The 55,229-nt window shown below is 33.4% G+C and overlaps 5 protein-coding genes and 1 long non-coding RNA gene across 6 annotated transcripts; all 6 read right to left on the reverse strand.

The window, feature by feature from the left end:
- Positions 1-5,365: 5,365 nt before the first annotated feature.
- On the reverse strand, positions 5,366-13,084 carry LOC111704503 (uncharacterized). The gene is made up of 3 exons (XR_002765842.1): positions 11,783-13,084; positions 11,541-11,698; positions 5,366-6,888 (listed from the first exon to the last, which is right to left on the reverse strand). It is a non-coding gene; the product is annotated as an uncharacterized LOC111704503 (long non-coding RNA).
- A 2,397-nt stretch (positions 13,085-15,481) lies between these two features.
- LOC111704501 (uncharacterized) lies at positions 15,482-17,144 on the reverse strand. The gene is made up of 4 exons (XM_023476747.1): positions 16,972-17,144; positions 16,549-16,669; positions 15,940-16,287; positions 15,482-15,815 (listed from the first exon to the last, which is right to left on the reverse strand). The coding sequence occupies exons 1-4, from the start codon at positions 17,118-17,120 to the stop codon at positions 15,642-15,644; spliced, it is 792 nt and encodes a 263-aa protein (XP_023332515.1). The 5' UTR covers positions 17,121-17,144; the 3' UTR covers positions 15,482-15,641.
- LOC111704502 (39S ribosomal protein L14, mitochondrial) lies at positions 17,120-19,918 on the reverse strand. The gene is made up of 7 exons (XM_023476748.1): positions 19,859-19,918; positions 19,310-19,461; positions 18,932-19,022; positions 18,278-18,365; positions 18,060-18,147; positions 17,698-17,785; positions 17,120-17,493 (listed from the first exon to the last, which is right to left on the reverse strand). The coding sequence occupies exons 2-7, from the start codon at positions 19,359-19,361 to the stop codon at positions 17,328-17,330; spliced, it is 573 nt and encodes a 190-aa protein (XP_023332516.1). The 5' UTR covers positions 19,362-19,461; positions 19,859-19,918; the 3' UTR covers positions 17,120-17,327.
- An 835-nt stretch (positions 19,919-20,753) lies between these two features.
- Positions 20,754-23,361, reverse strand: LOC111704491 (uncharacterized). The gene is made up of 4 exons (XM_023476737.1): positions 23,303-23,361; positions 21,770-21,872; positions 21,341-21,404; positions 20,754-20,849 (listed from the first exon to the last, which is right to left on the reverse strand). The coding sequence occupies exons 1-4, from the start codon at positions 23,358-23,360 to the stop codon at positions 20,754-20,756; spliced, it is 321 nt and encodes a 106-aa protein (XP_023332505.1). The 5' UTR covers position 23,361.
- Positions 23,362-24,292: 931 nt separating this feature from the next.
- On the reverse strand, positions 24,293-30,481 carry LOC111704492 (bifunctional heparan sulfate N-deacetylase/N-sulfotransferase 4). The gene is made up of 10 exons (XM_023476738.1): positions 30,398-30,481; positions 29,888-30,043; positions 29,094-29,420; positions 28,379-28,796; positions 27,955-28,226; positions 26,479-27,377; positions 25,709-25,806; positions 24,902-24,971; positions 24,537-24,775; positions 24,293-24,478 (listed from the first exon to the last, which is right to left on the reverse strand). The coding sequence occupies exons 1-10, from the start codon at positions 30,403-30,405 to the stop codon at positions 24,311-24,313; spliced, it is 2,655 nt and encodes an 884-aa protein (XP_023332506.1). The 5' UTR covers positions 30,406-30,481; the 3' UTR covers positions 24,293-24,310.
- Positions 30,459-50,947, reverse strand: LOC111704504 (structural maintenance of chromosomes protein 6). The gene is made up of 26 exons (XM_023476749.1): positions 50,845-50,947; positions 50,075-50,148; positions 49,731-49,866; positions 49,003-49,100; positions 48,616-48,726; positions 47,647-47,730; positions 47,246-47,325; positions 46,097-46,243; positions 45,419-45,530; positions 44,893-44,997; positions 43,488-43,550; positions 42,914-42,995; positions 42,425-42,497; positions 41,304-41,379; positions 39,401-39,659; positions 38,992-39,088; positions 38,323-38,498; positions 38,132-38,175; positions 37,912-38,006; positions 37,370-37,454; positions 36,794-36,964; positions 36,529-36,659; positions 36,153-36,297; positions 35,073-35,659; positions 32,712-32,829; positions 30,459-32,233 (listed from the first exon to the last, which is right to left on the reverse strand). The coding sequence occupies exons 1-26, from the start codon at positions 50,906-50,908 to the stop codon at positions 32,168-32,170; spliced, it is 3,279 nt and encodes a 1,092-aa protein (XP_023332517.1). The 5' UTR covers positions 50,909-50,947; the 3' UTR covers positions 30,459-32,167.
- Positions 50,948-55,229: the final 4,282 nt, after the last annotated feature.

Consider the following 55,229-nt stretch of genomic DNA (forward strand, 5'->3'; position numbering starts at 1 on the left):
ATGACATTTTTATTTTTTTAAACTTCATCCCGGGGTTTATTAATATTAAACCACCTCATTAAAAATAGCACTATTCAATACAGATTTTAAGATCATTTTAGAAAGTAATTTAAGAGTATGGTTCCTATAATAGTTGTAGAGCCATAGTTTGACCTGCGAACATATGGTTCCTGGAAAATATTAAAATTAAACATTTTTTAAAAGTTTGACGCTTCAATCACCAGTTCATCGATGAGACGCATTATTTGAGTTCTATTAAAAATGTATAACTTGAGAGCTTATCATTTTCCAGTTTTGAGAATCTGTAATCTGCTAAAAAATTAGTTCAGAAACTTAATTATTCTCTAGCTCTAGTACCAAATTCCTGTATTTTATTCCTATTTTCTTTTCTCAATTTCAAAATGGAATATACATTGACCAGCCAAGTCTAGACTATACGTACCTGTCGCTTGACCTCTCATACCCCCCCCCCCTTTCCTTTTAATTTTACTTTAAATTTTACTTTAAATTAATTTGTGTTTTTTTTTAAAGTCCGTAAAGCAAAAGCTACGATTTTGTCATCGATCCAATTAATCTTTACATTTGCCCAGTATGCTTAAGACTCCATTTATTTTGTTGCATATTTGATTATTTTTCTATATTTGAGTGCGCGTCTAGCGGTCATAGCAGATTCACATTGCTGTATAATTTATGTCGAAAAATCGTATTTTTGATTTAATTAGTTCGTATGTTTTCATACTTGTATTTTCGATTAATTAAGTTTATAAGAAGAAAAATGTATGAACTTCAAAAAATTTCTATTGTTTAAAGTATTTAAAGGGTCCATTGACAATATTTTAAGTAACCTTTCATTAAGTAAGTTTCATTCCCCTTTAAAATTTCACAACAGTATCTTTTTGATCCTTTTTTCTGAGTAATTATAAGTAAAATATCGTCAATTTTCTGTATGAAAATTGATACTTTTTAATCGCGTTTACATGCAAACGAGACAACCTATGTAAATAGAGAGAATTCAAGATAGAAAGATATCATTTCATTCTCCGAAAATTAAGCTTAAAGGTTAATTCATGTAAATATCTAAATGGAAGGCTTAATTAACGTCGATCGATAGTCCCTTGAAGAATATCAGTTTGATTTGAACCTGTGGATCGGAGGGTTGTAGAATCTTTGTGGTAGAAGTATCCAGGTTCTCTGTGTCGTCACCATCATTCGAATGAACGGAGAAATGTTCATCCTCGGATTCATCGTCAACTAGATGGATCTTATCAGACATTTTTAAGTTCTGGAATCATTTCCATTCATTAGAGATTTAAGTACAGACGCATCATAGATGTATAGGGAGTGTAGGTCAGCTGAAAAATCAATCCGTCCAAAAACTAAACCAGGCTCCTGGCTCATAAATGGTTTTTGTTCCTTCTCTTACCCAACACATTTTATTAGAGTTAATATTACAGAGAAACGTCCTTCTTACGAAATTCTTTGTTTTCTGACTTTACAATTTCAACAGTTAAGCACAATAAAATCATAATGTAATTAAATATGTTATTATAAGATTCATGTGCAAACTAGAAAGGAGGGGGGGGGGGGGTGTTCAAAAAACTGGTAATTTCCTAGAGAACGATTTTCTGACCCCCCCCCCTTCCCTCTTATCAATTTGGTACATGGATCTCATAACACATGGCTATAATTAGTCATTTGGCCTAAGCGCCCGGCCCCATAGCCTGTCCTAGCGCGGCGCTCGGCCCCCTAGCCCGTACTAGCCACAGCGCTTGGCCCATAAATAGTCTTAACCTAACCTAACCCAAGAATGATACAAAATAAATAATAACAATTTTGCTGAAAATTAGTCATGATCAAATTAACTAAATTCTTGAAGCGCATACTATCTACAGGATAGATTGTAACATTTAGAAAATATGAATCGTTAAAACTTCAAACCAATGATCACGTAATAAAATGTCATCTCTTGCTTAACCAATTCCTGAAGTATTTACGACCCATTGCTGAAAATAACCATCGTCAATTCTTTGCAGAACACAAAAATATGTACTACATCGCTTTAGTTGTGATCAGAAATGTTGGTGCCGATTGTAACATGGAACTGAATCAGCTGTTTATGAATTCATAACACACACAGCGGACCAATTCGGGGGGCAATTTTAAATTATGCACAGCGGTTCAAGTTTTCTTAATTAAACCATAATTAAACCAACTATTTAAAATTTAAATGCAGACAAATGTCAGATTTAGTTTGAACATGATTTTCTGTTTAAAAAATACAGAAGAAAAAATGATTTTATGATTGACATAACCGGGTCTACTTCCCCCCCTTCCCTTAACATCCTAATCTTGCCCCTCATTACTTTCCGTTGAAAACTGTCATAACTCCTAGTATTTTCTATTGATTTAATCTAAAAATAAATGCTTAAACAAATAATAAACTGTGTTCGTCAGAATTTTCTCTCCATTCTTAGCTCCCCAATATTATTTGCATGGGAACGCGTAGTTTTTTGTTTTCAAGGGAGCGGGGGAAGGCAGGCGGCCATGAGCCACAGCACTATTTCCCCTTCCGTGCCACATATTATCTTTTTTCTCTTCCGGCAGCCATGAGCGACCACTATTTCCCCTTCCGTACCATTATTAGTTAATGAGTGATTTAAAGATGGATTCAGTATGAGTCAGTAATTGAATAATCATTATGACTTTGTGATATTTCAAGATGCAATACTCAGTCAAATTTGTCAAAAATTTCATTGTAAAACAGTTTAAGAATTCAACACACAAAATATTAATCTTACGTAGAACTGAAAAAATGGTTTGAGTTGTGCTTTTTTGCGTGACGCGGCTGGATTATTTAAAATCACACTTTAAAGGCCCTAAATTAAAATATACCATTTAAAAAAGTAGTTTTGCCCGGAAGAGTCAAATGTGGTGGTACGGAAGGGGAATTAGTGGTGGTTCATGGCTGCCGGAAGAGAAAAAAGCTAATATGTGGCACAGAAGAGGAAATAGTGGTGGCTCATGGCCGCCTGCCTTCCCCCGCTCTTAAGGGTCGGGGAAGAATTTTCCATTGTTTTATGGTTCACCTTTCAGGCGCAAACACATGATTTTACCCAGGGGGGGGGGCGGCAAAATGTTTGCGTTAAGAATTTTTTTTGTCTATTATTTAAAGGTCTACCGCAGTGCTGAAAATGTTATCAGCATAGTTCTGAAAAAGTTACCAGAGCTTTACTGAAAATGTTACCAGCTATATAGAGTTATGAAAGTAGTTCTAAAAAAAGTAACGATAGCTTTATTGAAAATTTTACCAGAGATATACTGAAAATGTTACCAGCTGGATATTTTAAGGTTCTACTGCAGCTCGGGGTTTTTTAAACTTTGCCATCAATCTGTATTCTGTACATCCAGAGTTCCCAGCTCTGTACTTCATAAATTTAACCACAACTGTGCAAAGTGCTTCAAATATTACCAGCTCCTGTGCTTTATTAGTTAACATTTGTTTCGAAAAGTACCAGATCTTCGCTTCATAAGTCTCCAGCTCTCTATTTTAAAAGTTACTAATTAGGACAATTAGGACAGTGCTTCAAGAGTAAGTATACATTGCAGACAATACATTGCATAACCCTGCTTAACTCAAATTGTTTAATTTATGGGTTTGATATCATTTTTTGCACTGGATGATATGAGTTGATAGGAATCATTAGATGCATTTAAAGCTCTTAAAATCCATAAGAAATAGTTTTAACTTTACTTTGGTTGTCCATTGGGAATTGGCAACTTCAGGGTTTTCAGAAATCGTTTTGGACATTTCATTATTCAATGAATAGTGGATACCATGACAAGAAATCAGAACTGTCAAAAATTGTGTTGAAACTAAATTTTAAAAAAATCTTTTTACACACAGGGTGCCACAATATAAATGGGAATGCAATGACGACTTCTATAATATCGACTTTTTTACATGCGGGATTATTTCGTAAACTTAGTTTTGTAGTATATGCAGTTAAAACATTTAACACCGAAAACTAGTAATCTCGGGATTTACAAAATGTGGTCTACTATTTTTTCCCCTTTCAGTCCTTTTTGATACCTTTGTCATTTATCAATTATCGGAATTTAAAGACGATATTTAAGTCGTCTCTCAATTTCCATGTTTATTGGGACACCCTGTACCATCTTAATTTTTTACTTCTTTATTAACCAGAAATTTAGTTTCAAGCGTAGAGAAGATGTTTTTATTCTGTAAACAAATGTAAAACTATTTTTATCGAATTCATTAAAAAAAGAAAGATCAGCCAAAAAGAGGGCGATGTTAAATATTCAAAATTCATAGCCCCCACAAAAAGTATGAAAAGACAAATACGAAAAATTTATAAAACAATAAGATCCTTATCAAAACGTAAAACTCGATTGTCATTTTTTAAAGTTTCCTCAACGACTTCTTAACGTTTGGTTATTCTCTTTTTAAGTGTAATATACATATTTCTACAGAATATGAACTAAATAACGGCCTTGGCCTTTAAATTGTCTATATTTTAGAATACCCAATAAACCAACTAAATCGAGAGAAATCTTGATTTCACACCAATCTATAACTAGGTCAAATTCTTACGAAAATGCTGGTAGAACTTTGCAGCATCGTAATACTTATAACTCTGAATTTACTCTTGTGAGAGAAGTAACCTCTCTTGCTATGAATAGATTGTAAAACAAGACTAACAAAAATTTGCAGATTTTATAAAAAATCACTAATTTTCAAAAATCGAATTTTGACAGAAGTAAATTTTTTTTAAGTTCTATCATTCTTAAAACTTCCCTTGGGTCACGCGAGGTCCCACAAGAAATTTGAGCGTAATCGGTTCAGTTGTTTTGAAGTTTATTGGACACAAACGAACAAACAGCTAGACAAGCTAAGTATATATTTTTGTTTATAAAAAGACACTTCAAAAAATGCTTCGGCGCAGAACTTAATCTGGTAAATTTGGGCGGCTTAAGTCTTCCTACCCATGTACACCCTGAAATCATCTCTGGATTGTTCAGCAGATTGACCCATCCAACATCTCAGAACAAAACCCTTCAGCTTATAAATTAAAATTTCCCTTTCATATTTAACATTATAACTTTGTTTTACAGGATCTTATATTTTGATTTTGGTTTCAACAGTTACTCTTGACATTAATACCTAAAATGGCAAATATAAAAATTTGGCGAGTTATTGACTGAACTAAAGGCATAAAAATGCAGGGAGTTGTTGTAATGAGAGAAGCTTTTCTTCCATACATCAAATTTCAGAAAGAGGGCACCAAACCATTGCAGAAAGCTGCTGAGATCAGTACATTTATCATGTGCAGAATTTAGCTAGAGGCTATCGAAGCCCTACAGGAGGCAGCTGCTGTGCTTTATCAAATGCCTCCTGCAAGGCTTTTACACCCTCGAGCACCTTGAGGTGTAGCTGCAATCATGCACGTATCATCGTCTAATCTTCGGTTGAAATTATTCTCCACGCAAGATATTTTCATCTACTCTGACATTTTAGTTCATTCATGAAAGAAATTCCACAATATATAAAACCAAAACGATGCCAATTTTCAAATCTATAAAAATATATTTTGTTTGGTTTAAGGTAACTAATTACAAATATTTACACACTTTGCCTTTTTATAATATAGACTGTACCCTTTCTGAAGAAAAAAACGATTATTGGTTTCAGGACGAAAATCTTACTTAATTCTATAATTTAGATGTATTATAAGAATTAACGATCAAGAAACAAAAATTAACTTTAAACGTTAACAACCATTTGGTTGATTTTATAAGAATTAACGATCAAGAAACAAAAATTAACTTTAAACGTTAACAACCATTTGGTTGATTTAAGTGATTATACAAGATTGACGATAATAATGATAATAACCCATTAATTGATTTGAACCAGTGTACTCTAAAGAGCTATGAAAAATATAAAAGCGCTTTAGAAGATTTTGACTCTATTTTGATTAAAGCAAAATTACTCATTCTGTTCATTAAGAAGTTCACTGTTCACTGATCACAGGGCTTTGGTTCATAATTCATCATTTGCATTCATAAGATCTGTACCCCTCTCACTATTCTTCAAGTGTTTATATCTTTAAAGATTGAACTGAATCTTATAATTAGAAACTTTCAATATTTACAAGGTTGATTTTGTTGTATTTCTCTTAATAAAAGTTTGAAGAATATATAAGACAATATTCTGGTATTGTCTTACTTCACAGTCTTCATTCTACTCCATGAGATACTACATATATCCTGGAAACCTGATTTAGTCAGTTTTCTACACCCTATACAGGTTCAGTTCCTCCAGCATAGGGAGAGATATTCCATCCTTGATTCCCTTCACTGTTATATTAGTCCGGGATACGTCTAGAACTCTAAGTTTAGACTCAGAAACTCTTAAAACCTCTGTTAGTCCTTCATCTGTCAGATTAAAACACCAAGACAGGTTCAGTACATCAAGGTTAGGAAGAGAGTTTACTCCTTCCTCTACTCCAACCCCCGTAATGTTAGAACCAGATAGATCTAATTCTCTGAGATTACTCCCGTATCTGTTCAATATCTCAACCAGTCCTTGATCTGATAACGACCTCCAACCTGTCAGTATCAGCTTCTTTAGGTTATGAAGAGCGCTGGGGAGACGACCAATGTTATCTCATGTATTCCACATATTACGAATAGTAACAGATCTTAGATTAATATTGGAGAATATAGTCAACACGATATCCTCCTCATCCTCTCTACTCCTCACACCACACAACCCTATACTGATAGTTTCCATTTCCTCGTGTTCCTCCACCAAGTATTTGAACGCTGGACCACAACCAGGAGGACTAAGAGAAGGGATTTCCAATTCTAAAAAGAAACAGCTATTAAACATTTTATCAAGTATTACATTATTTAACAGAATAAAAATTGAGCCAAATATTTTTAGCCTGAAATAATAATGACCAAAACCACAGAATGAAAATTTTTGAGATTTCAAACTCCGAAATATTTTACATTTTATTTAAATTTTATAAGAATTTGATAAAATTTCCACATTTATTATTGATATTGTCTTCCTTTATCAAAAATATTATATTTTACATCAACAATATCTCTAAGAAAGAACTTAGATTTTACCCTTACATAAATTGGCAACATTTTATGAATCTAATTTTAACATATCCGGGAAAAGAACTGAGTTCTTATATCAAACTGAAAAATTGAGTTTCAGTTTAATCTTGTCACATAAAAAATGTACAGCGAGGCTTGCTTTTTATAGTGACATGTACAAATTTAAAAAAATCCAGCCCTTTATGAAATATTTTTTTAAATACAGGATTTCTGACAGTTAAAATCTTAGAAAAGAATTGAATTGGTATTTTTCGTCAAGCTTAATGCAATGTTGGAAATAGATTAATACAATGAAAGAACCTGTAAAATCTTTCCCTGGGATGTTTAGAAAGATGAAAATTTCCTTGTATGATAATTGAAGGACTGAAATATGGTTTTGGTGAATTACATTGACGTACAAAGCCTAGGGGTGTCAGAAATATTTTTTTTTGCATTTTTTTGAAAACGTCCCATAAACCTATAAAAGATTTATTTTGATAAAACTTTTTGTTCTGGGTGATTGCATATATTTATAGAAAACTTTCTTAAAGGAAAATAATTATTGATAATTATTGCTTTACGTCGAGTAGATATCCTTAAACATATCGATGTGAAACCTTTCAGAAAGTAGGAAGGATTCTGCAGAAAAACGTTGCCAAACCAAACAGAATTTTTATTTTGAACAAAATTATTTAGAACTTATATAGAAGCTTCTCTTGGTTGCACTTTACTCTAGTTTTGCTTTAATTTCATTTGTGTAAAACCGAATAAAAAGACGCCCGGATTCGGGATTTAAGTGAGGGTGGGGCAAGATTTTTTAGGAACAAAAAAAATCATAATTAGGACCAATAAAACGCGCTGCAGGTGACAATTTTTTTTGACTTAAAAGACTCAAAAAGAGTCAAAATTAATGATTAAAGACTAAAAAACTAGATTTTTAACCTTTTACACATTATAGTTTATGAAGACAGATATTTTTCAAATTCGATATCGTCTTTTTAAATAATTCTTAGATTTAGTGATACCTACTGTGAAAGCTGTGATCCATAAGATCCATAAGTATAAATTTGATTTATAATTAACTAATACAATATATAACACAACAAGAGTGAGCACATATTAAACTGTACACGAATATAATTAGAGATAACGGTCAGTTATAGTCTAGGTTATGTACACTGTTCACAATACAGTACACGCTACAGAACATGTACATTTGTACAATTAGGAGGAAAAAGTGTCAACCACAACATTTCATGAAATTCTAATCTAATATCACAATTATGTACAAATTCAAATTGTACAACGTCTGTACAACAAGAACCAGAGCTAAAAATGATATAAAATCAAATATTGAAGAATAAAATGGATAAAAATAATAATTGAGTATCTAAGCTTTGTGTTCTGATTAATGTAATTATAATCTTTCTTTTATCTGATTTCAAGATTGCAGTCAAACAAAACATATTAGTGTAACGTACATTGTACAGGATGATCGTACTGCACTCTGTACAGATCTCAATCTTCCTGGTTCAGTTTCCCCAAATATAGAATTATCTTTCTTGATTCAGTTCCTCAAAATATAGAATTATCTCCTGGTTCAGTTCCTCAAGATATAGAATTATCTCCTGGTTCAGTTCCTCAAAATATAGAATTATCTCCTGGTTCAGTTTCTCCAAAATATAGAATTATCTCTCTGGTTCAGTTTCTCCAAATTTAAAATTATCTCCTGGTTCAGTTTCTCTAAATATATAGAATTATCTTACTGGTTCAGTTTCTCCATATATAGAATTATCTCACAGGTCCAGTTTCTCCAAATATAGAATTATCTCCTGGGTTTAGTTTCTCCAAATATAGAATTAACTCCTGGTTCATTTTCTCCAAATACAAAATTATCTTTCTGGTTCAGTTTCTCCAAATATGGAATCATCTCCCAGGTTCAGTTTCTCCAAGTATTGATATTTTCCAGGTTTTTTTCTCCACATATAGAAGTATCTCCCAGGTTCAGTTTCTCCAAATATTAAAATATCTTCCAAGGTTCAGTTTCTCCAAATATAGAATTATCCTTCAAGGTTCAGACTCTCAAAATATAGAATTAGTTTCCAGGTTCAGTTTCTCCAAATATATGATTATCTTCCTGGTTCAATTTCTCCAAATGTGGAATTATCTTTTAGGTTCAGTTTCTCCAAATGTAGAATTTTTTCCAGGTTCAGTTTCTCCAAGTATAAAATTATCTCCCAGGTTCAGTTTCTCTCAATAAAGAAATATCTTTTAGGTTCAGTTTTTCAAAATAAAGATTTAACTCCCGGGTTCAGTTTCTCCAAATATTAAATTATCTCCCAGGTTCAGTTTCTCTAAATATAGAATTATTTTCCAAGATTCAGTTTCTTCAAATATAGAATTGTCTTCAATTTCTGGTATCCGTGTTCTGGTATCCGTATTCTGGTATCCGTATTCTGGTATCCGTATTCTGAAATGATAGAACAAAATCACGAATAAGAGTGGATGTAGTAAACGAACTTAAATCTTAAGCAACACAAACCTCTTCTCAATAAAACAATCAAAAGTTGGTAAATACAAGAATTACAAGATAAATACGACAAGAGTAAATATTCACTGTATTTATATTATCATCAGATATCAACCTTAAAAAGGCCTGAAATATGTTAAAAATAACATTTTTGTTGTTGTTGACAAATAAAAACATGTGACAACTGATTTTAATATTTACTTATCAATGACATAATGACATTTCAGAAATGTAACTTTTATATATTTTAATATCATCAGGAGGGTTTAAAATGAAAGTGTTTGAAAAATGTATTTTAATATTCAATTCATATTTTTTAGACATTCCTCTGAGTCATGAACAGACTTCCACTGTTCCCTCTCGGAGTAATTCTGCTCTCCCTCAGAGAAGTTCTGTTCTACCTCAGGGGAGTTCTGTTCTACCTCAGATGAGTTCTGTTCTCCTACAGAGGAGTTCTGATATACCTCAGAGTAGCTCTTTTCCTCCTGAGCCAGGTATTACTAGAAATTCATTAAAACGTTTGTTGAATAGTAAACAATTTTAATCCCGTATTTTTACTCACAATTTCATGATTTTGGGTATAAGCGTGCATAAATATATCTTAGTATTTTTCTTCTTTATTTTTTTGACAATTAAAATTTGACAATTTTGCTAATTTTAGACATAGCAATTTTTTTTGTTTCAGCCAACAACAAGAGAAAATTTGAAGAACAGACAACAGAAGATTTTTACACCTCTAGCTTTGAAGAAATTCCAGAAAATGGATTAATTGCTGACGCAATTATCCAGCAATACAAAAAAGAAGAATTAATGAAAAGTACAGCTTTGAGTTGATGAAATTTTCTCTAACTCTTCAAGGATATTCAAGAAAAGCTTACAACTATGTCAGAGAGACCAATTCTGGAATCAGGCACAAAAATACTAAGCTAATACTGTTTAAAAATGATTTACTTTTAAATTATCCATTTTAAATAGTTAATGAAATAAATAATTGTACAAAATTTGATATTTTTTTGGCCATTAAAAGTTTGGTAATTTCTTGTAGAAGAAACTACAACTTACAAGAGAAAAGAGTTAAGTTTTTATAAACAAGGTTTAAAATTTGAATGGACAGGCTTGTTGGCCAAGCGCTGTGGCCACCTTAATGTGCACATTTTATTAAGTACATTGTAGTACCCTGTACCCTGAAGCACTCTGTATACCCTGTTACCATCACTTTCCATAAATAGATTTGGGACTTACAAATTGGTATTTTTGCCATTCCTCCCTTCAATGAATCATCAGCTGTTAAGTTTTAAACCATATCAACAGAATCTCTTCTTTACTGTTATACACAAATGAAAATAATGCAAAACTAGTGTAAAATGCAACCCAGAAAAGCTTCTATATAAGTTCTAAATATTTTTGTTCAAAATAAAAATTCTGATTGGTTTGGCAAATTTTTTTTGCAGAATCTTTGCTACTTTCTGAAAGGTTTTACATCGGTGTTTAAGGATATCTACTCTATAAAAAGCAATATTTATCAATAATTATTTTGACTCAAACTCTTAACTAAATGAATGTAAAAAAATATGCCGGTTTCAGAAAGTTTTAGATAGGTATTTGCAATCATCCAGAACCAAAAGTTTTACAGAAGTTTTTAATGGACAAAAAAATCATTTCTGACACCCTAGGCTTAGTACGCCAATATAATTTACCAAAACCATACTGCAGTCCTTCAATTATCATACAGGGAAATTTTCATCTTTCTAAACATTCTAGGGAACGATTTTACAGGTTCTTTGCCCTTGACAATGGAGGAGTTACTTAAACTTTTATCATACCATTTTTAACCGGTTTGGAACTTAGTAAAGCTTGTCATATTTGAAATAGTTGTTACCTTGAATGATACTAATATCTGCTACTGTTCTCAGCTTGTTCTTATCTACTTCATCACATATCTTCCAAACCTTGAAGATGCTCTCCAGCTCATTTATCTGACTCAGCAAGGTTAAAACTCGTAGCTCTTAGGGAGATTTTATCCTTCTTAGGCAAAAACTAAAATATTAGAGTAACATGTTAAAATCCTAATTTTCAGTTTTTAAGAAACAATAATTCTATATTTTGTTCAAATATAAATACCTTGAGTAAGTGTCTCATATTATCATCGATCATATTCTTCAAGTCAGACATCTTGAGATAATAATAACTCTGAAATTAATAATTTCATGCCAAGAGGAACCATTTGGGAACAAAACTCGCGAAATAAAGGCATATTTACGCTAAATTCGCAAAAAGGAAGAAATTCGAAAGAAAAAAAGTTTAAAGTTTCAACAAAATTGATAGTTTTAAACATGTAAGCCTTACGACATTGGGCTGCACAGCTATAAGGGAATAGAAAATCTGACTTGTGGCAAAAACTCAATTCCAAGTTATTTACACGCTACAGAACATGTACATTTGTACAATTAGGAGAAAAAACTGTTAACCACAACATTTCATGAAATTCTAATCTAATATCACAATTATGTACAGATGTAAATTGTACAAAATCTGTACAAAAAGAACCAGAGCTAAAAATGATGTAAAATTAATTATTGAAGAAAAAAATGGATGAAAATAAATATTGAGTATCTAAGCTTTGTATTTTGATTAATGTAATTATAATCTTTCTTTTATCTGATTTCAAGAATGCAGTCAAACAAAACATATTAGTGTAACGTACATTGTACAGGATGATCGTACTGCACTCTGTACAGATCTCTATCTTCTTGGTTCAGTTTCCCCAAATATGTGACTATCTTCCTGGTTCTATTTCTCCTAATATAGAAATATCTTCCTGGTTCAGTTTCTCCCAATATAGAATTATCTCCCTGTTCAGTTTCCCCAAATATGAAACTATCTTCCTGGTTCAGTTTCTCCTTTTATAGAATCATCTTCCTTGGTTCAGTTTCTCCAAATAAAGAATTATCTTTCTTGGTTCAGCTTCTCCAAATATAGAATTATCTTCCAGGTTTAGTTTCTCCAAATATAGAATCATCTTCCTTGGTTCAGTTTCTCCAAATAAAGAATTATCTTTCTTGGTTCAGTTTCTCCAAATATAGAATTATCTTCCTGGTTCAGTTCCTCCAAATATAGAATTATCTTCCTTGTTTCAGTTCCTCCAAATATAGAACTATCTTCCTGGTTCAGTTTCTCCAAATATTGAACTATCTTCCTGGTTCAGTTTCTCCAAATAAAGAATTATCTTTCTTGGTTCAGTTTCTCCAAATATAGAATTATCTTCCTGGTTCAGTTCCTCCAAATATAGAATTATATTCCTGGTTCAGTTCCTCCAAATATGGAACTATCTTCCTGGTTCAGTTTCTCCAAATATGGAACTATCTTCCTGGTTCAGTTTCTCCAAATATAGAACTATCTTCCTGGTTCAGTTTCTCCAAATATAGAATCTTCCTGGTTCAGTTTCTCCAAATATGGAACTATCTTCCTGGTTCAGTTTCTCCAAATATGGAACTATCTTCCTGGTTCAGTTTCTCCAAATATAGAACTATCTTCCTGGTTCAGTTTCTCCAAATATAGAATCATCTTCCTTGGTTCAGTTTCTCCAAATAAACAATTGTCTTTCTTGGTTCATTTTCTCCAAATATAGAATTATCTTCCTGGTTCAGTTCCTCCAAATTTAGAATTATCTTCCTGGTTTAATTTCTCAAAGTATAGAATTATCTTCAGGTTCAGTTTCTCCAAATATAGAATTATCTTTCTGGTTCAGTTTCTCCAAATATTGATATCTTCCAGGTTTAGTTTCTCCAAATATGAAATTATCTTCCAGGTTTTTTTCTCCAAATGTAAGGTCCAGTTTCTCCAAATATAGAATTATCTTCCTGGTTCAGTTCCTCCAAATATAGAATTATCTTCCTGGTTCAGTTCCTCCAAATATGGAACTATCTTCCTGGTTCAGTTTCTCCAAATATAGAACTATCTTCCTGGTTCAGTTTCTCCTTATATAGAATCATCTTCCTTGGTTCAGTTTCTCCAAATAAAGAATTATAAGGTTCAGTTTCTCCAAATGTATAATTTTTTCCAGGTTCAGGTATGTTAGGTCCAGGATTATGATCTTGTATTCTCTCTATCTTCTATATCTACAAGGACATGGCTTGAGCTAGGAAATGTTTCAGCTCCTTGTAATGGGTTGCCTTGCTACCAGCGGGAGAAGAGGGTGCAGTTTCACGACCAATATACTGCAGTAACCTAAATACAAAAATATTATTCAAAAATATTAAACACGTGTCCGGAATTTTCCAGTCCAATTAAAATTTTGAATTCAAGAAAAAAATTCGTTTTTTGAAAAAAATATAAAAAAGGGTTACTCATGGGGTAATCAAGGGTTTCCTCAAAAATTCCGCCAGTTTGGTTTAGGCGTTTGGCCAGCTATAGCTTACATACTTACTTGATACTTGTGAAGTAATTCTCCATCTTCCAAATAGGAATATTGAGAATATCTTGATTTCTTCATGTGTGGTCTGCTATAGATCAGATGAAGCTTCAGTTTTTCTCAAATCAGCAGCCACTCCATTCTCAATGATTCTTATCATACAGTTGTTTAAACTGACCTGGATTTTTTGCATGTTTAAAATCATAGGGTAAAGTATTCCATAGGTCAATAACTCTGTTTGAGAAAAAATTCTTCCTTATCTCCAGTTTAGCAACAGGTTTAACAAGATTAAGACTGTCTTGATTTAACCTTGTGACTTGTTCTCTCAAACCAACAAATTTAAACCAGGTGTTCTTGTCAACATTGTCAAATCCATTGACTGTCTTAAATGTTTGAATCATGTCTGCTCTTTTTCTTCTATTCTCAAGTGTTTGAAGATTCAGCTCCTTGAGTTGTTCTTCATATGTTGATCCCTTTGTATACATATATTAGCGAAGAGCGTTATTATAAAGATTAAGGGTTGTGTGTTTGATTTAATAATTAGATTAGCATTGATCAGAAAAGAAAATCTAGCTTATTTTCGTAAATTATCATGAAAAGGTTTTCACAATGAGTTCTAAAAGTCTCTCCGTTCTGCAGTATTTAAAATTGAAATTCCTTTAGCAAAAAGTGTAGTGTAAATCTTGGATTATATTCATCCCATTATATGCGATACATTTTTACTCTAACCTCCGTAGATGAATTTTCATGTATTTTCAATGTCAATAGTGGGGCGCTTGATTCAAGACTTCAAGTAAGTAAACAAGTATCAAATGCCTCCTGCAAGGCTTTTACACCCTCCAGCACCTTGAGGTGTAGCTGCAATCATGCACGTATCATCGTCTAATCTCAGTTGAACTTATTCTCCACGCAAGATATTTTCATCTACTCTGACAATTTAATTCATTCTGAAAGAAATTCCACAATATAGCAAACCAAAACGATGCCAATTTTCAAATCTATAAAAATATATTTTGTTTGGTTTAAGGTAACTAATTACAAATATTTACACACTTTGCCTTTTAACGATATACAAATATTTACATACTTTGCCTTTTAACGATATACAAATATTTACATACTTTGCCTTTTAACGATATAGACTGCGCCCTTTCTGAAAAAAAAAACAGAAATTGGGGAATTCATAAGTTGCAGAAAAAAAACGATTATTGGTTTCAGGACGAAAATCTTACTTAATTCTATAATTTAGATGTATTATAAGAATTAACGATCAAGAAACAAAAATTAACTTTAAACGTTAACAACCATTTGGTTGATTTTATAAGAATTAACGATCAAGAAACAAAAATTAACTTTAAACGTTAACAACCATTTGGTTGATTTAAGTGATTATACAAGATTGACGATAATAATGATAATAACCCATTAATTTATTTGAACCAGTGTACTCTAAAAAGCTATGAAAAATATTTAAGCGCTTTAGAAGATTTTGACTCTATTTTAATTAAAGCAAAATTACTCATTCTGTTCATAAAGAAGTTCACTGTTCACTGATCACAGGGTTTTGGTTCATAATTCATCATTTTCATGTTCGGGGGAGTTTGGTTCCTGCTGCAGGGACGGAGTTGGAGAGGAGTAACCAGGCTTGTTCATGTTTTCAACCTTTTTTTTCCAGTATTCTCGCTGATATTCTAAAACCTCTAGTTTCATAGAATTGATGCTGTTCATCCAGTTTATTTTCTCCTAAACATTACATTTTAATTGGGCTCATAAGATCTGTTTGAAAAAAATATTCTTTTTTAAAAAAAAAATTCTCTAAAAACTTTGGAAGAAAACTTCTGAAGTTTTAAAGTAAAAATACACAAACCTTAAAGTATTTCTCCTCCCAATGTGCAGGTCCAAGTCCTATACTAGTATTTGAGCTGGGTCCAGCTGACTTGAGAGTCTGAATGTATCTAGCTTGAGAACCTTTAGTTGTGGTTGCCGAGGTCCTAGATCCACCAGAAGATAGTGAACGGGTAGGACGTGATGCTGATGCTTCAAATTTAGCGTCAATTACAGGTACATAGATAGAAGTGACGTTAGAACCTTCCGGCGCACCACAGGGTTCTATTCGATGCCTCTTTTCTTCATTTGTATTTGATTCAGGGATGTAATTATGGTCATAGCTAGTATCTCCATTTACACAGTTTAGACTTCCTTCATCAAATGATTCCTGCAAGAAAAACATTCGATCAAAAATAAATTTTAAGAAATCCCAGGGCAATGTGCACCCATTTTTATAAATAAATTACAGGATCGAAAATCCATGCAACAGCTTCTCATTTGAAAAGATTCAGAGATTTTTCAATTTTATTCATGAATTTACTAAAATCTAGAAATTTCTATTTTAATTCTTTAATTCTGACCAGCCGATTTATAAAAACAGCAAAACAACGTCTTGACGGTTATCGAAATTAAACAAACATGGACTCACTATATCCGCAAATCTTCTTTTCTTCTTCGCTTTCAAATCATTGTATTTTCTTCTAATTTGTTGATGATCCAGCCCAACTACGTTATTTTCAATAAAAATGTCGAGCACTTTATCCCAAGCACTGAAATAAAATTAAATTTAGAAAACATAATTTTATTTAAATAGTTGCATAAATTTCAGACAATTAAAATTGTGCCTTCCTTTGAAATAATCACATTAACCTTTTCTTAATCTTTTATCTGAGAGCATTTTCTTTATGTAAATTATTGGATAAAATTCTCCACAATACTGATAGAAATTTACTTTTATGAATTTTTTTGTAAATGGGACATCTTCTCAATCGCTGTTTAAGGAAACAAAAACAAAAACAAACAAACGAACAAACAATAGAAATACAAATAAAGAAATAAAAAATAAGCTTACTATTCTCTTGTCCAAATTTTGCTATCATTAATGAGGACGCTTTTGATATCCTGTGTTCCCTCCAGTTTACCGTGGACGATATCCAGGAGCAAATTCTCCTCCCACATCTCCCATCTCTTTCTTTCCTTTCCATATTTACGCTCTTTCATTCTGAAACAAGGAATTCTTAATATTATCTTTTCTAAATGGCATTTTGTTTTTAAACTTCTAACTAGCTGGATTTTAATTCCCCGACGCTAAATTTTCCCTTGTTCAACTCGAGTATCATTTACAAAGGGTCATGTTATAACAACAAAGTGTTTTGGACAGAAGATAAAAAAAAATTTTTAGAGTACGAATTAATTTTGTTTTTAAAACTAAATCCAATTGGAGGCAATTGCTAAAAGTTTAGTGTAGTCTGCTTTCTTTGGATTGGAATCCCTTTTCAGGATTGGACGGATCACGTTTGGAAGAGGAGCAGTGATCCTTGTTCCACTTGGATTCCCGTTTTCTTCAATCAGAACCACATTGTTACTGTCAAACCTAAAAAATAAAAAATCTAAGAAACTATCAATCATTTTTTTTTACAGAGGTCTTTTTATCTAACATGAAATGTAGTTAAATATTTATAACATTTCTGATATAATTTCTCAAGTATGACAGTATTAAACTTCTATACCCTTATGACTTTTCATAATTAAAAAAGAAAGAAGATATTCCAAGAATTAATGCAGTTAACAATTTGACCTCGGTATTCCATGCAATTGTTTTGCTTTTAATCCAACAATAATTCCCTTTTTCTTCTGTCCCATTACAGCACAAAGCACACGGTCACCTAGACATTTATTAGCATTATTTACGGTCACGCGGTCATTTATTAACCTAAAAAGAATGGATTTACAATACACAAGGCGTTCAAAATAAGTACAGTAAAGATCCGGGCTCTATTTAGAAGTCAGCGGCTTTAGATCTGTTTTGTAAAAAATAGATCCGGATTCGGATCCAATTAAAATTTTTTATAATTTACTCACAAAAAATTCCAAAAATGTCTTTTTTTTTGCTAGTTTTTATGTAGAATCACAGAAGCACTGATTTTTCTGATTGCTTACCTAGTTTACCCTGAGCCTCATGAGGTCTATGTTTATGTTTCTCTGAGTAAACCTGGATTATCATTGCTGGACGACCCATAGCTTGAGACTGAAAATATAAAAATAAATAACCGAAAATGTAAATAAAATAGCCAAGACAATTGAAAATTATAAAAAAAATGAAAATTAAATAACGAAAATAATAATGATAATAATAATAATAATAATATTTCAAATACCTGCCGACTAAGCGCCGAATTATCAACACATTTCATCGTGGATTGTTTCTGAACCCCGTAGGTGTTATAAAATATATTCGTTCGATGCCTAAATGAACAACAATAAAAATACTCAGGGGTAATAAGGTAAATATTACTAACATTGGACAATGCAAATTGTTTCTAAGTAATACATAACAATACTTCAGGGAAGGTTATCTAAACATTTAATTGATGGAAACAGCTGTGATATTCTCTATGAAATATTTAAGATTGATTTCTATGCTAAAAAAGACAGTATCTTGAGGGTTTAACTATGCCAAGTCCATTTATAGAGTTGCTGTCCAATTCACAACGGTACCCCTAAAAGCTTAGTCTAATCAATAATGCATGAGAACTAATCCATCATCTCGTTCATCATTTCTAAATTTGGTTTCTCTATCAAGTGACTTACAAACAATATGGAGGAAATCGGTCAAAATTAAAACTTTTCAAGTTAAAAAAACTATATCCTTCATGTTATTTAATTATTATTACAAACAATTATATAGGCTACTGTTGCGAATTGGCCATTTCACTCTTTAAATGGAAGGTCACGTGAAATTACAACGATACAACGATACAAAAATGTCCAGTCTTAAACGTGAAATATGATTAATTGTTCATTATTCTTACCTCCTGTGAGTGTAGTTATCCTTATAATTGGGCCAAACTGCTGCCGGTGGGAAAAATGGTAATCTCCACATTTTTTCATTTACACTCAAACCTGGAGATCAATTCTGACTTTAGAAAAACTAAATGTGGCAAAATAAAAAAACATTTAAAGCATTTTGCTCTTAAACCAGCACATTATAAACCTCCTAATCACTAAATAGTATTTAAATAATGTTTGCTCACTTTGCGAACAAAATAATAAGGAATAGTATCGTTCATACATGAAAAAGGGAGCTTTAAGTGATAATTATGAGCTAAATCTAGAGAAGGGTGCAGTAATCTTAGTTTATATTATTGTTTCGTTAAACTCCTACAATAATTAGTTAGAATTTAACTATCCTGTGGAAAAACCTCTGGTTTGAAGGCCAAGGACATTTTTTAATGAAAACATCTGAAAACTTAGCTTATAATTGTTTATTGTGTGTTGCAGTACAAATATATATTCTTATTTACATCATCCTTTAATCTCACAACCCTCTTCACGTCTATACCTGAAATAAAACTATTGTCAACCATGAAAATTACAGGGTAAGAAGAAAATTGACAAAAAGCAGGAAAACATTTCCTTCAAAGGACAGTGGCATGTGTGATTTAGAATTTAGAACGTGCGTTTCCTTTAAAGTTTTGTCTGATCAAGTAATTAGGTATCCATGTTTTTGTGCTTGAAAATTGTTCATTTGCATTTGTAGTTTCTCTGCAGAAGTGACTTGCGCATTTCTTGTTTCACGGAAACAGTGCTGAAATTATTCACACCAGAAAAACGACGTTATCTTCCACATAATTGATCAGATAAAGATCCCATGGATAACCTTGTGAATCGGACATGATCCTCTAAGAAAGGGGGGTCACTTAAACATTACGACGACAGTCTCTTTAATAAATACTCACCCTGTATTGGATAATGGTAACAAGCCACTCGTCCGCCTAACCGTAGAAATTCGACTTTACAATAAGGCAAATTACTTTTTGAGTCCAAAAGGGACAGTCAATGTGGAATTACAGCGATCTTATATTGATTTAAATTAAATTTAATTTCTAGTTTCAGTAAATATTGCAGCAAATTATCAACCACTTTTTACAATTTTCCGTTTTGAATATCATGGTTCATGAGTTAAAAAAGTTTAAACTTTGATTGTTTCTTTACTTCTTATTTGAACAATGTTGCTTAATTGCCTAGTTTTGGTTTTATCTGCTTAAGATGCCTGGGTACAAGGAAGGAAACTACAGCTGTCGCTGCGGCCAGATCAGTATCAAGTACATCCTCCTCTCTACAACAACATGTCATGTACATTGTACAGTTTACAAATGTACAGTGTGAACTGGCAAGATATTTAAGTATCCTCCTCTCTACAACAACATATCATGTACATTGTACAGTTTACAAATGTACAGCGTAAAGGTTTTTAAGGTCATGTACAAATGAATTGCGCGCACTTTCAATTTATCTGATAATTTTGGCCATAATGCACATTTCATGGTGGTACATTAGAGAACTACGTCAGGATCGGAGAAAACTGCCAAAATCAAAAGGAACCAGTTTTCTCTAGTTTCCAACATTATTTTAAGTCATACTGTACAAGTATACTCCTTGAACCAGTAACTATATATTGATTATAATGTACATTCCACAAGTGTACTGGGACAGAATGTGTACGGTGAGGTTATAATGAAAGTGTACTGTGTGTTCTCTATGAACTGTCAAGATGTTTTTAATCTTTGTCAGTTTGTTTTAATCTTTGTGAAGAAACAATNGTATGGGTTTACTTAGTTTCTATATTTACTCCTAGGCCACTAGCACCATATCTCTATAAATAGATTTATTGGCAATAGCAATAAGTTCTGGTTCTATATCTACTCCTAGGTCACTAGCACCATATCTCTATACATAGATTTATTAGCAATAGCAATAAGTTCTGGTTCTATATCTACTCCTAGGCCGCCAGCACCATATATCTTAAACACTTAGGTTTATTGGCAATATATTTAGATTTGTTAGCAATATATTTAAATTTCTTAGCAACCCATTAAGATTTGTTGGCAGTATATTCAGATTTGTTAGCGATATGATTAAATTTAATAGCAACACACTTAAAATCTTTACCAAAATATTTACATTTACTAGTAACATATTTAGATTTATAGGCAGCAAAAGAGATTTTAGCAAATAAATAGATTTACTAACAAAAGCATTAAATTTCTATCTAGATAATTGCAGAAAAATGTTATGAAGAGAAATATAATTTTGGGGGATTTCAAGAACAGACAAATTTCAAAAACTGGATAATTCTCATGTTTGTTTTAAACAAAATAAAATCTTAGGAATTCATCTAAAAATTTTGCATTTCTGCTTTAATACTTCTTAATTATTACCTTAGCAGCGGTGATGTTAATAGTTCCGTGCCCACATCCTAGATCCACTAGATAGTCAGTCTTACTACAGTAAATAGTTGATAGTTAGAACCACTAGATAGTCAGTTTTACTACAGTAAATAGTTGATAGTTAGATCCACTAGATAGTCAGTCTTACTGCAGTAAATAGTAATAGTTAGATCCACTAGATAGTCAGTCTTACTACAGTAAATAGTAATGGTTAGATCCACTAGATAGTCAGTCTTACTACAGTAACTATTTAATAGTTAGATCCACTAGATAGTCTTATTTAGTTAGGGTCTGACTACAATAGAGTAAGTTTTTAATTGCATTTTCTCAGCTTGTTTATTTGATATTAACTAGTAAAAACAATAAGAATAATACAATGAACATAGAAAACGAAGAGGAAATAAATATAAAGCATTAAACCTGATTTGAAGAGTATCAAGGATAAGATCAATAGCTTTCTGTGGAGTAGCAACAAACGGAGACAACGCGTGCAGATCTCCGTAGGGAACTGCGGTTTGTGTCTCTAAATGAGAAAAGAGGGTCAAACTTTCTAGAAAAANGGGGCAAACTCAGGTGCGAGTAAAAGGAACGTGAGTATCAACATTCATGAGAAATATTGCCGTTTTCCTTAATTAATTTAATGTAAATTTAATTTTAAAAATTCAGTCTAAACCTTAAGTATTCAAAACCTGACTGAAAAAAGTATGCCCAAGATAATCGAATAAAAACAAAATTAATATTTAGGGTTAGTTACAACTTAAAAAGTCGAAACACACACATAATGTTCACACATCTAAATAAATTCGATGGTTAATAAGAAAAACAAAATGAAAAAAACTTAAAATTAGAAGAAAATTAAATAGCTGGAGAATTTTGCAATAAAGCAAGTCCTAAAGAAATTTCTTTCTTTCAGTACAGCACACACCAAACTTGAATACCATGTAACAGTCGGTAGACAAAATCCACTGGCACATATTTCGATTCAATTCTTTCAACAAACCTCTGTACACATTATATATATCATTAACTTTTTATAGATTCAGTGGCAGGATAAAAAAATTATGATATTATGTAGTTCTGATTCAAGAAAAAACAAGGAATGAATTTACTAATATAAAACGGGCAACTATATTAAGTGTAAGAATAAAGTTAATATTTTGTCAGAAGCAATTACCAAAGCAACGGTTATTTAAGGGAAACATGATAAATATCTTCATTCATATTCATTCATATATTTATTCAACTACAAAGCATGAGATATTACAAATAGGCAGTCACAATTTACTATGCAGTTTTGACCCGCCTAACCAGGTTTGGTTGTTTTGAGTGGTTGGCCCGAAGTTAACTAACGATACTGAATATAATTGGTTACATATATCAAGATATGTTTTTGGATAGGTAAGGAGTTGATTGGAAGGAACGAGATTGTCAGGTGATCTGTGGCAGGGTGAGATCAGAGGGATTTTTATGTAGAGATAAATTAAAATACAGGGTGTTAATGATGGTAGTTACAGAAACAGAAATAAGTTAATAAAGTTTCAGTTAATTTAGTTTTTGTATAAAATTTATTCACACGATATACAGCTAGGTTTTTCGCTTTTAAACCTCTCATAATTCTCAGATAAATATTGATTACTCTTTGTTTAAATATTTTTGCAGATTTAGTTTCTTTAAGGTCAATTTCAATTTCATTCCACAATTTAGGAAACATTGCGGACGGAAAGCTTTCTTAATTTTTGTTTAAAATGCAGCATACATCTTAACCTAAACTAAACTTGAGAAATTTCGTCACGGATAATTTTTCTTTAAATAAAATCACAATGAATTTAAATTTAATATACCATAAGAAATTGAATGAAGCTGTTATTAATAATTTTAATTTATGTACTTTTACCAAAATATTTCCCAATTAAATCTTTATTTAGCCTAAAATATAAACATGAAAAAACCAACCTAGATCTTGGAAAGGCGCAGCCCATGCCGAGTCGCCTTCATTTTCAGACATTTTCATCCTGAAGAAATATCTATCTTTTAGACCCAAGTTAATAACTATTTATCACAGATTACACTTAACTTACATTAAATATAAATTACAAATATTATAGATATTTGAACACGTAGCTAGCTAGTTCCATCTTGTATTCATGTTTTAAAACAAACATTGTTTAAATACCGCTCAATATTTAGATATCTCTTATGAAGTCGTGATCTACCAAATCAATAATCTGTACAATTGACACTGTACAGTGTACATGCATTGTTTACAGATTAATATCAGTATGAATAGCGCAGAGGTTTCTGAAGAAAAAATAAATCAAAACGTCGATAAATAGAATTATACTTTAGCAATTGGCACAGCATTGAACTTTACAATTTTAAAATTAATTACAATACATTATATGATTATGGTAACAACATATTATCTAAAATACATACACAGTTTTAAGTTTGATTATAGTTACTAATGTTTTCTTTATAATTTTTACCAAACCTGGTAACAATAAAATTATAGATCATTATTAGTATTACAATTAATAAACAATTAACATATTATAATAGTATTACTTTGTACTCGTGTTTTAAATTAACATGTACTTTTGTTTTAGCAGACACTGGAAACAGATGAAAATAGAATTTTATCATTAATTTTAAAATTCAAGAACGGTCAATTATAAACCTGTATGGGTTTACTTACGTACATTGTTTATGAATTTAACTTATAGTTCTGTTTTGCAGAATGTAGATCGCCAAGAGTTTTCAACCGAAGAGATTCAATTCATTATTTTTTATTTTTTAAAAACTGTGTGAAATAAGGCGAAATCGAAGGAAAAATATGTTTGTATTCGTTATTATAAAGGTCTTTACGAGGTTAGTTTTTTTACCAAGGGAATTGGAACTTGATATCTCAGTCTTTGGGAGGTTTGAGGACTTTTCCAAAGGGGGTCAAGAAAAGTTTAGAGCTCACGGTGAGCGCGAGTCTTTATCCACGAGCCAGCGTGGAAGTGGAAAGCCTAATTTCTGCAATAGAGCTCTTAGATGATCGTTGTGAGGTTTATAATAGTTGAGCAACCAGGTTTCCGTCTCAGGGTCCATCTTAGGATACAGCCGGCCCTTTCCCTTCCCGAGGCACTGCAAGTTTTAAATTTCAAGAAAAACTTCTAAAAATATTTTTAGATTTCTTATTTACCTTTTTCTTTCCTTCCAAAACCTGGCAGTAGAAACCCTTTTTCTCGTCAAACACAAGCTTGTCCTTGTAATCGTAGAACGGGATCTCCAAGAAGTGCTGCAGCCTGTTGAGAACAGCTACGGGGGAACTACGCATTTCTTCACCATCAATAATATGCAGCTGTTTTGCCCTAAAATAATTGAGATCGGAGAAATTTTTAATGATTTTAGGGATCCGCATTTCTTCTTTCTTACTATTTGCTTCACAAATATCTCAATCATGCATCCACCGAACCCCCCCCCCCCCCCCCCCCCCCNCTCAGCTAGTTCTTGGTCCAGATAGTATCACCTAGATAATACAAGGTTAAGGACGGATTCTCAGCTAGCTCTTGGTCCAGACACTTAGATAATACAAGGTTAAGGACGAATTCTCAGCTCCAGGTCCAGCCAGGATCACCTAGATAATACAAGGTTAAGGACGGATTCTCAACTAGCTCTTGGTCCAGATAGGACCACCTAGATAATACAAGGTTAAGGACAATTCTCAGCTCCAGGTTCAGCTAGGATCACCTAGATAATACAAGGTTAAGGACGAATTCTCAGCTCTTGGTACAGCAAGGATCACCTAGATAATACAAGGTTAATGGCGGATTCCCCAGCTTCAGGTCCAGTTAGGATCACCTAGATAATTTAGGGTTAAGGGCGGATTCTCAGCTCCAGGTCTAACAAGGACCACCTACATAATTCAAGGTTAAGGGCGGATTCTCAGCTCCAGGTCTAACAAGGATCACCTAGATAATTCACGGTTAAGGTCGAATAATTATACTGCTAGTAAGTGGTTACTTCCTTGAAAGAATGAATATACTGCTGGTTAGTGGTTACTTCCTTGAAAGAATGAATATACTGCTGGTAAGTGGTTACCTCCTTGAAAGAATGATTATACTGCTGGTAAGTGGTTACCTCCTTGAAAGAATGAATATACTGCTGGTTAGTGGTTACCTCCTTGAAAGAATGAATATACTGCTGGTAAGTGGTTACCTCCTTGAAAGAATGAATATACTGCTGGTTAGTGGTTACCTCCTTGAAAGAATGATTATACTGCTGGTAAGTGGTTACCTCCTTGAAAGAATGAATATACTGCTTGTAAGTGGTTACCTCCTTGAAAGAAAGATTATACTGTTGGTAAGTGGTTACCTCCTTGAAAGAATGATTGATTGCTGTTGGATCTGAGTGTGCGCGTATATGCTGGTACCATGAGTACGCTCTCTTCTCTGGCGGAAGCAAAATGGCAACTAAAAATAACATTGTTGGCATGGTGCATGTCAAACATGGAGATATTCTCCCATTTTCCAGTTATTTTATAAACTACCATAATTCTACCAAAACAAAATTATGTGATTGGATTATCAAAAGCGTTATAATTTTTGTGAAAGCAAAAATAAGATGAAAGTGTAATTATTTTAGAAAATCCTTTTCTTCTTCGATCAGAGCTGAAAACTTTAGAATGAGATATCTTAATTACGATTACTTAATCTGAGTATCCAATGGCCAAACTTTTGAATTTCTTCTTAAACCGTTCTTTCTTGGATATAGAAGAGAAAAATAAAATACCGTTTTTTTTCTAAATTAAAAGAGTTCCCCTCATTTCTGTATATAATCTTAAATGGCGCGCAAAAATTCAAATTAGTCGGCTTTATATACGCGACTCTGATTGGTTGAACTTTATACGCTTTTCAGGATACAATCTCGATATCCATCATTCTAAAGTTTTCAGCTCAGTACACTTACAGATATTTAAAATATTGTCCATTTTACATAAGAGATATTTTTGTTCTACTTTAAAAACCATTTCTGAAAAATTTATGCAAGTTATTTTAAAGTAATTTTAAATTATGCAACTTTAAAATTTGCAAAAATACTTTTCTTAAATTAAAAACCCAGACAAATTCTAAAATTTGTTCTACCTATATTAGCGTCCGGTAGCAAACGATGCGCTCGCAGCGGTACAAACTCTCCATCAAAATAAGTTGCGGATTTTTCAAACAGAAAAACCGAGGTATTCCGGTCCGGGAAAAAATCTGTGTACCAATCCAAACCACGATTATAGTTCTTCACATTGAAGAACTGAACCTCCTCAAAGGTCTCGGGACTGGAAGCACTAGATACTAGGTTAGGGTGCATATTAAGGAAGGAGTGCAACGCCGTAGTACCAGACTTCTGTGGACCAATGATAAGGAAGTTGGGTAGCTTATTACAAGTTCGGTTGTCTGATAAAATCTCGAGATGTCGCTTATCAATGCATGGGTTTCCCCAAACTGCAGTTTTTTCCTCTGGAAACAGATTAAAATATTTCTCCGCTAGCTGGGTTGGTGGCAAGGTCCTCAAATCAAGGTTTGTATAACAGGAAATAAAATTAGCAACTGTCTCAAATGTGTACGGAGCCGTTCTGTCGCAGCAGTAGTTCGGCATATGGGTCATAAAGATGGATATAGGGTTGGTTAGGAATGTTTGAAACAACTCTCCGCCCTCAATAGAAGACTCAAGTTTATCCGGACCCCCAGGATAATCATCATAGAATAAATTCTTAGTGTAGAGGCCGCAGGTTTGTCTCGGAAGGACGGCTATCCCGGAGTGAATGAATCCACGTCTTCTCCGCGCAGGTTTCAGGTTCGGATATTCCTCCGTAGAGGTTACTTGAATGTTCCAAACCTGTTTCCAGGCCGAGTACAGTTGTTGATGTACAGGATAGACCCCACTGTGGTGCGGGGCAACACTGTACTGCCCTTCTACGGGAAGATTTTTTTCAGCAGCAAAATTCTTGTTAAGTTCCATTCTTGAAGTCAGATCTGATAGGTTGTTGAACCTAAATTTTATCAATTTGGATACATGGCATTATTTTCGTATTAATATACTAAATCATTCACAAGCAAGCCCATGATTCGGAAACCTGCTCAGATAATCAGTAATTGAAAAAACGTGTCTGGATAAGAATTAATTATAAAAACCGAACTAAGCAATTTATCAATCCTATAACGTCAAGCAGCCTTAACAATGAATTTATATTTTTTGTTGCATTTAACTCATTTATTAAATGAAGAAAATATTAAATTTTAAATGGAAAATTGACTTTCTTCCTTCAAATCCAGAAAATATTGCATTGAATCTTTTAAACCTTTTAAAAAATGTATGCCTTAATTAAACTATGTTAAATATATTTTGAACTAATAACTCGAGGAAAAGCTACCATAACTATCATATAAACTGAAAAAATCTTTTACTAACCTAATAAATTGACATTTGGGAAAATACCCTTCAAACCAAAATCATTTGGGGAAAAACAAACCACCGTGGCCGGTGAATTAATAAAAATGTCTGCTAAAGACTAGAATAAAGAAACTAACACTGCTCTACTAGCCCCTGGCCCTGTACCCAGTACTGACCTATGAGGTTGAATATGTTTCCACATATGCGGGAACCACCAGAACTCATCTCGTTGCAGGATCAGTTCCTCGTCACCCTCGTCCTCTTCCCGGTTCCCGGCCAGGAAGTAGCTCCCGGAAAACCCAAGGTTATACTTAAAACCTTTAATATGCTCCTCCAACCTACTCTGGGACTCCACCAGGGCCGTGACGTCAGGTTTGGTTAGGCGGGCACTGCCGACGAATATATCATCAATATCCACAAGAACATATCGGGTTAATGGGATCACAAGCTGCAATAGTCAAATACTTAGTTATCAACATTCGGATTAATTTTCTCTTCAAAAAATTATTTTCACTTTTCATAACATTTTGTTGCTAAACTCATTAACTAAGATATAACATTAGAAAGAACAAAATATGTTGAAAACTAAATATTATGTTCCTGTTGGTTTGAAAGGTAAAGAAGCGCATCAAGAAACAGAACTTTGATCAACCAGAACTGAAGTGCGTCTGAACCTCCAATTATAACTTTGCGGATTTTATCCTTTATCTCCGGTTCGTAGATTACAATAGGATCCGTATACTCCGAACCGTCTGAAGATTTAAACCTGGAGAAGACCACGGGTTCAATGTCCTCCCTGAGATTGGTAAATCGAACCCAGCTGGACCGAGCATACATAGGATCCATCTCGATGTATCCCTTAAGTATCCTCAGCATGGAGTGGTTGGAAACCTTAACAGGGCCCAGGATGTTGTGGGAGCTCATGGTGAAGGGGGAGGTGAAGTTGTTGACCGGGTCCAGCATGGGGTCATTCTCAACCTTTTCCAACCCACTTGGAACAAACCCAATAATACCGGCACTAAAAATAAATAAAATATTAATTATTTAATGACAAAAAAAGTGTGAAACTGTGTTTTTATTCCCGTTGACGGCGCAGGATCCTGGATCACTTAATTGTGCCAGGAATAGACATTAGACATTAGACATTAGACATAAGACATTAGACATTAGACATTAGACAACCACTTTAAGGAATTAATCCTCAATTTAAAGGTTAGTCTTTTGGATATCGAGGTTAGTCTCTGAAGCTGAGTGATGTCCCAAACAAAAAGTTTACTTTTAAGTTGAAGTAAAATAGAAAGAACTATTTGCTTACTTGAATTGATTGCAGTATTTCTCCAGTATCCCTCTATTCCATTTATCCATAAAATAATAGTCTCTGATATCTTCGAAAACAATTACAAAATACTTCCCGACGCCACCCCTCGATAATTTGATGAGGTCAGGCAAATTTTTCCCTGAGGTTGAGATCTTGTACTTAAGCCTCAAGGCCCCGAGGAAATCCTTGAGAAGCTTGGAGCTGGAGGCCGTCTTCGCGAAGAGGAGGATGTGAGCACTGTAGTGGTTCTTTGGTCCCCAGGTTTTCAGATCGTCTGGGGGAGAGATTTTACTTCGGTTAGATCTAGCGCAGAAATTCCGAGGTCTAAAAATAGTTATCATAATTTTTTGTATTTTTCACAAGTTTCCAAGTTAAATCTTTAAATTTTCTACGAAGTAGAATCACGCTCTATTTTTTATAAAGATATCTTTTTGTTCATTAAAGATGAGAAAGACCCATTGTACTGCCACATTCAAGGACATGATGATCACTGATCAGTGATAGGATTAAACAAACGAAGATTAAAAGTGAGGATAACTATGCTACCAATCTAGTGTATTCTCTATGCAACACTGAGAAAGTAGTAACATTATCCTTACTTAGTTCAACTACTTTCAATTCATAAATTAAGACCTCAGCTTAGGTATAGGACGCCATAAAGATGGCTTAGGCAATGACGCCATAAAGATGGCATGGATTACAAAAAAAAGTAGCCTTATTTATGCAAGTACCGTCATAACATTGTAAAGCTGATCCCCCCCGTGTTTATTTGAACTTTTACATTAACTTACGTGAGCATCCTTTTCATCTTTGGAACCGGTTTGGTGAACCCAGACATATAGAGGAGAGATAGAACGGCGAGGCCAAGAGTTAGGATCAGGAGTTTTCTCAGGCTTAGTTTCCGGCCTAGGGATAACAACACACACCATGGCTGCAGGCTTCGATTTCTACAATTAAAAAAATTAACGACGTAATTAAGATTATTAGTTATACAAGCGGTCAAAAACTTTTCCGTTAAATATTGTATTGAACAAAGAAACAGACATGAGACAAATCTTAGCGATAATATGTGGGTTTTTTTTTAAATCGACATTTCATTCACAGAATAAACGGGTCAGGATTTACCGAAAAGAATACTCTCCAAAATAGAGAGAATCAATATTTGGCAAAGATAGAAAAAAATGTTGGTCGAACGTTTTTCGACCAAGAAATGAGAAATATCAACAGACTTTATATGATCTGATTGTTGTAAAATAAACCATACAAACAAAATTGAAGATTAGGGTTCTTTTATTACTCACCTCATCATCGACCTTCGAGAGAAGTCAAAATTATTTGAAAGCTACATTTTTTAGTCTGAAACTGAAGTAAAAGAATGAATCACATATACTTTAAAATAATTACGTCATGAATTTTCTCTTGTGTTTTCTCCAGAAAGAATAGAATTGAATATATTTTTAAACTCAGAGCGGATTTAAGAACGTGACCTGGAACGCGAACGGGAACGTGATCTAGAAGTAGAACGCGATCTATAGCGCTCTAGTGGATAAATTCTTGTTCTTTGACGCCTAAGAAGCGGTCTGTCCATCACCTTGGTTTCAGGACCTAACTCTGGTACAGGTTTATTCCATGGCTCTATTCCATGGTTAAATTCCACAAATTTGTCCCAAAATAGTTCATCTTTGTCAGTTGTATGATTATTACAAAATTCTCGAAAATTCACTTTTTCAAAATAATTTTCTGGTTTCTTCAAATCTTTCATCCACGCAATTCTCTTCTTTATCGTCTCTTTCTTCTTTTTTACTCTTGCCAACGCTGCCAGTTCTTCTCGATACATCTCATGGATGTTCTCCATAACCTCTTCCCTAGTACCATAAACCTTGGAAGGTCGCATTATTCTGTAATCAAAGATATCTGTACATTTTGTACTTTCAACAACTGTACTGCTACAGCTTCAATTTTACAACAAAAACTTTGTGTGTGAGTTTAGCATTAGCAACTGGTGAATGTTAAGGTTTAGTAGTATAAATGTGACTTGTAATGTTTCAGGGCATTGAATTTATACTAATATTTTCTATTTACAACTGAAATAACAATCTTCACAAGCGCAGTACTGTACATATGTGAATATTGAATTCAACGGTTGCATTTTGAGCCAAATAATTGAGTGGTAAATGTGATTTATGAAATATGGAAGAACGAAGAAATCGCTAAAACTTTTATAAAAAAAATCTAAACAAAAAAAGAACATGTAGTTAGATCAAAATTAAACAAACAACGAAAGAATAGTAGTAACAAAGAAAGCAACTAATAAATACAGAATTCAAAGAAAGAAGCCGAAGAAGAACATTGTTTACAAAAAAATTAAAATTTTCTTGAACAATTTATAATCACAGAATAACACGGAGGGAATGGCTGAATCAAGATGAATAAATGGAGGTTGAATTAGGATAGAGTGGATCCTTAAAATAGGGTTGAAGGATCAAGATGGATAATGGAGGTTGAATTAGGATAGAGTGGATCCTTGAAATAGGGTTGAAGGATCAAGATGGATAAATTGAGGTTGGATTAGGATAGAGTAGATCCTTGAAATAGGGTTGAAGGATCAAGATGGATAAATGGAGGCTGGATTAGGATATAGTGGATCCTTGAAATAGGGTTGAAGGATCAAGATGGATAAATGGAGGGTGGATTAGGATAGAGTGGATCCTTGAAATAGGGTTGAAGGATCAAGATGAATGAACGGAGGTAGGATTAAGATAGAGTGGTTCCTTGAAATAGGGTTGTTTGTAGGATCAAGATGGATCAAGGAGGTTGTATAAGGATAGAGTGGATCCTTTAAATAGGGTTGAAGGATGAAGATTTATGAATGGAGGCTGGATCCTTAAAATAGGGTTGTAGGATCAAGATGAATGAAGGACTGGATTAAGATAGTGTTAGGGTTGTAGGATGAATTGGAGTAAGTCTAGAACAGAACATGGATGGATTGGATAGAATCAGAATTGACTGGGTAAATGGGATCCGAATTCAAGGGTTTAAAATTGCTTTCTAGGATTTATTCTTTAGAAGAATCAGGATTTCTTGATTTCTGTTACTGAAACTACACCATGGTCCACGGAGGAGAGATCACAAGCGCCCTGGTCAAAAAAGAAAATAAAAATACAATAAGAAAAAGGAACTGTAAATAGTTCACATATGTTTGAGACTAAATTAATTATTGTTTAGAGGGTTTTACTATTAGATTGAGGAAAATAATGAATTTTGGAATAAAAGGTATCAATTTTTCCTCCGGCCGGTTTCATGCCTGCTGAGAACTCGCACCTGCAGCGGACTCTGGTTATGCACCCGGCAAAGCGCAAGTTCTGGAGTTTATGGCTAATTTTCCGTAATTGATCCGTTGTTATAGGGCAGGGGAGGGGTCGAAAATCCCGATATTAGAACTGAAACAAATCCGTTCCATAAATCCAAATGTTTGTTATGTTTAAAAAATCTTGCGCTTTGCCGCGTAGCATAAGCAGAGTTCGCTGCAGGTACGAGTTCTCTCCGGGCATCACAGCTGCCCCAAGTGAAGGGGGGGAGGGATTGTAAGATTCCCAGCTATTTTAAATGTTTCACCTGCGGAGATATAAATATAAATTGTCGATCCTTGTTGTTAAGACTGAAGTTTAAAAGCTCTTTAGATATTTCCTTTCTATTTACAGCATCCAGGAACACATCCCATTCATCCAAACATCTAAAATGTTTAATTAAAATAAAAGTAAAATAATTCATTTCATTTTAACCTATCCCTGCTTGGGGTCCTTAAAAATCAGAATTCGCTGGGGGGATCAATTTGACCCCCCCCCCCCTCTAAATCCCGTGTTTGATGTCAAAATATGACAAATGGTACATATTGGAAAGCTCTTATGCTCTACTTTAGGCATAGGATTTTTTTTCTCCAAAATCCAGTTATTAAGTGAAAATGTTTACAAAAATGTCCAAAATTTAATAAAATATACAGTTTTGAAAAGCCATTTCAAATATGCAAATCTTTTGCAAAATTTAAATAACCTTTTGTGTAATTATTAAAAACTTAAAATATGCAAATTTCTTTTAATGGATTGTATACTAATAATTTGCAAAAATCAATTTCATTGCAATATATGTGGAATCCGTTTCCTAATGTCAAAGACTTTCCAAAAAGTTAAAAATTATCAAAATCTGACAACTGTAAGTGGGTCAAAACAAAGATTTAATTTGTTACAGAAAAAAAAGGAGACATTCAGGCAGTGTGCCTAAGGACTCATAGTCAGTATAAAAACCTAGCTTTTAGACCTAAAGAGAGACAATGAGTATTTAGGAAAAGTCAGATAATTTTTACAGCCTCGGACCAATACGTTATAAGTTGTGTAAAAAAATACAGGGGGGGGGGGTTAAAATTGACACACCCCCCCCCGGACTGGAAATGGGTTAAGATCAGTTTTCCAGACTAAACAATTTTCTACAAATGCTTTATGGAAATTTGGGAAAGTCCAGGGGACATAAGTTCAAAAACACGATTTGGCCCATTTCTGACGCTGAGCGCACTGCTTAGTGCTTAGTGCTCACGCTAACGTTCACAGGTAACAACTTTGCACTTCATACTCCTTCCAGGATCAATTTGGTTGACTAAATTACCCGTTGAATGTTATGACTTATGAGAAAGCTGTTCAAAAACTACAGACCAATATCTCTGACATCTGTAATATGTAAAGTGATGGAGTCATTATTAAAAGAACATATTGTTGACCACCTAGATAAAAATAACCTCATCCACAGTACACAGCATGGATTTATGAAGAAAAAATCTTGTTTAACAACCTACTAGAATATCTTGAAACGGTACAAAATAACACAGATTTGGGTGATTCAGTTGATGTTATATACTTGGATTTTACTAAAGTCTTTGACAAGGTGTCCCACAGACAACTTGCACAAGTACTAAAAGCTCATGGAATCAGAGGAAAAATATTGCAATGGATTATTTCCTGGCTGACGGATAGATCCAAAGAGTCATTTACAACAGTAGATCATCAGGCTGGAAACCTGTTTGGTCCGGTGTTCCACAAGGGAGTGTCCTGGGTCCACTATGTTTTGTTATTTATATAAACACTATAGATCTAGTAATTGAAGATGCACTAACTTTCCTGTCAAAGTTTGCAGATGATTCCAAAGCTGGAAGAAAGGTTAACACTGATCATGACAGAGAGGCATTACAAAGTTCATTGAATGCTTTAACTCAGTGGGCTGGAAAATGACTGGAAAATGCAGTTTAATGAATCTAAATGCAAGGTAGTAAATATTGGAAAGAATAATTCAAGAAATATAAATATCTTAAGAATGGAGTGGTATTGGAGGCGTCTGACAAAGAAAAAGCTGTAGGAGTAATCATTCAAGAGCTATTTCCATGACTTCTGGACTCTCAGGATCTACATATGAAGAGAAACTGAGAGAGGTTGGACTCACTAGTCTGGAGTAAAGAATTAAGAGGGGAGATATGATTCAAGTCTGGAAAATCTTTCATGAACATGATCATGTGAATAAAAACAAATGGTTTAGCTCAGCCTATGTACCTGGTGAAAATGAAAGACAAACCAGAATGTCCAGTGATCCTTTGAATCTGAAGTTACCTGTTGTGGACACCGAAATACGAAGAAACTTTTTTAGTGCAAGAGTTATCAATATATGGAATGATATTCCATATGAAATCAATAGTGCTGGAAACCTGAACATTTTCAAAAACAAGCTCGATAACTGGCTGAATTCCTGAACGGCCAATGAAGTCGGAAAAGAGATGTTTTAAATTATCACACCCGTGATATATAAACATAATCACACCAATTAAACCAATTAAACAATTATTTAATTATCGTAATATTAATATTTTGCTAATTTAATCACTATTTTTTAATTAGGTAAAATAATGTTTCCTGGAACAANGGGGGGGGTGTTATTAACCTGAAAGGAGGTTGCATCATATCCCATAAAGCGCAGATGAGGCACATTTGAGTGTAGGACTTCTCTCCTCCGGACAACGAGGACACATCCGAGTTTGTGTGACTCCCATTCTCAGTTTTAAACACAAACCGCAGTTCCTTCTTCACGTGATCTATCCGAAGGAATATCTCGGACCCGGTGCAGGCGGAGAACTTCTTGATCATCAAGTTAAACCTACGGCGGACACTGTTGGTGATCATGGTTCGGATCCACATAATGTTCTCACTTCGGTCGTTCTTCATCTTCGCCACCACCTCCAAGTGCTCGTTTAGGTTCTCTATGTTCTTCTTGAGCTTGCTGTATTTCTCCCGGAGATGGTTGAACTCCTCGACGAAGACTTCCACGTCTTGATTCTCCTGCTTCATTGCTAGTTTCTTCTTCAGCTGGACAATCTTGGCGTTTAGTTGTTTTAAACTCTTGTCTGGGTTCAACTCCTTCTTTGTGATCTTCTTGGCAGCAACAGAGAACTGTTTCTCCTCCTCTTCGTTCCTCTTGATGTCAGCTTTCAAGGATTCAATCTCACTTTTGATCTTCTTTATAAGCTTCTCCTGGAGAAAAGGAATAACGGGTTGGGTTATGATGCTTAGAAATTGATTTAAATGAAACTGACAAGAAAGGTCATACTTCTATTTCAAATCCCAACAAAGAAATTCTCTGAATCTTATTTTTGTTAAGAAAATATATCAATTTCGAATCCAAATCTATTTTTTAACACAATATACAATTGAACCCACAGATTTTAAATTCGGAATGTTTGTTTACTTAATTGTGCACATATTGCTCTGGAAACTTTATTTACTTCGTAATAAAGAATTCATTTAAGCCATAAATGAATCATACCAGGACAATCTAATTATTCATTATTGAACCAGTCGGTTAATTTTTTCTCGCAATCTTAAGTTTTTCTAGAAAAATACGAAAAAACAGCTTGATCAAAGTTATTTAGATTAAGACAAAAGGGTATTTACTATTCATGGCAATCATTGAAGGCAAGCAAAAAATGCAAATTTGCTGGCGAGGATAAAATTCGTTACTCCATCCCTGATTAAGCATCTCCTTGGTTTTACTGGATATTTCGCTCTCTAGGACCCGGAGCTCCCTGGTGATAGGGTTGGTGGAGGTCTTCAATTCGTTCAACTGCTTCTTGTTCTCCTTAAAGCTGCCCTCCTTCTCTCGCAATAACCGACTAGAAAAGAAATGTTTTAAAAATTAAAAAAGTATAAAAGTTAAGGAAATATTCTATTCAGAATTCTTGATAATTTATTTTTTAATTCTTAATTTAATTAAAACCTGGAATAATGGGAAAAATTTACAAACAAAATCAAAAATAAAGAGCATAATTTCTTAACAAAGAAATTAAAACTAATCGATTCACAAGTACATTTTTATGACCAAACTCCTTTCCAAATAAACTTACGTAGTGCTCTCTCGGTCAGATAGGATCTCTTCTATCTTCTCCTCGGAGACGGCGAGCTCGGTCTGTCTGGTCCGCAACCTGGCTCGCAGGTTCTCCGAGTCCCCATCTCCACTCTCATTTTCAGACTTTACCTTAAACAGAAGATTGAATAGAAATAATCTACATCACCATAAAAATTATTTCAATGGAAAAATGGGGAAAAAAATCGATTTTTTTGCTTTTAAAATTTCTATAAATTATTATTTTTCTGATATTATTTACAAACCTTAGATATTTGAGAGCTAATATTCGCCACTTCCTTTCTCAGTCTTTGTATCTCCGTCATTGCACGCCGTTTCTCCGCCTCGAAGGATTTCTGGCTCTTGAAAACCTCTGCCTTCTCTACCTCCATATCACCGAGGTGTTCGTTCAATCCGTTCATCTCATCTCTTCTTTCCTATATCAATTAGTCAACCAATCAATCAATCTATCAATGAAACAGTAAATCAACAAATCCATCTATAGATCAATAAAAATTAAATAATAAATTTCTTTATTTGTAGAAATCAAAATCAGAGAATCAACAAACCTAATCACCAAAAGACTAACAAACCAATCAACCAACCAATCATTAATATAACCAACAAATCAAAAAACTTTTCATCCATCCAACACACAAACCAATAAACTTTTCAACCAAATAAGTCAAAAACTGTTCAGCCAACTAATTATCTGATCAATCAAATATTCAATCATCCAACCAGCCAACCAATTATGTGATTTTATGAGCAATGTTGAAATATCAATAATTTCCATGAAATCATAAATTATTGATAATGGTTACGAAATCTTGGATAATCACCTCAACTAGATTTAACATTGTGGCTCTTAGCATTCCAGATCCTAATGGAATCTCAATATAGTAGGATCTATAGCTCGCGTTCTCTCTACAAACAAGATTCAAGATAAATAAATATTTTGAGACAGATACTAAATCAAAGGTGGTTCACATTAAGCCATCAGGATTCCTCCAACAGAAAAATTGGGTCTGATCTACTGTTATATCTGACAGCCAATTTCATAAAATTTACAACTGTTTAATTAGTATATACAAGAAAAGAAAATGCAATTTAATCAAAATTCATTAATGGAAAAACATATAAACTTTCATTTTTAATTTACAACTGATCTGGGAACTTACCCCGGTAGGAACCTTGTAACACCACTTGCAAAAAATTAAAAATAATAATGACATTGGCATTGGTGAAACAAAATAGCTGAAAGATATTTGTTATTTTTTGTTTAAAACACATATCAAAACTATTGTATAATATAAGAAAAACGAGTTGAAAGCATTTTCGATTTTTTATGTTTATCACGCCCAAAATTGTTATCTCTGCTCACCTGGCAGGAAAAAATCTGTAAAAATCATGTGTGATTGCATAGGCTACTCCTTCAGGTACATCAGCTCGCCGGGTCATCAGAGCCTTTGCTCTGTCCTGAAATAAAATTGAGTCAGATATATTATTTTACAAAAGATTGATTAATCGTAGGTTTGAAATCAATCAATGGTACAAAATTATTTTAAAAACATTCCGAAAAATTTAACAGCTTCTAGCTCTACCTGTGTTCTGCAGACTAGAATTGATTCTATACTCTTCTGATCAACTAAAAAAAATCAAATGAACCAATAAGAAAATTTGGGGGGTTTCTAAACCTACTTTTAATCTCTATTCATATGACTTTTGATTGATTAATTGATTGACTTGTGTATTTATAAATTATTCATATTATAGATTGATCATTTTGAAATTCCTAAATGATTAAAGACGACTGGACTCTCCACTTGAATATAATCTATAAGAACAGGTTCAGAACATCGCGGTCTGCGCACATTATGGTTGACCGCAAAGAATTTAGAGGTAAATATCCTGGGTTTATTTCTTCCATCTGAGCCATACACGTCGTCGAATATACGCATTAAAACTCTCCTAAATAAATAGACAACGATTAGAACTTGACAGATGTTTTATAAAAATAAATGTCTAAAACAATCATGTTTATTAGCTTGTCTGTTTGCTTGAATCCAATATCCGTCAAAAGACTGAAAATATTTTTTTTATGGAACCTCACATGATCCCGGGGGAAGATTTATGACGGGCCAAGATTTGACACAAGACATGATAGGCACGACATCAAGAGTATCAGGAGAAAGATCAGTTTGAAGAACCCAGACCGCCATCGGGTGGACACCCGGCCCCCCAGGCCATCCGCGGATGAGGTATCACCCGGGGGCAGGCAGAAAGAACAGAAAATTGTCTCTGCTTTTTTTATAGATATCTAATGACCAAGTGTGTAGTTAAAAATGTTCAGGATTTAATTAACATGGATGAAATCTTTCAAGTTGGGCAACTTGCACTTTTGTTAATAGACAAATGGCACAATGTTCATTGTACAAAAAGATTTGACTGATGTGTATTGTACCTGTCATGATCGTCATTGGTCAGGTAAGCTGTAAGGTGAGCTCTACTGATCTCGGTTTCAACTAATCTGCCTACCTCAGGTTGAGTTGCAGCCTCACCTTCAAAAATACAATTTTGTTAAAGGAAAATAAAAGTTTTTTTTACGTCAAGATTACTGATCCTTAACTGCATGAATTTGGCGGTTTATAAGAGTATATCTAAAAATTAATTTTTCCACTTCCCCCCCCAAGGAAGGCATGTTAAAAAATTATAGGAACGAGTTTTTGGGTAAGATGTAGCAACAAAAGGGTGATAAAAATTGTCTTAAGATGTCCAAATTTTTTTCCCCCTCCAATCTTCAAAAATCAATCCCGGAGGAGCTGTAGTTCCTAGAAATATACACCCCTTTTGTCACTACTGAGTCAACTCACCAGTAAGTTTAACATATGCTCCGACAGGTCCTACAGGAGTATGTCTGAACTGATTACTACGTTTAATTGCTTTATCAACCAGAGGTATTTTAGCTCCAAACACAGCTAGATGTTGTTCACTGGCTCCCTGAAGTTCATCAAGCTCCCTCTGGAGCATAGCTCTCCGCTCACGTTTATTTTTTATTTCCTTTTCAATTAACAATATTTTCTCTTGGTCCTGCTTTATCTTTAGGTCCTGGGCTTCACGGGTCATGCCCTCCTGAAATCAGAAAAGTTAAAATGGAAATGTTCAAGAATTTGGTACGGGCTGAGGACAAACAATTTATGGAATTTTATATTTATGGTGCCTGACTCTTTTCAGACGAATTTGTTTCAAAGATATAATGTGCGGGTGCTAGGTTTTTTAGAGAAACCTAACAAGGATCAAAACATTTTAATGTTTTTGCACCGTATTCTGTTTTGGCATTTTCTTGAATATAGAACCTTATCACATGGGATAGTTGAAAATAGAAGAGTTTCCAGCGTAAGGTATAATTTCCCGGATGAATTTTATCAACGCATATTCTCGAAACTTAACTAACTCTCAGGTTACGTTATTACCTAAATAGGCATTTACTTTGGAAGAACTATAACCGACTATCATATCCAACTAAATTTTGGTCGTGCGCCGGGCAGGAGTACGCTAGGGGTGTAAGATCTATGGATCTTTTCCTAAATCTTGATGTTCAGGTTGAATCCAGAAATCGTGATCTAAAGAAGCACATGAAGATCTACTCATCTAACTCTATACTTGTTCCTCCTGTATATACATATATAAATATTTAATCGAGCTTTACTTGAGATTTTACTTGAGTTTAACTAAAGTTTTACTTTAAATGTATTATTCTGGCCTAAAGTTTTATATCCTCGAGCTTAATAAGCTTTCTTATAACGTCTAGATTTACACTTTAAAAAAGAAGCCTGAAACAAAATTATATTTAATGGTCTATGTATTTCAGACCACAATGGGCTAGATAGCTGTCCTTTATATCCTGTTTAGTACTCCAGGTTGTGCAATACTAGGTTTATAAAACATCTTATTTAAATGTAAATGTAAACACTGCCTATGCCTTTCGAATTTAAGCTCTTTAAAACTTATGGATGTTATATAAAGTGAATCCAGATCGTACGTGTATTTCATCACCTGTCCTGAACTATGAACTAATGAATTAACAGGTGAAAATACATTCCTAGAGAATTCTGAACTTTTGAAGTTTATGCGAAACTAACTACTCCCTTATCTCTTAGAACAAGTTCTTCTCTGATATATCCTCGCCTCCTCTCGGAGAAGTATCCTCGCCTCCTCTCGGAGAAGTCCCGTCGGAAGCAACTATGTTTCTCTAAACCGGGACTGCTGCTTTCGAGCAGAAAGAGGTGAAGATTGAATATGAACTGCTCTCAAGATGAGATCTAATGTTAACCTAATCTTATTTAGATCCCATCAATATCCTCGCCTCCTCTCGGAGAAGTCCCGTCGGAAGCGTCTACCTTGCTTCTCTAAACCGGGACTGCTGCTACTAAGCAGATGAAGGTGAAGATTAAATAATAACAATGCCAAGGATATTTCACTTTGGTACAGAGAGGATACAGGATACTGGATACAGGATACAGGATACTGGATACTGGATACAGGATACAGGATACTGGATACTGGATACAGGATACTGGATACAGGATACTGGGTACATGATACTGGGTACATGATACTGGGTACATGATACTGGGTACATGATACTGGGTACAGGATACTGGGGAAAATGCTAAAATTCCCAAAACGGGCACAAGGGGTCTTCCCATCACGACTAGGTTGGAATATTATACATTTTGGAAGATAAAATCTTCACATTTTTTGCATCTATTTCACCTGATTAATTTTCTCCTCTAAATTCTTCTTTTCTTCTTCTAAATTGGCTAAAATAGCTACTCTCCGCTGTTCTTTCCTAAAATCACATATTATTAAAGGGGTCAAATCAAATCAAATCAAACCAAACCAAACCAGAGTGTAAATTTTTACGTCTTTTTTGAGGCTTATTAAGAAAACTTTTTAGACTTATATTTATATTTTGGATTGCTTAAGTTTACATCGATTCAGGAGAAAGTTCATGACTCTAAATTATGTCCGAAGGTTTATTTTAATATGATGGTTAGGTTCAAAGTTGATGAATATTACAATCACTTGAGCCACATCTCAAATTTGAGACGCAGTTCAAACATGCAGGGTGGCCAAAACTTTTTTGAACCCATCCGTACAAAAATCCGTACATTTTCAGAAGAAATCCGTACAATCCGTACAATTTTAGGGTTAAAAAAAAATCAATCCGTACAATCCGTACATTTTGGCCACCCTGAACATGGTTGGTTCCACTTGAAATTGTATTTAGTGTTTCGAGATTAGAGCCGGCGCCCAATTGGAACCGGTTTTAGGCGGTTCAGCGAGGCGTTTTAAATTCTTTAAATTCGGCCTCATAAATATTTTTTTCTAAAAGAATATAGTTTTTTTAACTATCCCTACTAAACTTATTGTATCTGCTTTAAAACTAAATTCAGAAGCGTTAAACTTTTTATAATCCGTTCTTAAGCATTTATTTATTTATTATGACAACACTAAAACCAAGAATGGAGTTAGACATCCCGCCCGCCAGCACCTTCCTAGCTAAATGATACAAGGTCATGTTTATGTAGCATTAAACCTAAAAAAGGAAGTTAAGTCCGTGAGGACAAACCAGATATCTGCGCTATGGACCAAGAGGCCCTCTGCATATCAACCTACAAGTAACAAGTATCAAGCATCAAGCATCAAGCATCAAGCATCAAGACACGAACACGAACACGAACCCAAAAAATCATTTTTTCCCCATTTTAGCGCAAAAAAAACTCTAAAACGAAATTTTGGTCCCGAGGAAGCATACCTCTGTAGAAAAAAATATTTTCAAATAGCAGAGTGATGATTTTTTAAGAAAATATAAACCACTGCATGATTCTTACCTCTGCAATTCTCCTTTAGTTTCCCTTTCTCCCAGGAAATTAATTTGATCTTGAAGAACCCGGATTTCCTGGGCTACTCACACGCAATATTTGTTTAAGCTCTTATGATACCAATATTTTCAAGATTTACCGGATGATGATTTATCTTTGAACTGTGGCGGCTGAAGTAAGAAAATTAAATCAAAAGTCAAGATTTACATCACATTCGATATTTTATAACAAAATTTTTTTTTGAATAATTCAAGATAAAACTTTCTTGATTTGGATCCACATTGGAATGGAATGGATCCCACAAACTGATTCCAAGATTCATTTAACAATTGAAAATAGAGCAGTTCTTCAAAAATCCAAGCTAACAGATAAAGATTCAAAATTAAATTCCTTGCTTTACTATTAACCAAGCACCTGCCAAACAGGCCTTTAGGAATTTAGAAATAAATATTTTTGTCTGTCAAATACATTTATTTTATAATTGTGTGGATCATATTCCTAGACTGTTCTTATTGTTGGTTTCCGACTTCAAGGAGGAATTTAGTTCTTTTAAATCTTGTTTCAGTTTATCCAGCTCCTCCTAAATATAACCTTCCGTCTTAACACAAGCAGAGAAGCAATCAATCATTATTAATAGATAAAAATTATCTGCGTTTCACGTCATTTAAGAAACTTTTGACATATTTTCAAGTGACCCTCAATATTAGGAGAAGTATATCTAATTTGAACTACAATCTGTTTAACAATGCCAAGGATATTTCACTTTGGTACAGAGACCGCGTTTAAAAGTCATAATTTTCAGATTTAAAAAATAACATTGTTGCACTTTCTTATTTGTTGAGTTCCAAATTGAGCAAAAATTATATCCAGATTTATCGTAGCAAACTGATGGAATTAAACAAAAAATTATTTTAGTTTAACCCTGAGATATTTAAAGCTGTGTTGTCGGGATACCAGAAAAAAATGCAGTAAAAAGTTTTATAAAAAACATTTTCAAAATTCCACGGGCAACGCCGGACACTTGTGCTAGTATTATTTCTAATAAATGTGAGAGTATAATCTGGAAGGTTTCCTTGAGTTTGATGAGATCCTGCTCCTGCGCTCCGAATTTGTTGCTTTCATCCTCCAGGCATACCTGGACAAAACAAACCTTTGCAGGGCCTAATTTTTTCGTTAATAATTTATTATTCAACTTCGAGAGAATACATTTAATATTTGTTCCGAGGAAAATGAGTAACATTTTATATCGTCAAAACAGGTTTCCATTTATAATCAGCAGATTTTCATAAAAAAGCGGATATTTGCATGTAATTTGAAATGAATAAAGGGGATGGTGGAGATGTCCTATTTGATGAGGAGGGGGCTGCCTTCATTTATGGTTCAAATGTTCCAATTTTATCCGTAAAATAAAATAGAATCGGACACTTGAGACTTCTTAATAACCTATAATGACCTTGAAAAATAGAAAATGTTTTACTATGCTTTATACATATCTATATATATATAAAATAGTTTGGACACTTCAGACCTCTTAATAACCTATAATGACCTTGACAAATTAAAAAGGTTTTAACTATGGCTTTTTTAAATATCAAACGAAAGCTAGAAACACAGACAATACAGTAGCAGCAACGAATCCATTGTTTGACCTTCTGAAGGCCGACTGCTAACGACCTTTCATGGCCTACAAATTCAAATGTTTTAAACATAGCTTTATGCATTTCAAACGAAAGCTAGGAACCCAGGCAACACATTAAAAACAAAGAATTCAGTATGTGACCAGGCCTCTAATAACCTCTGATGACCTCCAAATTAGAAGGTCAATCGCTGAAATCGTTGCGGCTACTGTATTGCTCGAGTTCCTAGCTCTCATTTGAATTGCATAAAAGTCATAGTTAAAACTATTCCTATTTGTCGAGGTCATTAGAAGTCATTAGAGGTAATTAGTGTCCAATATTATTTTATTTCTGGCAATTAGAACACAAATTAGGCGTGCAACCAAAAACTTGGAAGATTTGAAATAAAAATGAAGACATAGCCCCCCCCCCCCTCTATCATTAAAGAGGCCATTCCTACCATCCCCTTAATATATCTAACAGTCTTGTGATATCAAGGGTGAAAATATGTTTTGTTATGATTTTACTTTTCTTTGTTAAGTTTTATGATCCCTCACTAGTCACTTAGTTCGAGATTAAGAAGGAAAACGCTAAAAACCTTAAACAAACAAAAAAAGAAAAAATATCGGCAAAAAAACATGATGTCCAGCGTGATACCGTAAGGCGCATAAATAGGTATAAATTCATCGTTAAAAAAGCTAATATATATCGACTCGACTACTTCATATTAAAACATGAACTTCTGAGGAGAAGAAAAAATATTTAAAACATAAAAAACCGCCCCTGAATTGTTATCATAAAGTGTCGTCGGATCAAGTCTGAAAAAGCAATTTAATCAAATAAAAATCATTTTAATCCTACCGACATCTCCGTCTTCCTGAGTTTCTTCTCCGCGAGGAGCTCGTGGGCGCTCATTAACCTCTCCCTGTGCTGTTCCATCATCTCTGTCAACTTCTTTATATTCTCCTTAAATATTACGCAAAATAAATTTCTTTTTTTCGTGAGAAAAAAAAATATTTTTGAGTATCAAGTTTACTTTGATATACTGATTATGTAATAAATTGTGATTTTAAAAAAGGTTTGGACCAAACTTGGTTTTAGTGTCATAAAATAATTCAATTTTTTAAGAAGCTAAAATAAAACTCATTTCTAATGATTATCCCCATAGCTCCCCCTCCCCCACCCGTAAAAAGAGGTGAACCCACAAATGATGTGACTTCAGAGACGACTGTACGGAATTTAAGCTGTGTATTTCCATATTACCAGCAACTATAAACTTCTTTATGCCAAACCATTCAAAACAATTGATTTAATTCTTATTTAAATAGTTTTCAGTCGTATTTCCAGTCACATTCTTTATATGTAACCCTGTATGAAGGGACTGTACCTGTAGTTCTATGATATTCTTACGAGCAGCATGAACTCTAACCCAGGCATATTCTCCCTTCGCTACCATTAGTTCACCGTTCATCTCCTGGCTAGCTTTGATCTCCTCATATCTAATCAATCAATCAATCGTAGTTTTATTCATTTGCATAAAAAGTCGCTTTTTGTCGATCACTACAAGACCGTTCCATTGTACTTTAAGAGAGCTGCAATAAAAGTATGTACTTTGTATGTTACACTTAGATACGTCCTCTTCGTAATAATCATGGGTACGCCATCCGTTGCAACAGGGCAAGCATTCTTATAAATTTTGCCAATCTGAGCTTATATCAGAGACATTGGATTAGAATCCTCTTATTCCCGTAACTATATATACTAGATCCGCCTTGAAAAATACGAACCAAGATCCAGGTCGTAAAAATTTCTTTAAGAATTACTGAATATTTAAAAAGAAAAAACTGAAGTAAACTATGCTAAACTTTACGCTAAAATCATTCAGATAAGTATTCTCAAGAGCTAAGGAAACTTTTATTTAATAATCTTTCTTTTTTCAATAATTCAGATTTGGACAGTGAAAGCAAAAAGTTATTGCTAATAGTTTTTGTTTTACATTTTGCCCCCGGATACAGGGAGCCAAAATGTTGCGGTTTCAACTAATATATTTTTAACACATTCTCACCTTATCTTGGACTTCTTGTACTCTGCGGTGAGCTGACGGAGCGATTTATTCTTCTCCTTGAGGTTATCTTGAACCTTGGTATACTCTGCCTGGGCCTCGCTGTACTCATCAAAGCACTGCTTGATCAAGGTCGCCTTCTCGAAGAATCTGGACCATATCAAAATAAGTTAATAGGCGCGATTAAAAACATTTAATCAATCAAATCAAATCAATGAATTAACTTCTTCACATTAACACTCCATTCACAAGTTGTTTTTTTCTCTTTAGGAGCCATTTTGTACAGACGGCCTTTTTAAAATTCATCGCGTAAATTTTACTTAAATTATGAACCAGTAGAAAACCAGACTGAAAAAAATTTATATATCTCGAAGTTAGTCTTATCATAAATACACGGATTATTTAAAAATCCAAGCAATCAGCTTATCATCTAATCAATCAACCAATCACCTTATCATCAAATCAATCAACCACTGAGCTTATCATCTAATCATTCAAACAACCAGCTTATCATCTAATCAATCAAGATATCAGCTTATAATCAAATCAATCAACCAATGAGCTTATCATCTAATCAATCAAACAACCAGCTTGTCATCTAATCAATCAAACTATCAGCTTATCATCTAATCAATCAAATAATCAACTAATAAATCGATCAATCAAACAATCAGCTCATCATCTAATCAATCAAACTTTCAGCTTATCATTTAATCAATCATACAATCAGCTTATCATCAAATCAATCAAACAATCAGCTTATTATCTAATAAATCAAACTATCAGCTTATCATTAAATCAATTAAACAATCAGCTTATCATCTAATCAATCAAACTTTCAGCTTATCATTTAATCAATCAAACAATCAGCTTATCATCATCAATCAAACATTCAGCTTATCATCTAATCAATGAAACTATCAGCTTATCATCCAATCAATCAAACAATCAGCTTATCATCTCATCAATCAAACAATCAACTAATAAATCGATCAATCAAACAATCAGATAATCATCTAAACAATCAAACAATCAACTAATAAATCGATCAATCAAACAATCAGATAATCATCTAAACAATCAAATAATCAACTAATAAATCGATCAATCAACACCGACTTTAATAATAGTGAATTTATTCTGATTGATTTCCTATAGAGTTGATGAGGGGACTCAATCTTTAGGAGTTCCTTGGCTTCATCCTGCTGTAGTATCACAATAGGACTGTCAACCTTCATCACCAATATCAACATCCTTTAACGTCTTATATCTACAGCTTTAAGTAAAGCTTTGAAGGGACTGTCCACGTTTTGTCAAGTAACCTCCAGATCAAAGAGTTGCATAATTGGCTTACTTAAACCTTTCTTAAAGTAACAAAAGATAGATTCTGTCAATTTCCTCCTTTCTCTCTGCTGCATTAATCTGCAAGTCTCTTGAAATCACAATTGAAAATATACAGTCCTTTAGTTCTAGACACATTTCTATTGGAACGGCCTTCAGTCATTTACATTAAAATGATTTTTTTGTACAGTTTTAAAGACGAGTTGATGTTCCTGGATTTGAAATTTATCTAATATTCGTTTACATTCATCTTTAGCATCCTTAGACTTTCTCACAACATCCTTCATATTCTCATCCTATATTAAAAATACATTTAAAGAAATGTTGCGATACATTAGGTTTTAAAACTAAGAAACCTAATATATTAAAGCAAGTAGATTGTTAAAAATCCCTGCCCAGTCATTTGAGAAAATGCCACTTAAACCTTGTTTAAAAAAGCCGTTGTTTCCAAAGTTTTTGGGAAATTATTTAGAAATCCAAAATGTTTTGAGATTTTTTTACTTAATAATTATCATCATATGATAAAATCAATGTAGAATTATCAAGTCAGAAGAAAGTAACTATATTAAGAATTTTTTATAGGTTTTAAACATCAGATGATAAAATTGAAGCACATTTTAGTTTTATAATTCTAGTTTTCTTAACTATTCGTCTAAAGAGGCTGTGATGTAAAAGGTTCAAGTGTGAAAAAGACAGAATTAAAAATTCAGTTATTTACTTTTTAAGCCAGGCAATTTTTGTAACTAGATCTGGTAAAGTTTATCTGCTATTAGGAGATCAATCAATTATAATAGATCGTTACTCATCATCAAAGAAACAACAAGAGAATTTCAAGTGACCATCCAGGCAAAGATAGCAATGCCAAATTTACAACGGCATCCTTAAAAACCCCATATCTTATCAAAAATAAGGAAGATATTGTCATTTTTCTAGGTTTGCAAGTTTTTAATTCTGATCATTTAGGTTTTCCTGAAGTAGAAATGCACAGGTCACTTTTGTAGAGAATTCACATGTAAAAAAAGGTTAGTTTTCAAAATTATAAACATTGAAATATAATTTATACAAAGCTTTTAAGGGCACAATTGTGAATCGGGCATTGTCATCTTTTCATGGAAGCAACTTGAAATTACTCAACAGTCCCTTTAAAAAGTGCTCAGTCCTCCTTAGTTATAGATTCCTACCTTGAGAAGATAAGATGAGCTACCAGCATCTGTAATAGTTCTCTGGAAGGTGAGGGAAGATCCATAAATCTCAGGTTTATAAGCATCCTCGCCAGTGTTTCTCAAGGTCACCTTAACCAAACCATTTTTATTCAGACAGTGCAGGGGCGCGTTTATTTCAAAGCAAAATTATATTATCCCATATGGTATCCAATAAACTTCATAAGAAATAGGGAATGTTATCGGATGTCTGAAGTTGTTACTAGAAAAGGAGAATGAAGCGCCCGGAAAGTATAACAAAGTAAAACCAAACAGAGTAAGAAGCTCTAAAAGTTTTTTTAAAAAAAGTAACCATGAAACGAGAGTATTTCAGTAAAATACAAAGGAAATTTGTTGAATAGTCTTTTCCTGTATCACTGCTTTGCTGCAATCCTTCTTCACGAATTCACTTATTTTAGAATATCGTTTTATGTGTTTTGATTCTCCCATCAAACCAAGAACCAAACCTGAAAATATTACTATCGATGAATCAAACCTCTACAATATTTGGTAGAAACAAAACAACCAGAAAATGCAATTACATTTGTGAAATTGCTGATGTATCTTTATTACTACTTAAAATCTGACAACGTAAAAAATGAATGAATAAAACCTCCCAAAAAAAGATTATTGTTTGTAAACCTGGCAATATTTGTGCTATTCATGAATAAACCCTGACAGCGTATTTTTAGCTGTTAAATCAAACCAACCAACATATTTGTAATTGTTTAAGAAACTGGACTCCATAAATGCAATTGATAAGATATGTAATAAATATGTAATTTGAAAATAAAAACTTGATAAATGAAAACCTATCAACATGGATTCATTAATAAGGGAAACGTGCCTACTTGAAATCAGTTAATAAATAAAACCTGCCAACATACCTGTAAATGGTAAATAAAAAACCTGACAACACATTTGTATAATTGATGTATACCCCCGACAACATTGACTAACAAATGAAACTAACTAACCTAACCTTTATTGTAATAGAGACTAGTAATTCCTTCTTTGACTGAAAAATAGTACATATTCTGAACAGTAGACTAAAAATTGCATCTACCTTGTCTAAAAAGAATAAAAAATGCACCTACCCTGTAAAACGGAGCTTTTCCCAGAACCGTTATTGCCGGTAACGAAGTTAACACATGGATTAGGCTCCCAGAGGAACTCTGTATGACACATAAAATTCTCTAGTCGTATTCTTTCAATGATACCGATTACATTGTTCTGAACATTTAGGAATCATGAAAGTATAATCAAAATTAAAAATAAACAAAATTTTTAATTTAAAGTAACTGTTTTGATGCCTACTTGTACCCAAAATCTATTTATTTCTTATATTAAAAAGAAAAAAGCCAAAGCATGTCTTAAAAATGTAGAAAACACACCTCCCTGTAGGTTTGATATAATCTCTCTAATCTACTCAAAATCTTACCGATTCTTTGGCTCCATTACTTGCAGGAACAAAGTAACCATCATCCTCACTATTCTTTCTTTTTCGACCTTTACCTTAATAGAAAAATTGAACCTAAATAGAAGTCTCGACGTTAGGGGGGCGGGGGAGAACCAAAAATCGTATACTAGGACGGACCGAAAATATTACTTCTCAACAGTCTCGTGTATTTCTTTAGCTGGAAAATGTAGAGTTGTAAAACAATATTCGACTTCGGGATCAGAGGGGAGGGGGGGCACGTCATAATGATCGTGAATAACTTCAGAACTAAGTAAACAAAACATTCTTGAAGATTAACCAGTTTGGATGAATTGTATATGAGTTATGCATATTTGTATTTAAAATTCGCATGCTGAAATTATAACTCTAAGAGTCTTCTCTGCGTATATTGAAGTTGTAACTTATAGCTTACCCAAACTGAAATATTTTCTCTTTGAGGTCAGAGAAGACAAAATTTAATGTAATTTGATTACTTCACTTGCACAGAAACAATATGGTCGCCATGGCAATTCTCATTTATAATTTATTTAAATCACGGTAACCATTGCATGATTTATAAATGATAAAATAGGGTCCGGTTATAGTTTCTAGATTTTTGGCCCCCCGCCCTCCTATCAATTTGGCCGCAGCGCTCGGCCCAGAAAGTGTCTTAACCTAACCTAACCCTAAATAATCCTAATTAAATTGAAAATTGTTGNGGGTTCCAAAAATCGTTCACTAGGACGGACCCTAGGGTCCTTGAGTCCACTTACCTATAGGTTGTTTCCCCCCTTGTTTCCAAGCTGCGGCAACTAGTGCCTCCCGTCGCCCCGACATTCTTCCCTACGAAGTACACCTGAAATTTAAAAAAAGGTGAACTAAATTTTAACATTATGATAAATAAATATCTCGGATTCTAGAATTTTAAAGAGTTTAAATGGTAAAGAAAAATATTAAGTCTTTAAAGTAACTAAGCTTGTGGCCGGGCGCGTATTTTGATAATTTCTGCCGCGTGTGATGGGGCAAGGATATTATTTTCTTTTCTGTCGTCTTCACAGAACCGGTTGCGTATGTTACATTACCGTCTTAAAAATTAATATTTCTATGAGTATAATTGTACGCTGCAAAGAACAGAAAGAACAGAAAAAAAACATTGATTTAGCAGTTACTTATGTCGATGCGTGCATAACAAAACGTAACGCTAAAATATAAATCGTCTCGACTTCCAAGTATTATTTAAAATTATTTTTCTCTCTACAATTTTGCCTCCTCCCCTGTGTCCCATGTCCCAGCTACTCCTCCACTGTCCCCCCTTAATTGTCCCCATGGCTCCCCACTGTAGAAGTCATTACAAATTGAGGAGCGTACATGCCCCAAAACACGTTTAAGTGGTGCTGCTTCCAAATTGAGGACCTTTGCACCCCCCCCCTGACCTGCAGGGTCTTGGAGATGCTCTCTGAACCCTGTATTCTGACTTTTGTATATGATGATTTTTATTTCTATTTGCCAGTGGACAAGTAAGACTGCGTTTTTATTTGACTTTTTCTGCAAGCTTAACCCTAATTCATGATTTTCGATCAATTGTAATAATTGCACGTATGAAATTATGGTTAGGCTGGTTAAGCACCATTAATTAAATTTCAAAATGATAAAAGTAAATTCATCCTTTTTGTAAAACTGCAATTATAGTTATTTATCTAAATGAAATCTTTTGATCTGAATTGTTTATATTTTTAAAATCTGTTGTATTCTTTTGAAGCTTAGTCGTAAAGATATGTTTTTATGAAATGTGAAAGGCCATAAACCATTTACAGAGGCCAGAAAGCTGGGTTCAGATGTCATTCTGCAAATCCAATGGTTTTTATGCTAATATGCGGGTTCAATGGCAGCACTGCACCCCATCCCTCTCATATACAGGGTGTCCCACAAAATATGACAGTCGTCTTATATTTTTGATATAATTTGCTGCATTTTTTTGTCAACCTAATTTAAGAAGTAAAATGTTAGAGACAACCATTACAATTAATACCCCCAAGTCCTAGCTGGAATTTCCAAAACGTGTTCTGTCTTTTCTGCTTTAAATATTACCCGAGATATGAAGAATTTCGTTCAGATTTCGACAATTTTGGTTTTATTCTTCAGAAGAGTGAGGACACACTCCTGATGATGCCAAAGTTTTTGGCGAAATATATTGAGTAGAAAATGATAAAATTCTAGTGCTAGAGAGATACGGTTGGGATTTGTTTAAAAACGATCTAAAGAAAACCAGTATGTTTTAACAATTGTGAACAATTTACACGAAATATGGTCAAATAATTATTTTGTTTTATAAAAATATCATGATTTTACTAACTTGGGAACCCATCTTTGCCTGAAACTAGGTTTCCTCTAGAAAAAGTTAACAGAATCAACTTAGAATTTTTAAATGAAGCTAAGAATTGTGGTTCTACCTAGTTCCCCATGAAATTTGAAAAAAATCGGCCAAGGAGTTTCTGCGTTATGAATGGACATACAAATAAACAGACAAACAGAGATTACTTTAACAGTGGTCAGTGATAATTATAGGACTTTGTAATTTTAATACGACTCTTGGACTCAACTCAAGCAATAACTTTAAAAAGTGTAATAAAAAGGAAGTATAACAATTGTGCAATGTGCAGTGTATACAGACACATTTCACTTGATAAGTTAATTATCAAGCTGTTGGTAAAATTATTTTCTTTATAACAAAATTTTAAATACATTTAATATTACTTAAATGTTGTTTTCCGGAGGTGACTACGAATTCAATAAGAAAACATGATGGGTGTGTATCTGAAATATCCTTAAAAAAGGGATATGATTGAAAAATTTTGAATAATGATCTGTGTGTCTAAAATTATTAATTTAAAAGGATATGATGGAGGTGACTTCAAATTCAAAAAGAAAACATATGGTGGGTGTGTATCTGAAATATCCTTAAAAAAGGGATATGATTGAAAAATTTGGAATAATGAGCTGTGTGTCTAAAATTAATAGTTTAAAAGGATATGATGGAGTTGACTATGAATTCAATAAGAAAAACATGGTGGGTGTGTACTGAAATATCCTTAAAAAAGGGATATGATTGAATAATTTGGAATAGTGAGCTGTGTGTCTAAAATTAATAGTTTAAAAGGATATGATGGACTACGAAGTCAATAATAAAACATGGTGGGTGTGTACTGAAATATCCTTAAAAAAGGGATATGATTGAAAAATTTGGAATAGTGAGCTGTGTGTCTAAAATTAATATTTTAAAAGGATATGATGGACTACGAAGTCAATAATAAAACATGATGGGTGTGTATCTGAAATATCCTTAAAAAAGGGATATGATTGAAAAATTTTGAATAATGAGCTAGCTGTGTGTCTAAAATTATTAATTTAAAAGGATATGATGGAGGTGACTTCAAATTCAAAAAGAAAACATATGGGGGGTGTGTATCTGAAATATCCTTTAAAAAGGGATATGATTGAAAAATTTGGAATAATGAGCTGTGTGTCTAAAATTAATAGTTTAAAAGGATATGATGGAGTTAACTATGAATTCAATAACAAAAACATGATGGGTGTGTACTGAAATATCCTTAAAAAAGGGATATGATTGAAAATTTGGAATAATGAGCTGTGTGTCTAAAATTATTAGTTTGAACGGATATGATGGTGGTGACTACGAATTCAATAAGATAAACATGGTGGGTGTGTAACTGGGTGAAATCTGGGTGCATAAACTCGACTTAAACTCGACTTTTTGAATCCAATATTTTCCCCATCATCAACTGGGTCAAATATGGGTGCATAAACTTGACTTAAACTCGACTTTTTGAATCTTAATTTCTGTGTCAATATTTTCACGAAACTTCAACTGCACAAAAATGCATTTTTAAGTGAGAATTTAATAATATTTGATGATTTTTAAAAAGAATATATATGTAAGAAATTTTATGCAACTATTTTGGAAAATACAATTTTTCAAAATTTCTTTCATTTTGGAGTAAATCGATGTTTTCATTAGAATCAATGCCAGTAAATTCTTGATTTTTTGATAAATAGAAGTTCCACTTACACAGTCATGTAACAGGTTTAAGGGCAAGTTAATACAGCATAACATATATTGAATATGTAATTGTTAAATATGTGTGCTGTCTGTATGTATGAGTGTTAATTAAGATTATTACAGATGGAGAAATGATGATGGGGTGAAGAAGAAAACTGGATTGGATTGGTGATATCTGGATGATATGTGGGTGATATCATCTGGATGATATAACCCGCATATCATCCAGATATCACACACATATCATCCACATATCATCCACATATCGTCCAGATATCATCCAAATATCATCCATATATCGTCCAGATATCATCCACATATCATCCACATTTCATCCACATTTCATCCAGATATTATCCATATATCACCCACATATTATCCAGATATCATCCACATATCATTCAGATATCATCCACATATCATCCACATTTCATCCACATTTCATCCAGATATTATCCATATATCACCCACATATTATCCAGATATCATCCACATATCATTCAGATATCATCCACATATCATCCACATTTCATCCACATTTCATCCAGATATTATCCATATATCACCCACATATTATCCAGATATCATCCACATATCATTCAGATATCATCCATATANATTTTACTAATGCATGGAGAGAGGAAAAAGTATGTTACTGAATTCAAATAAAGACATATTTAAGTTCAATAAAAAGGTATGTCAAGATATTCATATTCCTCTAACTCATAGGAAAGCATAAACTATTTGTTGCAATTCACAGATTGTAAGTTGATGAAATTCTGGGTTACCATCCCTTTTTTAAGGATATTTTAGATGCACACCCAGCCATGATGTTTCTCTGATTGAATTCGTAGTCAGCTCTATCATATCTTTTTTATCTGAATTAATTTTAAACACATACTGATCCTGCTTGTCATAACTAATGTATTAATTTTTTTTTGTTATATGACATATTATAAGTAATTTAGACAATTTTAACCAATTTATTTATATACATATAGTAAATTATTAGAAAAAAGGCTTTTCATACCTAAAGGAAATTGTGATCATTCATAAAGCTTCTCTGAGGTCAAGTGAGGT

Source organism: Eurytemora carolleeae, unplaced genomic scaffold (genome assembly GCF_000591075.1).
Source record: "Eurytemora carolleeae unplaced genomic scaffold, Eaff_2.0 scaffold146, whole genome shotgun sequence".
In the NCBI taxonomy this organism is placed as follows: Eukaryota; Metazoa; Arthropoda; class Copepoda; order Calanoida; family Temoridae; genus Eurytemora; species Eurytemora carolleeae.

Excerpts from the sequence above, each read along its gene's own strand:
- LOC111704491 (XM_023476737.1), bottom strand. The coding sequence starts at position 23,360 with ATGAAAATGTCTGAAAATGAAGGCGACTCGGCATGGGCTGCGCCTTTC. Across the intron at positions 21,405-21,769 it reads CTTGATACTCTTCAAATCAG|TAAGACTGACTATCTAGTGG; the intron begins GTTTAATGCTTT and ends TATTTACTGTAG. Across the intron at positions 20,850-21,340 it reads TTAACATCACCGCTGCTAAG|AGATATGGTGCTAGTGACCT; the intron begins GTAATAATTAAG and ends ATCTATGTATAG.
- LOC111704492 (XM_023476738.1), bottom strand. Across the intron at positions 25,807-26,478 it reads GCTACCGGACGCTAATATAG|TTGCCATTTTGCTTCCGCCA; the intron begins GTAGAACAAATT and ends TGTTATTTTTAG. Across the intron at positions 24,972-25,708 it reads TCAATCATTCTTTCAAGGAG|GTGATCCTGGCTGGACCTGG; the intron begins GTAACCACTTAC and ends TGTATTATCTAG.
- LOC111704504 (XM_023476749.1), bottom strand. The coding sequence starts at position 50,908 with ATGTCGGGGCGACGGGAGGCACTAGTTGCCGCAGCTTGGAAACAAGGG. Across the intron at positions 44,998-45,418 it reads AGAATATCATAGAACTACAG|GAGAATATAAAGAAGTTGAC; the intron begins GTACAGTCCCTT and ends GTAATATTTAAG. Across the intron at positions 42,996-43,487 it reads AGGATCTCATCAAACTCAAG|GAGGAGCTGGATAAACTGAA; the intron begins GAAACCTTCCAG and ends GGTTATATTTAG.
- LOC111704502 (XM_023476748.1), bottom strand. The coding sequence starts at position 19,361 with ATGTTTTCATTAAAAAATGTCCTTGGCCTTCAAACCAGAGGTTTTTCC. Across the intron at positions 19,023-19,309 it reads AACCAGAGGTTTTTCCACAG|GTTTGAGTGTAAATGAAAAA; the intron begins GATAGTTAAATT and ends ATTGATCTCCAG. Across the intron at positions 18,366-18,931 it reads GATAACTACACTCACAGGAG|GCATCGAACGAATATATTTT; the intron begins GTAAGAATAATG and ends TTGTTCATTTAG.
- LOC111704501 (XM_023476747.1), bottom strand. The coding sequence starts at position 17,120 with ATGAAAGAGCGTAAATATGGAAAGGAAAGAAAGAGATGGGAGATGTGG. Across the intron at positions 16,670-16,971 it reads AAAATTTGGACAAGAGAATA|TGCTTGGGATAAAGTGCTCG; the intron begins GTAAGCTTATTT and ends ATTTTATTTCAG. Across the intron at positions 16,288-16,548 it reads AAAGAAGATTTGCGGATATA|GAATCATTTGATGAAGGAAG; the intron begins GTGAGTCCATGT and ends TTTTTCTTGCAG.